The sequence below is a fragment of the Lutra lutra genome, chromosome 13, assembly GCF_902655055.1.
Source record: "Lutra lutra chromosome 13, mLutLut1.2, whole genome shotgun sequence".
Classification (NCBI taxonomy): Eukaryota; Metazoa; Chordata; class Mammalia; order Carnivora; family Mustelidae; genus Lutra; species Lutra lutra.
In genome coordinates, this window is record NC_062290.1 from 63,354,619 (window position 1) to 63,426,707 (window position 72,089).

The window sequence follows — 72,089 nt, forward strand, 5'->3', positions numbered from 1 at the left end:
ATTTTAGAGATGAAGAATCTAATAAGAGAATCTGATGAGAGGACACCTCACTTGTCTGAGGAGACTCATTCATTCATTCATTCATTCATACAATAAATATCTCCTGAGCTCTCATGGAAGACACTGAGACTAGAGCAGTGGAAAAACAGTCTACAGACATCAGGTATCCTAAGACCTGGACTTAACCCTCCACATCTCCTCTGAAAAGACTGGAACTGAGAGCGCAGATTGGGACTGGAACCAGCCAGAAGCTGTCTTTGCCTGCTTGGTCGGCCCATGGCAGGGAGTAGGCGGAGAGCTTGCTGCTGATGGCCTCCAGCAACCAAGAGAGCCCAAGAGAGCAGGCTATGCCATGTTTTTGTTAGTAGCTGCATCCCTAGGTAGGCAGTTCCGTGTATAACCACCCCCCCTTACTCGTCCAGGGAAGAGGATGAAGTGTCTGGAGGAAGGGCCTAGAAATAGAACTTGAAAGAGGGGGAGAAGAAGCCCCAAATCTTTTATCTTCTCACTGACCTTGGGAGGTAGATATTATTTCCATTTTACAGATGAGGACATGGACACTCAGAAAGGTTAACGGACTTGTTCAAATAAGAGTCCTACTCAGGAGGGGAATAGGGGAGGTCTCAGATCCCAGCTCCGACACCCCCACCCTGCTCTCTTACAGCTCTGGACGGAAGTCTTGGCAGGCAGGTCAAGTGCTCACGGAGGAGCAGCGCTAAAGTGATTCGCAAATCGATCCCAGAGGGTGACTCTGATTCCTGCCACCAAGGTTTATTTAATTCCAAGCTCAAATCACACAGAAAATAAAATTTTCCCCTTAAAAGGTTCTGTGGAAAAATGTTCTCTGTTCTATGTAACAGCCTCCTCGGCTGTGTTTGTGTCTGAAAAGAGGACTAGTCTGACAGGAAGAATTACAAATCTGGAGCTCATTTTGGTGTCCCAGAGGGAAGGTGGGTGGAGCGTCTCACAATAAATTAGGAATTCAGAATGAAAACGTAGCCGAGTTTATTTGGGTTTCTAGTGACACCTCAGAATTATTGTGCAGGCGTGTCAGAGGCAAGTCAAAGTATTGACTGCTCCCCCTCCGCCAAAGGAGGAGTGCTGCGAGCTAAGAAGAGGAGTCCTAGTCCTTTGGGGGTGAGGATGGGGTCCTTCCCTTTCCCACCTGGATTAGGAAGAGGTCAGAAGGAAGGAGTGTGATTTGGAGCCCCGTTCTGGGTCTGCTCTTTGTTCCGAAGAAGAGAGGCTATTTGGGGGGCGTGTCGGAGCTCAGGATCTGAATGAAGTCTGAAACCAGGATTTCAGGACTTTCAGGGCCTGGAATTCGGTTGGGATTAGACACTAACAGCGGGAGGAAACAGAAGACTGAGTCGTATAGGGAAGGCACTGAGGAAAGATTTTGGGGGCATGTTGAAAGTTGAGGCGTGGATCTGAGAAGTGGAAGTTGAAGGCTGCGTGACGATACCTCGGATCTGAGTGAACGTGTTGGGGATTGGTGGTGCAGGGTTGTGAATGGGGTTCGGGTGGGATTGGGGTCAGTACTAGATCTTACGATCTTCGAGAAGGCTACAAGAAAAGAGCCTAGAGCGGCCACAGCCTTTTTCCGAAAGCGACTCACACCCAGACACACCCCTCGCATAACCCTAGACCTCCGGGGCCCGAGGATAGGCCATGCCAGGGCGCGCTACACCCTGCCTCTACTCCGCCTCCTCCTAGCGGGGAGCGGCTCTGGCTAGGGCAGGGGTCTGGCAGCACTGCCCCCGGGGGAGTCTGGGGGCGTGGCCAGAGGCCGGGCGCCCGCGGCTGTGGATTGGCTGTCCAGGGGGCCTGTAGGCGGGGCTCCGGGCTGGGTCCCGCTCGGCCGCTCGCAGACGGCCGGGAGGCGGGGCCGGCGGGAGCCCGGCAGCCAATGGACGCTCAGCCCCCGAGCAGTTACAAAGGGCCGGAGCGAGGCCGCGGCGGCGGCGGGAGGTGGGGCGAGGCAAGGCTTGCTGAGGCGAGGCGGCGGCCGGGCCGGACCGGGCCACAGGCGGTGGTGGCGGGACCATGGAGGCGGCGGCCGCTGCTCCGCGTCCCCGGCTGCTCCTCCTCGTGTTGGCGGCGGCGGCGGCGACGCTGGTTCCGGGGACGACGGGTGAGCGGCAACGCGGCGGGGCTGGCGGGCGGCTGCGGGGCGCGCGGGCCGGGCCCGGCCTCTGGCTCGCTCCCTCTCTTTCTCAAACATGGCGCGGGGCCGGGGGCGCAGGTGGCGGCGCCCGCCCGGGGCCGGGCTGGCCTGGCCTGGCGGCCGCCACGCAAACTGCGGGCAGGGAGCGCGGGCGGGGCGGGGCGGGGGCGTGTGTCTGAGCGCTGGTGGATGTGCCCGGCAGCCGGTGGCGGCCCCTGCTCCCGGCTCCCCTGGGGGAGGTGGCGTCGGGTAGAGCGGTCCGAGGACTGGGCTGCCTTCTGGGGAACGAGGGGGCGCGGACCGAGGGCCAGAGGGTGTGCGGCTGGCCGGGCTTGGCGGAGCCGGGGCGCTGTGTGGCGTTGTCTGGGCACCCCCCACCCGCGAGCGGGAGGGTGCCCGGGGCTCCCGGAGCCTGGGGCGGGGTTGGGGTCGACCGAGCCTTCCCGGGTGGGGTAGGAACTCTGAGCCTGCCGGGCGGTGGGAGGGGGCGACGTGTGATGGAGACTCCCGGGTCACAGGGCCGGCCTGGCTGAGGTCGCCGGCCCGACCCGGCTGAGAGGGGCTGCTTCTCCAGCCTGGGGTGGCTTTGGAAGTGGAGTCGCGAAGCTTTGTGTGAGGAGGAGGAGGCACGAAGATGTGCGGAATGTTTCTTCTTTCGTGCGTCTGGAAGTGTTGAAGTGAATCCAGTAACCAGAAGGCTACAGATTGTTTTCGTAGTAGAAACTTGAACGTTTGCTCACTCTGCGGGGTTTGGAATGTTTGAATGGAAATGACTCTGTGAATTGATCAAATGCTTTTATTTCCTCGAAGGAATATCGCTAGTGTTCCTTTTCTTGAGTGACAGTGGTTTGAATCAGTAGTCTCTGTGTAGTGGGCTTTCAAGGGAGAATGTTTGCTCCGTTTTCCAAAATACTAAATCAGGATGGGGTACGTGGTCATAACCAATCTCCCTGGAAAGAACAGTGAAAAACTTTGTTAACATCCAGATTAAAATACTAGAAACTGAAATATAGATCCTTAGTGTTAGAAACTAAATTACAGTGAAAGTACATTTCTGTCTCTAAAACTGAATACCAAATGTTTTAAAAAACAAAAGCTCAAGAATGAGAGTGCCGGTAGCTGTCTGTTAAGAGCTTACTATGATGTAGACGCGTGAAGTACACCAGAGTACATTATCTAACGCTTATGATAAAACCCTCAGGGTTAGTGGCATTTGGCCCATTTATAGATGAGAAAACTGAATTTGGAACAGGTTAAATACTCAATTGCTAGGGACTGGAGTTAGGATTTGCACCCAGAGTTCAGTGTTTCAAAAACCTATGTGCTTTTATTAAAAAAAAAAAACAAAAAACCCCCCCAAAACTGTGTGTGTGTGTATACACGCACACACATGACTGGCACAATCCATATTTCTATTCAGTCCACTAATGAATAATTGGTCTTTATTATCCAATTTTTAATTTTACCCTTACAATATGTAAATCAGGTTGGCTTCCTTCTGACTCCTAGCACATTCCTGGAGTCTCTTCATATTGGGCCTACGTTAGAGGAAACTGGATATTTGACACTGGTCTAAGGAGTGGGGGCAAGGTAAATATGTGGACAGGTGGGAGAATCAGTAGTTACCTATTGGCATTAAGTTCACTCTTTTCCACTTAGCCTGGCACACTAAGCGTTCATGTATTCAAGTAACAGTTTTAGGCTTAATTGATATAAGGAACATTGCTCAGTCTATGTTTGGGAGAAGCTTATAGACTACCTGGCATGTATACGATACAAAGCTGGTTCAGGTGAGTAATAATTCTTAAGCCTAGACTACCTCGACTGGTCTGCCCACGCTTGTTGGTTGTGTTGATGTTGATCTTTCATACATTCTGAAGAAGTTCAAATGCACTTTTAAATTTATAATTTGGCTTCCTTTTTAAGACCTTGCAGTTGTTCCTTATTGTCTGGCTGTCAGTTTTGTATTTCTCTGCCTAGCTTCTCCTCTTTCTAACATTGATTTCTGTAGGGAAATTAGTTCCCTGTCCCTAGGACACAGATGAGTACTGTACTATGTCTACATATATATTCCTTGTGAGATATATGTGTATATATATATACACACATGTATATCCCTTGTGAGAATCTGGTTTCCTTTCTGCCATCATGTGAGTTTTTTCTTTGAAAACATGCCTAGAACCCAACTCTTCTTTTTATCAGTGCCTCTTGAATGTCTCTTCCTTTCTTTGTATGCAGCCATCAGGTTAGTCCTGCCTGTTACTCTTAAATTTAGTTGTTTTCCACTTTCTCTCATGTAGGCTTTTCTATAGGCTACTGCCAAGCTAATCTTCCTCAGGCATCCTCACAAAGGGTTTACAAGATTTTCCATTTGTATTCAGCACTTAGAGAAGCACTTGTGGCTTATGATTAAGCCATCTCTGAGTATTCAACCAAAGATCTCACTTCTTGCTACTACTCTAAGCCCTCAGTTCCAACCATTTCTGTTTTTCCACTGACTCCTGAATTTTTTTTTTTCTTTTTCCCTTTTAACTACATACTTAATTTTGTCCCTTTTGGGAGTATGAGGAGAGAAGTTCTCAGTTCTGGCTTCATGTACTGGTTTAGTTCCTGAATTCTTTATTTCCCCGAACTGTAGAGCACTTAGGGTTACAGTTTGGTTGTTTATTTCTACCGTCTTGTGCTGTTATTTATCTATACTTGTGAATGTGTTATAGGTCCCCAGAGGGCAAAGGTATGTCTTTTCTTTCCTTTATGCTCTCAGATCCTAACACTGTGTTTTATATTCTGTTCCATTTACATGCTTGTTGATTAAATGAATTTCATTTGACTGAACATTCTTTGGTATTTATACTGTTTTACATGAGTACAGTTTATGCAATATTAATTGACCATTCTGTGTATATAATAATAGGAAAGTTGTGTAATGTGACAAAAGAGCAGTTGGTTATTAGATTTGATTATTAGACCCAACTTCACCTCCAGTTATGCAGAAAATCTAAATGGTACCCACATTTTCTAATTCGTGAGCTCTTGAAGACCAAATGAGAGTTGTTTTGGAGTTTGAGATTGCTATTTTGTATTGACAGTAATAGGTAGGACTGATGTTCAGGCAGCAATTGCCACTGGGTCACATGTGTTTTGATTGATCAGACATCCTTTCTGATTGGTTGGTACCATTTTGGAACCAGTTGTTAAATATTTTTAATATCACCCCTACAGAAAGGCATCAACAGTCAAAGAGAGAAATGATTAATGTAGGCTGATGTGATTGGGGGAGGCTTTCTGGACACTTCAGGACTTAAACTGACTTTGAAGGGTAGCTAGAATTCAAGTGGGCAGAGAGGGAGATTTGATGAGTGGTAAGCTATCCTGAGGCCTACTCCAGGGCAGAACCAAAAGTTTTATTGACTGGCTGGCAAGTTCCTCTTTAGAGTTGAGTTCCTTATTCTATACTGTAGGGTTTGGATGTATTAACCACTATTTCTTTCCCCCAGTTCTGAAAACTCTGTAATCTGTGACTGGAAACAAAATAAAAAGGTAATCTAAGTGGGATGAATAAGGGAAAATAATACTATGGGCCGCCCACCAGGGGTAGGCATTCAATTGGTGAAGATTCTAAGTCACTTCAGTTTATAAGGGAAGAAAATAACATAAGAGGTTAGGTGAATTTCTCAGGGTCAGGCAGAACTAAGACAAGAATTTAGATTATCTCATTCCAAATCTGTGCTCTTTAAGGTATGAAGGACTTGGAGGGGGGAGGGCAGGGTTAATGGAGTGACTTACCTAAGTGAAGTTATCTTGAATTTCACAGAACTTATGAAAAGTGACTTCTGATGGACTGTGGGCAGGGAGGGGTGGTGGTGGTGGTGATGGTGGTGGTGGTTAAAAAGTCCTCAAGAGGAGGTCAATATCTTTTTTATATTGATGATAAAAAGACCTGGTGTAGAGCTTATTGACTGAGAAGAGTAGGCTTCAGTAGTTTAAAAGATGGTGAAACTGGGGTTTAATTAAAATGGATGTAATTGAAAGGCCTTGCAGTTACAAGGTCTAGGTTTAGAATTTTAGATGATCTCCTCTGTTTTTGAAATTAAATAGGAAACTGACATAAACAAAGTAATGGAGAGGGAGATAAATCTGTTCCTCTGGGAAGGGCTGCTTATGTGTAGACCTTTGCTGAAAGGTTCTTTTAGGCCTGTTGAAACAGTTTATCTGAACTCTGCACCATTCAGGTAGTATCTTTGTAGTGTATCAGATATGTTCATTTCTAATGACGTGGGTTTTGAAAATGCCATTATTTTATGGATGGCTCTTTTGATGTGAGAACATGTTTCTTCAAACCACAGAGCCCTCTGCACATGTCAACAAACTGCCTGCCTTTTGCTGTTCTTTCTTGGTTGTGGCTTACATAATGCGAGTTCTCTGAACAGATGGACTGTGGTTTATTATCATGTGATTGGGTCACATCTTTGCTTCCTGCTTCTGGAATTGAGCAGATACTGGCATGTTTCTCAGTGATTTTCTTGCTTTGTCTCATAGAACTGGCTTGGGAAAACTTTCTTAAAAATTATGGTTTATCTTGACTGAGCCTAGCTCCAATAGTTAGTGTAATTAATGCCTTTCTTAATTGAGTTTTCACAATATCAAATCCAAACATTATTCATAAACATTAAGTTTGTTGCTACTTTGAAATAGATCCAGTTTTAGCTGTACAGTTTTGGCCCAGATAATGCAGATAGGTTTCTTATGGTTACCTTTTTTGATATGGACTTATGATTGGTTGATTTGTAGGGCTTTTGCCTTAAGACAATCACTTTCTCAAACATTATGAAGAGTAAGAATAGAGTAAGTCTGGATTCAGTTTGTATGGGTCCAATTTTATAGATCAGATCTGGCCTTTTGTAAAACTGCTCTCTTGTTTTGGCATTCCAAGAGAATACACATTATAAAGAATGATTCCTAACTTAAAAAAAAATATGACTCGCAGGGGATACAGGTTGCTTTGACATTTCTTTTGAAGATTCAGTGGTCCATGTACCGTTTTATCAGTCTGAAAAGAACATATAAGAATGTGCTAGGGGAGCTTGGGTGGCTCAGTGGGTTAAACCTCGACTTTTGTTTTGGGCTCACTCAGGTCATGATGTCCTGGTTGTGAGATGGAGCAGGAGCACCTTGTAGGGCTCCATGCTCAGTGCAGGGTCTGCTTGGGATTCTCTCTCCCTCCCCCTCTGCACTCGCCTTTGCTTCATGCTCTCTCTTCCTCTCAAATAAATAAATAAAATCTTAAAAAAAAATGTGGCAGGATTCTATCTGCCTATGTCATTTAATTCTCATAGCCAACCCTGGGTGATAATTGTATAATAGCACAAAATCTTCTTACTTATGTACCAGGTAATTTCCAAGAGAATTTTTATTTTTCATTTATTTATTTATTTATTTGTTTATTTTGTTTATTTATTTGACACAGAGAGAGCGAGAGAGATCACAAGAAGGCAGAGAAGCAGGCAGAGGGGGAGGAGGAAGCAGGCGCCCTGCTGAGCAGAGAGCCGGACACAGGGCTTGATCCCAGGACCCTGAGACCATGACCTGAGCCAAAGGCAGAGGCTTAACCCACTGAGCCACCCAGGCACCCCTTCCAAAAGGATTTTTAAAAGATGTATTTATTTTAGAGAGAGAGAGAGAGAGCGTGCATGTGAGAGAGCACAGGCAGGAGGGGGGGAGAGAGAGAATCCTAAGCAGACTCCTCACTCAGTGTGGAGCCCATCATGGGGCTCCATCTCATGACCTGGGTGGAGATCACAACCTGAACCAAAACCCAGGGTCAGTTCTCAGCTGACTGCATCACCCAGATGACAGATGCTGGCGAGGATGCGGAGAAAGGAGAACCCTCCTACACTTTTGGTGGGAATGCAAGCTGGTGCAACCACTCTGGAAAACAGCATGGAGGTTCCTCAAAATGTTGAAAATAGAACTACCCTATGACCCAGCAATTGCACTGCTGGGTATTTACCCTAAAGATACAAACGTAGTGATCCAAAGGGGCACGTGCACCCGAATGTTTATAGCAGCAATGTCTGCAATAGCCAAACTATGGAAAGAACCTAGATGTCCGTCAACAGATGAATGGATAAAGAAGATGTGGTATATACACAATGGAATACTATGCAGCCATCAAAAGAAATGAAATCTTGCCATTTACGACGACGTGGATGGAACTAGAGGGTATCATGCTTAGCGAAATAAGTCAATCGGAGAAAGACAACTATCATATGATCTCCCTGATATGAGGGATAGGAGATGCAACATGGGGGTTAAGGGGGTAGGAGAAGAGTAAATGAAACAAGATGGAATTGGGAGGGAGACAAATCTCACAAAACAAACTGAGGGTTGATGGGGGGAGGGGGGTTGAGAGGGGGGTGGGATTATGGACCCTGGGGAGGGTATGTGCTATAGTGAGTGCTGTGAAGTGTGTAAACCTGGTGATTCACAGACCTGTACCCCTGGGGATAAAAATATATTATATGTTTATAAAAAATAAAATTAATAAAAAAAAAATTTTCCAGATGCCCCATTCCAAAAGATTTTTTTTAACATCTGTTTGTTACTAAGTCCAGGTGACCAGTGCTCAAGAGGTAACTGTAGGTTTGATGACATTGGTTCCAACCAAAGATTCTTTTCAGCTCTCTTAGATGTTATCCAAAGATATTAATATTCTTTCATCTTTTAATCATAAATATATGTATTTTTAAAAAGACACTGCATCAGATATAATAGAGGTCTGTAGACTAACAATAGTCTAACCACTGAAGTTCAGATGATTGTGCATGACCATTAACTCCATCTGCTTGGGTAGCCAGAATGAACAGGATTTTTGCTCAGATTGGAACTTAGTTTGCATCTATGAAAGTTTGTCAAAATAAGAGCTTCTGTGTTTCCATTTTGCAGACCAGGAAACTGAGGTCATGATGTTAATAAATGGTGGGACCTGCGCTTGAGCATTTCAGACGGTGTACTCTTACCTGTATATCGTGTTGCTTCCATAGACAGTAAAGTCTTTGTTTTGGCACTTCATCAGGAAGATTTCCTCTTTTTTTTTTTTAACCATGGGCCTTTGCTTCAGCTTGTCTTGACTATAGTTTGCCTCTCCACAACTCCAAGTTACTCAGAGGCTTGTAGTCTTTGAATTATAGTTTTAGGTAATTTGAATCTCTCTGATGAGTCTAATGATAGTTGATCACTCATTAGTTGTATTGATTTATGTATTTTCATAGCAAACTCTTTGCTTTTCAGAGTAACATGAGCACAGACCTGAAAGTATCTGAAAATCTGAATTGAGAAAAGAAAGCTGTCACTGTCCACCATGAACACTTTGGCTTGTTCTACCCCCCCAATGCTTTTTTTTAATATGATAAAACCATTTTTTAATCATTCTGTCTTTTTCAGCAGTTTATCAGAACTATTAAGTTTGTTTTTTTTTTTTTTTTTAAAGCAGATTTTATTTATTTACCTGAGAGAGAGCAAGCGAGATAGTGCACAAGTGGCAGGGACGGGCAGAGGGATCGAGAGAGAGAGACAAGCAGACTCCCCACTGAGCAGGGAGCCCCATGCTGGATCTCCATCCCAGGACCTCAGGATCGTGACCAGAGCTGAAGGCAGATACTAAACCAACTGAACCACCCAGGCGCACCCTGCTAATAAAAGTGTTTTTAGGGGCATCTGGGTGGCTCAGTTGATTAAGCATCTGCCTTCAGCTCAGGTTATGACCCTGGAGTCCCAGATAGAGTCCGATATTGGATTCCCTGCTTGGTGGAGAACCTGCTTCTCGTGGCACATGCTCTCTCTCTCCCTCTCTCTTTCTCGAATAAGTAAATAAATAAAATCTTTGAAAAAACGTGTTTTTAAGTTGGCAAAGAGCTTCAGCTTTGTAGAAGAAATAGCTCATTCAATCTTAACGAATATTTAGTAGAGGCCAACACAATGGGAAATAGAGAAAGAGGCGAACTTGCTTTCAAGAAATAAGATGTTTGGGAAATATGATAATTACAGATTCAATAATAGCAACCACAGGCACTGCTTTATAGAAATGGTAGGAATTGATCTCCTGCCTTGTGGGATGGGTAGAGTTTAGAGTGGATGAGGCATTGGGAATGGAGTAGAAGGGTGGTTCTATGACATTTCAAAGAAATCATAGGAGCTGGTAGTGGGGCCTTTGTTTATATGGCTGTCACTTTGCCTCCATGCTCTTCCCTATGTATCTGCACAGCCTCCTCCCTCAACCTCTTGCACATCTTTGCTCAAATGTTAACCTTTTTCTCAATGAGGCTTACCCTGACCACCCTTTAAAAAATTGCTATTATCCTATTCTGCCCCCTTTTTTTTTTGTAACATTTACTACCTCCTGAAATCCTTTATTTACTTACCCATAGTTACTTATTTACTATGTCTGTTATCTCCTTCTTCCTACTAGAATATAAGCTCTGTGATAATGGATATTTTTGTCTTGTTCACCAGTGTAAAGGACACAGACAGTATGTGGTGTGTTATAGGCTCTCCGTAAGTATTTGTTAAATGGCAGTAGATCTTAGTTGTAGAAAGCTGAAGTACGAAAATTAAGGACTACATGAAATCAAAAAAAGAATGACCAGGATTTTTACACCCGCATAATGCCTAACTATGCCTAGTAATGCCTAGTAATGAAATAGCTGAAAGAAAGATTGAGGGGAAATGAAATCTGATTTGAACATGTTGAGTTTGAGGTAAAGGTAGCATCATCAAGTGGAGTAGGCAGCAAGATGTAAGACTAGAACATGGCTGGTAATGGGAGGGAATCTTAGGCAAAGAAGCAATTACCAACATTTGCCTTCGACCTCATTCTCTCTCTTGCTGTCTTTCAATTCTGGTGCCCTAAAAAGCCACCTTAAGTGAAGTATTTATTTTGACCCTGAACTCCTAGCTTAGATCTGGAACCTTGCTCTGTTCACTGAGATACTCTTCTCTCCTGGATTGCAGATCTGTGCTTTGTTCCCTTTACCCCCTTCCAATGCCAAAGAAGTATGTACTCAGAATTATTTGTGATCTTTTGATTGTACTGACATTAGCCTTCATGCTCTCTTTGACATCTTGGGAATCTGCTCTGGTTCCTGGATGAGGTAGAAAAGAGGCCAACATACAGGCTCTCAACCTCCCTAGCATTCATAGCTTTGAAATGAGCGTTATTTTGTAACTTTCTTATGTGGGAAAAATTTATTCACTGATCAGCTTGTGTACTCTGGCTGTTTTCCAGAAAAGGATTTTAGGAAGCTTGAAATAAAAACATATGCAGTAAGACCAGAACTAATGATCAGAAAGATAAGAGCCAATAAGTAAAAGGGGAAAAGAAAGAACAATTATCCATAACTTTAAGCTGAGGAAAGCTTTTGTAGTTGAACACAATAGTTAGCTCTGTGTTTTCTAGCAGTGAGAGCAATAAGGGAACCTGATAATTTGCATTTTGTTGCCTATTATTGAGCATTTATGGGAGGCTGCCACTTTCCTTAATAAAGAGGAACCCCAGACACAAAGATGCAACTCAGGGAGAATCTCTAAGTGATAAGGGGTTGCTGGACCTCAGCCCTGATTCTCTTTCTCAGAGAATCTCTTCAACATGTAGTGAGGAGCATGCTACCATTTTTCTTCTTCATACTAAGTCTGTGATCCAAGTATGGACACACTAGTTTTACCCTAATGCCAGTGGAACAGCTGAGGTAAGATTGTAGCGTTTAAATCAAGCTTTGCTAAAAGCTGGAGGTTAATGAATAGAGAAAGCAACATGAAACTGTTCAGGCTGGTTTACAAAGACATTTTCCTCATGTCCTTATCTTTTGGCCTGTCTCCATCATCTGAGTGCTGCCACCAGAAGTGAATAGAGCTAGGCATTTATCTTTCTTCAAACAGGGCCAAAACAGCAAGGTGCAGAGAGTGTCTTTGCTTGGGTTTCCTTTTTGAAGAGCTGCCTCCTTTCTGGGTGATGGATGTTGGGAACGATGACTTCCTTTTGGAGAGACCACACTCACTCGGAGAGTGTGGCCCTACACATGTAGGTTGCATAGTAACCCCAATATCCATGTCAGAGATACCCACGGATGTTACCATGAAGGCTATTTGATTGGAGACATGCCGAGTTCAATGGGAAAAATAAGTTTCTTCCTATTCTTGAACATCATCTATTATAGAAGTCTTTGTATAGGGGCATGGGAAATTAAGTGAAAAGTTTGGGTTTATCACTCTCCATGACTTGCGTAGATTCAGTTTCCTTCCTTATCCTGCAGTTCCAGGGTTTTGTTCTCATCAACAGGGCTGAGCCTCCTTATTTTTGTTCATTTGCTTTAGGATAACCATTCCATCCAGATTTCCTAGGTGTGAACCTCACTGATTACATAATAGTGCGTATTTATAGTTCTAGGACACCTTGTGCGGGCATCCTGTTACATTTCTACAATATAAGATCTTTAAATATGCATCGAAATACAAATAGCTTTCATGGAAAAAAGCAAAAACAAATGGCTTTTTCTTTTAGAAGTGAGAACTGATAAATATATTTGACAGTAATGAACATGGAGATAGTTAAGCCTGAAGAGGAATGTAGAGAGAGAAAGTCACTAACTATGGCTTTTCGTTTGTACAAACACGACAATATATGTATGGTCTTTGTTGGTTTTTTTCCTTGATGTATTCATTCCCAAATCAAACCATAATGTGCTCTAATTGAGTCTCTTTGTTTAGCACATGGCTGTTGATTTGAGTACTTTCTGCAATTGAAAAACTGACATTTTAATTTTGTTATTCAGTGTGCAACAGATTTAAATAAAAACACCAAGATTGTGTATTGTAGATTTTCTTCAACAATAATTATATGTAATTATTTTACCAAAATAAACAAGTTAAAGTAGTTTTAGCTGTTTTATCTCATTTCACATTTGGAAAAAAATTACAAACCAGGGACTAGAGGTTGCTTGTTTTTCTCAGTGAGCATAGATAATTTCTGTTTGCTGGTTCCAACTAGTTCACCAAAGCAGTACAAAACTGATGCTAGTAAAAAGTACTGAAAATGTGAAGGGGAAGTACAACTGGAAATAGGTCAGACTGGCTACGTGCTACTAAAAACAGTTGGTAGTTTTCATGTGGTATCTCAAAAACTTTAAAGGACCTGTGAAGAGTAAATGAAATTATAGCATACTTCCTGCTACATAGAAAACAAAGTAAATGGCAGTTATTAAGGAAACTATTTTTCATAGAAACAGAATTTTTAGGCTAGAAAGGATCATAACTAAGGGGATCATGATTACATTTTGTCTCACTTTATTTTACAGATTAGGAAACTGTGGCTCAGAAGGTATGTGGTATTTCAGGATAATCAGGGTAATTTCAGGATAATAATTAAGCTAATGACTAAACAGGAATCCAGCATCTTCCTCACTCAGAACCTCACTTAGCATCCCTTTTCATCATGACCCAAGTCTCCATTACGGAGAATGATTTTTTTAATTACCTAAATTTGTGGAAGATCTTTTCAAATGCTATCAAATCAGACCCTCAACAGATGGATACATAGATGGATAAATAATGATGAAATCAATATAACAAGATAGTAACAACTACAGAATTTAGGTTGTGAGTATATAGGTGTTTGCAGTTGTCAGTTTTTCTGAATATTTGAAAATCTTCATAATAAAAAGTTGCTGGAGCATAATTTAAATAAATCTGTAGTATCTCCTCATCATCCCAGATGTGTTTCTGTCATTGATCTTTCTAAATATAGACAAACCAGCAGTACTTGCTTTAGCCAAAGGAAATAAAACAATCAGGATCCAGTGCCTCTGGGATACACATTCTAGGCCCTTTCTTTGACATTCTTCAAGGATTGATTGAGAACCACAGATCTGTCATGATGTTTTCTTTTCCTTTTCTTTCTTTTCTCTCTCCTGTTTTGTTTTGTTTTTTTTAATTACAAAGGGTAGTTGTGCATTGCAAATTTGAAATTCCCTAATCACCAACAAACAAGCCAATTAACGTAGTCATCACTGTAGATCACTTTCCTATGAAAAAATGCTCTAATTTTTTTTTTCTATTGTTTTGCTTTCACCATTCCCATGGTAAATTTTAACTTTTGTTCTCTTCCTTATTTATAATGCATTTATAAGCTTGGGTCTCTCTCCCTTCATGTAGTCTTTTTTCCAAGATCACAGTCGTTTCTTCCACTTTATTCTTTAAAAACCCAAAAATAAAAAACATGGCCACGTATTCTTTTAGCTAGGGACTTTCCACCATTTCCCATCCTTTAAGTTTTGTTAGATCTAGCCTTCCCTTGCCTTATGATGGGAAAAGGAGAAGGAGGGAGGAGTTTCAATAAATATGAATTTAGGAGTCAGGCAGAAACTGTGGGGGATGGTCTTCAGGGAGCAACAGACTCAGAATTAGCTGGGCATTGCAAACAGATGGTATATCCTAAGGAAATAGCTGTTCTAAGCAATTGGGTGCTTGCATCTAATTTAGCTTAGAGATCCTGGAACTGGAGAGAAAATCTCATGGAGCAAATGGATACAATCACCTGTGAAACATTCTAAACCATACTAGGGCCTAGTAATTACTGACTTCTGTATAGATGTCATCAATTCTATACATATGCTACATAATTCTGTACAGCATAATTCGATGTTGTTATCTTCAGTTCTCCAAAGGCTAATAACATCAAGCCCTGGCAGACCCTTATCTTTTAATAACCAACCCCCTAATAGAGGTCTTCTTCAGTAACCAAAATGCTAGGTAGCATCAATGCTAACAGCAATTTGAAACCTATATTAACAGTGCTAAGCCCCTGGATATTTGTTTCGTGTTGTCTGAAAACTTTCCTTGGTTGGTTCTTCTGAAAGGAGCTCAGACAGCACTAGATGCTCACATCTTCATGCCCCCAAAGAAGTCATGGATTTAATGGTGAGAAATATTATAAAATACTATAGAAACACGAGTATTGTAAAAGTATAAAAGTCCCACCATTTTAGCTGGCCTTTTTGTCCTTGCTTGGTTTAATTTAGCCATATTCCTCTAGGAGACTGCAACCAGAATTGAACAGCTTGCTTTGATATTTTGTTTGACAAGGAAGATGAAAATTTCAGACTAGGGAAGTCAAGAAATTAAAACTTGAGTAACTGTATGTGTGGTTCATCAAGTTCCTGAAATTTCCATCAGTGTCTCTACCATCCCTCTTTTAGCTAAATTCAGTGAGTTTTTGTTCTGAAAATGTATGGGAATGACATAAAGCTAAATACTAAGAGACTCAAGTATAGAAAGTGTGATTCCTTCTGTGGAGCAGGAAATAGGAAGGGCTGGGTGTTGGGGGGGCTGAAACCTTTTGTTGTGTGGGTAACAGTCTTGTAGAACTATTTGACACCTTAAACTCTATACATACATAACTTTAACAAAAATAAAACCCAAGTTAAAAAATTAAGTGGTAAATGGATGACAGTTATAAGTCTTTGAATGCTTAATAAAAATGAAGAGTTGAATTTCTCTGTTGAAAAGTCAGATTCTCAGGTTGGATTAATAATGTACACAGAGGGCTTCAAACTTAGCTATTTTTTTTTTCAAAAGACACCTAAAGTGACATGAAAATGTTGAAAATAGTAGAATAGAAAAAAGCAAATCTGACCCCAAAAGATTAAATACAGTAGGATTAATACATGACAAAATTCAAGCAATAAAAGCATTAAAGGGAAGAAAGAGGTGTATTTTATATTAATGAAGTACTGTCTCTCAAGACATGTCATGAATCTTTATGCAACTAATAATGTCAAAATATATAAGGCTAGAACTGTTAAAAATACAATAAGAAATTGATAAATTCACTATAGATGAAGAAAAGAATATTTGAATAACTGTAGTAAAGATATAATACATCCCAGTTTTTTGATCGTGAACAGTATTCTTTTAAAATACCTCTTGAGTTTTTCCAGAAATTGATGATAAGAAGGTCTACAAAGAATACCCAAAGTAGAAATTCATAACAACTAAAAGAAAAAGTTAAAATAAATAATACATTCACTTATTAAAATATACAGATCACTTTGCAGAATACTGATACCTTATAGTATTGAATCGTCCAGTGAGGAGACTGGCATGTTCCTCCATTTACAAATAAATGAATTTTATTTTATATCCTTCATAATTTATGTCAAATAAGTAATGCTTTGAAGCATTCCCTTTAGAGGTCAGGTCTTATGTATTGTTAGATTTATTCCTAGATATTTGATTTTGGATGCTTTTGTAAATGATATATTTTTGAATTTTTGTTTTCCTTTTTTTCCTAAGATTTTTGTTTATTTATTTGTCAGAGAGAGAGAGAGCGAGAGAGAGCAAGCATAAGCAGGGGATAGTGGCAGGCAGAGGGAGGAGCAGGCTCCCTGCTTCTCATGTGGAGCCCCATGTGGGATTTGATCCCAGGACACTGGGGTCACAGCCTGAGCTGAAGGCAGGTGCTTAACTGATTGAGCCACTGAGGCATCCCAAATTTTTGTTTTCTATTTATTGCTTGTTTAAGAAAAGCACTTCGTTTAAGAAATTGGCTTTCTTTATGTGGTGACTTTTGTGTTTTATCATGAATAGGTGCTGAATTTTGTTAATTTTTTTTTTTTTTTTTAGTTTTGTTTATGTCATGATTATATGATCCATTTACATTTTTCTAAACTACTTAACTCTCTTATTCCCAAATCTATATACAAATCTTTGTACAGCATGTTCCTGGGAACACTTTGCTTTCTTCTTTAGCCTTCTGTAAGGCTCAGGGGAGGCACCATCTTTGAGACAAGTCTCCCTTCTCTCTGCTCTCTCAGCCCATTGTGTGCACTACCCTCCATCTGTAGCATGTCGGCTCTTCTTCACCTTACGTTGTGAGCTCCTCAAGAGCAGGAATCTCATGGTAGGTATCTCTCTTCTCCTAAAGGTCTTTTTTTTTGTTCCTACACAGGTTGCATACACTGTTCTTTCCTGGTAAAAGACGTTTAGGCCTTACTCTGTGCTTCTAAAATAGTGAACTGCATAGTGCCACCAGCTCTTTCTTCAGCTGTGGCTCTAGGAGGCCTTTTGCTATTTGCAGGCCCAGGTGTGACTCTTGACTCTGCTCTTCCTTTAATTCAAAGGCAGCTGGTGGGTGGTTACCACTTCCTTCTCTTACCACAGTTCTGTTTCAACTTCATTTTAACCCAGAATGATTTGCCACTTTGATTTAGGTTCATCATTGTACCTCAGTACCTATACAACCAAGTTACATCACCTATAGCCACTCTTGCTCTCCAGAGGAAGGCTTGAGTCCTTCAACTTGTCCTACTTGGGGGAAATCACCATAGATTTTTCTAACAATCCTTTTTTTCCTGTGCCTTTAGAATATATCTAGATTATGTAGATGTAACTATTTGGGCACTTCTGTTTCCTCATCTGTAAAACAGGAGGTTAAGATCAGGTAATTATCAGGTTCCTCTTAGCATGAACATTTTATGAGGTTTTTTTTTTCCCCCCAAGAGTTCACCCCCACGATGAAGCCCAACAGGGAGCTTGAACTCACCACCCCAAGATCAAGACCTGGGCTGAGAGCAAGAGTCAGACACTTAACCGACTCAACCACCCAGGTGCCCCTAGTTATGATTAGTTAGGGATATGTGCACACTGGCTGTGTTCCAACACTTTTTAGTTCGGGTTGGAACTGAAAATAAACTTTCTTGTAGGTACATCTCATGCTACTACAGTGAAGTTCTTGGATCTAACCCTGTTCAGACAATCGTATTGCTGGAAAAGCTCTGTGGGTATCTGTGAGTGCAGAGATACACAGATAGCTGCTGGGACTGTTCACTGCTTTATGTGCGCACTGTTTACATTAGATATTGTGTGTCAATGTTGTTTCCTACAGCTGTGTAAAGATTTTCTCTGATTTTCTGTCCAGCATATATAACAGGAACTGGCACGTGGTAGGTACTATTAAATGCCTGTTGGATGAGTGCATAAATGAATTGTCGAGCATTTTATCTGCCAGGTACTCTGCTAAGTATTCTTATATCTATATATATTAACTCAGTCCTCATCTTCTGAAATTGCTGTTGTTACAAATTTAGAAAACAGGCTTAAAAAAAGTTAAGCAGTTTCCCCAAGATTACTTAGAGGCTGTCTGGCAGAAATAGGATTTGAACTTAAGTCTTTTTGTCTCTGAATTCCATTATGTAAACTACCATACTTTTGTAATACCCACTAGTCAACATAAAATATAATGAGAAACTATAAAAGTGTGTTTCTATTGGGAAAAGTAAGATATTCAATTATTCTTTTAGCGCTAATCATCAGAAATAAAAGTTTCTCCATTTCTTTTTAGGGGCTAGGGTAAGGCACAGTGCATACATCTGTTATGTGTACCAACATACCCCCCCAACTTGTTGACGTGGGAAAAAAAAAGATGACCACTCAATAGTGATGAAATTGTAATCCCATTATATATAGTTTTAGTAGTATGACCATTTTCTTGTCCTTAGAAATGCTTCTAAAATATCAGCTTTAATGTCTATATAGTATCCCATTTATGATTGTATCGTAATTTATTTTGTCACTACCATATTGTCATTCATATAGGTTGTTTTCAACCATAAAATACTGTAACAACCATCTGTGTGCTTATGTCTTTGCTCTTATCTCCTGTTATTCCTTTAGACTAAATTCTAAGAAGTAGAATTCCTGGATTAAAAAGAACTAGGCTTTACAGTCTCTTACTTGGCAAATTGTTTTCCAGAAAGAACTTTAAAGTTTTGAAATCAGCATGAAGTATCTATGCTCCATAGAGTAAATATCCTGAGTTGGAGTTTTGAAGATAGTATAGGGGAAAGGGATGGGAGCGTGGAAAGGCATTTTTAATTTTTTTTTTAACTTTGAATAGATCTAATGCACTCACATTTTTTCTAAATTCAAAAGGTACAAAAGAGTGTGTAGTGAAAAGTCTCCTCCCACCCCTATCTTCTGGGTATCCAATTCCCTTCCTTGGAAGCCAGTGTTTTTCTTTTTTTCCAGAGAAATACTTTGTAATATCTGTGTGTGTGCATTCTCCCTCCTTCCTTTGCTTTTTAGCACAGATATTACTGTATCAAATACACAGTTCTGCACTATGCAGATTTTTACTTAGTACATCTTAGGGGTCAGTCTACATTAATACATTATTACATATATAATACATACATACATATATAACACATACATAATACATTAATACATAGAAAACGTTTTTTTGATATTACAGTCTTCATTTTGTAGTGGGACCATTATGTTATTTTACCGGTTCTATTGATATGTGCATAGGCAAGATTAGAAACAATCTAGTATAAACTCTTAGGAAATTAATAACCATGTACATAAGGCATATTAACACATGTAAAGTATATCTATAAGCTACATTCCTTCTGGGTCACAGGTTATGTTCATTTGTCATTTTGAAAGTGTCAGGTTGCCTTCCATTTATATGGAGGAATAGGTTATTCTGGATAATGGGATATTTTATATCACATGGGCACGAGGGAGGTACCTAAGTGGGAGTTTTGGATAGTTGAAAGAGCATTGAGAGACGGGAAAAGGACTTCAAAAATGAAGGTAGTAAAGGATAAAAGAGAAAATTTGCTTGCCATTTTATTGAGGACCTTGGTGGTAGCGACCACCCACATACTAAAGAGACACTCCTGGAATGTTTATTCAAGAAATATACTGGATCCCTTCCTGTAATGCAGGGTCTAGTAATGCAGAGATGCATAAAGTACTCATAAAATACTAACCCAGGCCCTGACCCAAAGAAGTTCACAGTTTAATGACAAGACGAACAAACAATATAAAATGAGATGTGCTGCCATAATCGCTGTACCTTGAAGATGTGAACTTAAGTTCAGTTGGTCAAAAAATGAAAACATGAATGTTTAATTTTTGATATAACTTGTAAAATAATATAATCTTACTTTTAAAGAAATGTAGATGTGACTTTGGGTGGCTCAGTCAGTTAAGTGTTGGACTTTTGCTCTCAGTTCAGGTGTTGATGCAGGGTCCTGAGTTCAAGCCCCACATTGGACTCCATGCTGGGCCTCACACTGGACCTGGAGTCTACTTAAAAAAAAAAAAAAAAATTGTAACATTTTAGATTAACCTTTTACTTAATGCAGGAGATCCCTACTTCACAAATTCTGAATACTGGTTATTAAGCCTCTACTTAAGTATCTCTAATGACAGAGAAGTCATTATCTTCTGTGAGGCAATCAGTTCATTATAGGGAGGAGCTGTAGTTTGGAAATGATTTTTATGAAACAAAATTTACCACATCCTGACCTCATGATTTGATTTATTATTGGAGTAAGGTAAATTGACACTACATCTATAAAATGAGGTGGTTGTCTCCACAGATCCAAAGTTTCAGATCGAACTTTGTTGAATTTATTCTTTGATTTTCTGACTCATATTTACATGGCAGATTGATGTTCAAGTAACATTTACTGATTACTTATTATTTGGACATTTGTGGAATTTTGTGTCCAATTCTCCCTCTGTCTCCCCCATCACCATGGCTACAGTTAATAGTAAATGCTGTTGACTCTTTTCAAATCTGTTGTTAAATAGATTCCCCAAATCTGCTAAGCAAATTTTTATTCTGTACTTGTGCAGTTTATTTTATTTTGAGACTAAATGAAAGCCTTTATAGTAATTGCCCCTATTAAATCTCATCTTGCCATTTAGGCAACCTGTTCTTAGTGTGGGTTTCTCTGATATCAGTTAACGTAATATCAGCTAATTCCATGGAGCTCAGGAGATTAGCAAATGGAGGTATTGTGGAGAAGCAAGTGATTGAGAATTTAAGTGGGTCCCTAGTCTTGCAAGTTGGAGTTGTATGTGAATCAAAAATGATGTTTCTTAAGTGCTTGGACTTTCTGGAGAAATGTCTGGATAAATCATATTTTTTGTTTTGAAGCCCTAAATTTGGGACTGCAGTGTTATCTGAACTAGACTAGAGAATTCACTTTCATTTTGTATGGTACTTGGTATTTTGACAAGCTGACTTTGACATTACTGCTGCTAGGTAATCTAAAAGGGTGGAGTTGAGAAGAACCACTGAGTGCTTTGAAGACCAAACTCAGTTGATGGTCAGGGTTTTAGCCTTGTTCACAGAGATTTGCAGTATATTTAAAAGAGGAAGAGCGCATATATATGCTTTCCCCAGAGCTGGAACAGGGAGAGGAAGAGGACAAATCCCTCAAGAGAGGGCATGGCTTTGGGAGTAGTGGGGAGGGGAAGGCAGAAGAACTGGAGTAGAGACATAGACTAGCCTGTAATGGGGTAGACATTAGTACCTGAAAGGATTTGTTACAACTTCTGACTTTGCTTTTTCTTTCATCTTTGCTAGCAGCGGTGTGAGCTTCTATGTTTCTTTTTTTTCTCAGTGTTCCAAGATTCATTTTTTTAATGTACCACACCCAGTGCTCCATGCAATAAGTGCCCTCCTTAATACCCACCACGAGGTTCACCATCCTCCCATGCCCTCCCTTCTAAAACCCTGTTTGTTTCTCACAGTCCACAGTCTCTCATGTTTCATCTCCCCCACTGATTTACTCCACTTCACTTTTACTTTCCTTCTCCTAATGTCCTCCATGTTATTCCTTATGCTCCACAAGTAAGTGAAACCATATAATTGACTTTCTCTGTTTGACTTATTTCATTCAGCGTAATCTCCTCCAGTCCTGTCTATGTTGATACAAAAGTTGGGTATTCATCCTTTCTGATGGTTGTGTAATATTCCATGGTATATATGGACCATATCTTCTTTATCCGTTCGTCTATTGAAGGGCATCTTGGCTCTTTCCACAGTTGATGACTGTGGCCATTGCTGCTATGAACATTGGGTTACAGATGGCCCTTTTCACTGCATCTGTATCTTGGGTACCCAGTAGTGTAATTGCAAGGTCATAGGGTAGCTCTATTTTTAATTTTTTGAGGAATCTCCACACTGTTTTCCAGAGTGGCTGCACCAACTTGCATTCCCACCAACAGTGTAAGAGGGTTCCCCTTTCTCCACATCCTTTCCAACTCTTGTTGTTTACTGTCCTGTTAATTTTGGCCATTCTAACTGGTGTAGGGTGGTATCTCAATGTGGTTTTGATTTGGATTTCCCTGATGGCTAATGATGATGAACAGTTTTTCGTGTGTCTGACCAGATGGGATTTATCCCTGGGATGCAGGGGTGGTTCAGCATTCACAAATCAATCAATGCGATAGAACAAATCAGTAAGAGAAGAGAGAAGAAACACATGGTCCTCTCAATTGATGCAGAAAAAGCATTTGACAAAATACAACATCCATTCCTAATTAAAACTCTTCAAAGTATCGGGATAGAGGGAACATTCCTCAACTTCGTAAAATCTATCTATGAAAAACCAGCAGCGAATATCATTCTCAATGGGGAAAAGCTGACAGCCTTCCCATTGAGATCAGGAACACGACGAGGATGCCCACTCTCACCACTGTTGTTCAACATAGTACTAGAAGTCCTAGCAACAGCAATCAGACAACAAAAAGAAATAAAAGGTATTCAAATTGGCAAAGAAGAAGTCAAACTCTCTTTCTTTGCAGATGACATGATACTTTATGTGGAAAACCCAAAAGACTCCACCCCCAAACTACTAGAACTCATACAGCAATTCATTAATGTGGCAGGATACAAAATCTCACAGAAATCAGTTGCTTTCTTATACACTAACAATGAAAATATAGAAAAGGAAATTAGAGAATTGATTCCATTTACTATAGCACCATGAACCATAAGATACCTTGGAATAAACCTAACCAAAGAGGTAAAGGATCTGTACTCGAGGAAATTGAAGAAGACACAAAAAGATGGAAAAGCATTCCATGCTCATGGATCGGAAGAATAAACATTGTAAAAATGTCTATACTGCCCAGAGCAATCTATACCTTCAGTGCCATCCCAATCAAAATTCCCCCAGCATTTTTCAAAGTGCTGGAACAAACAATCCTAAAATTTGTATGGAACCAGAAAAGACCCCGAATTGCAAGGAAATGTTGAAAAAGAAAAAGCTGGGGGCATCACGTTGTCTGATTTCAAGCTATATTACAGAGCCGTGATCACTAAGACAGCATGTTACTGGCACAAAAACAGCACATAGATTAATGGAACAGAATAGAGAACCCAGCTGTGGATCCTCAACTCTATGGTCAAATAATCTTTGATAAAGCAGGAAAAAAATATCCAGTGGAAGAAAGACAATCTCTTCAATAAATGGGAAAACTGGACAGCTATGTATAGAAGAATGAAAATTGACCATTCGAATATGGTGTGTACACCATACACAAAGAAACTCGAAATGGATGAAAGACCTCAATGTGAGGCAGGAATCTGTCAAACTCCTAGAGGAGAACATAGGCAATAACTTCTTCGACATTGGCCACAGCAACTTCTTTTAAGACATGTGTCCAAAGGGAAAGGAAACAAAAGCAAAAATGAACTTTTGGGACTTCATCAAGATAAAAAGCTTCTGCACAGCAAAGGAAACAGTCAACAAAACAAAGAGGGAACCCACAGAATGGGAGAAGATATTCGCAAATGACACCACAGACAAAGGGCTGATATCCAAGATCTGTAAAGAACTCCTCAAACTCAACACCCAAAAAAACAGATAATCATGTCAAAAAATGAGCTTGTTTTTAACAGTAGCTAAGTAGACTGAATAAAAGGCATTGTGCATATCCTTCACCTGCCTGTTGGTGCATATTTGTAATATTTGGAAATACTCTCACTATATAGTAAAGTATAATTGTGCTGTAATGGGAAAGGAAAGGAAAAGAAGGGTCATGACCAGCAAAATCAGAATTCAGTCTCTGGTGAGAGAAATCTTCATCCCTCTGTACCTTTTTAACTGCTGAGCTGTCTCAGCAAGAAAGGGGTCTTTTTATCACATATACCACTATTAGAAGAATAATGTTGTATTTGGTTTTAAATGTTTTGATTTTGCACTAAAAAGCAAGCCAAGCAGAGCATTTCTTGGAAGATATATTATGAGTCTGGAGCACAAGTATAAGGTCAAGAAGTATAGAGACGTAGATCTGAGATATCCCAAAGGACTATTGACTAAGTTAGGGAAGTGTGATGTCATGTAAACTAATAAAGATGTGTCAGTGTCTAAAATTCTAAGGAATTTTAGAAAAGAACATTGTGAATTCACGAGTGAATTTCTCCAGATGTTTTGGTCAAGTTCTTGATAGAGGGAAAGAAGGATTGAAAAAGGAAAGAGTATTGAAGTATATACATCAAAAGGGGGATAAGCTTTATAGACACTATCACTCTTGGCCTGGAAGACAAGGTTTCTGATACTAGTTTTTATTTAATCAGCGAAGGTCATAGATATTTGTTCTGTATACTCTTCACAGGCTGTCTACTTTCCCATTTGTCTAGCCAGATACATAAGCTGTGAATCAACCCTTGGTGGCCGTAGCATTTGGTAAAAGTATAGTGTTTTGATGTGTGACCTCCAGACACTGAAATGAGGCAATGATGGAAATTTCCTTTATAGTTGGGATGAAGAGCCAGAATCTCAACTTGAGATTTATCACCATCACTGAAGATGATAACCTCAAGGATTCTGCCATCTCTCATTACTGTTGCCACTTTCTTTGATGACATCTAGATGTTCAGTTTCTGACAGTCTTTCACATCACACCAACATCTTCAAATTTTAAAATTCTTTGATTTATTCTGCAATCTTTGGAAATTTCTATTGCTAGTAATTTTATTTCCTGGCACAGGATTGACAATTTTCTGTGAATACAACAGCTATGTGCTGAACCATAATGAAATCTTTATGAAGACTTTAATGGGGATTAAGGTTAAGTTAAATTTTAGTTTCAGGAGAGCTACCAATGCAGATGAGTAAGATAGTGATTAAATGAATAATCCCTTCCATACATGGCCAAGTTTGCACATGCAGAAATCGCAACAACCGTAATCATGTCTTAACTTTTCTGTCTAGAAACTGGAGTTTTCTTTTTACCTTGATTGTATTGCAGATGCAAATTTCAGAAGTTTAAGTGTGGGCAAATGTGCATTTTAGAATGGAGGAAGCATTGGCCGCTGGTAGATATTAGGGCACGGAAGCAAAAGGTGACCAAGGTAGGAGAAATGTCCTCAACAGGGAATTTCATTCTTATCTTTGCTGTTGGGCAGAAGAGTTAAACTAGAGGTCCACACAGGAAGCTGTACCGCTGAATCACAGAGAAGTCTTGAAAGTTTTGAGTTATTTAACATAAGAATACCAACACAGAAACGTACAGATATCAACACCATCACATTTATGATGTGATGTAGTAGGAATTTACATTGACCTCTAATATGGATGGAGTGTTGTTAAATTATTTTGATACTCTTAAGGTTTGTTTTTTCATTGATAAAATGACAGAACTGAATTAAAATGAGATGATCTTCGAGGTTTCCTAGGACCCTGTTTGTCTAGATTGTAGAGTGGAATTTTACACGTTTCTTTGGGGAAGATGTGTTTTTCTAGTGGCCTACAAATAAATTGTGTTTGGAACAATGCCATTTATTATATTTGATAATTCTATATGGCCACATATGATTTGTATTAATAGTCTCAAAATGTGCTGATGTATAGTATCTCATTTGATGATTTCATTGAGATGATGAAATCGGTCAGGAATGTATTATGTTCGTTTTGTTGATAAAATGAAACCATTATGAGTAGTATCTTGAATAGTTATTTAAATTTGATAGTCTCATTAACACATTATAGCCACCAAGCATGAAATCCTACCACTGAGAAAAGAAAACCCTGTCAGGACTGCTTTCTCACCTTCAACTATTGATCAGTTTTACATATTCTCCAAGTTCTGATTTGGATGTCCTGGGCAGCTTTTCTTGCCTTCCCTTCTACGTTGGCAGAGTTAAAGTACTTTGATCATTCTCTTCCAGCATCTGGATTTTAATGATCTGTTTAATGCCTTACTTACTCTTCCACCCTGGTGAGCTCCTTCAGTCCAGGTTGTCTTATTTATCCCTCCAACCCACAGCCTGCTCAGCATCTGGCATATGGGTATGCTCAATGAAAAATGGCAGAATTAAATGAAAGTCAAGTTGACGAGGTGAGGCTGATGTTAAGGGATAGGGTGGCATGGGGCGTGAAATTATGGGCTGTGGGGTAGGAAGAAGACATCGTTGTATATCTTTGTTAGATAGATATTTTGCTCTGTAGATGCATTTGAAAATCAACAAAAATAACAACCTAATTAAGAAAGGGAGATAACGAGGGGTCAGATCTATCTATTAATAAAATAAGTTTGAATTTTTTAAAAATGGGAATTAAAGTTCATGAGTTCATGGGAATTTTTAAATTATCTTATTTTTCCCCTAAACTATATTACTACATCTCATACATTTAACAGCAGTCTTGTATTCAGTCTCAACTCTGATTTAAAGTGGTAAAATAGAAGTTTAAAATTCCCTCAAGAGGTAAAACCCTTACCTTGTTAAGCTTTATGTTAAGTAATGTTTCTGTTTGTCCAGTGACCTGTTCTTACTGAAAGACTTGTTAAGAGAAGCCCTTTAGCACCGACTTTCTCAAACTTGCCATAAGTAATGACCTCTTTAAAAGAAAACATATGGAATGTATTTGTCATGTTACTTAAATTATATAGCTATGAAACTAGATATAAAATTTTTATTTTTGGCTCATTTAAAACTATAAACCAAGCCTGCAAATTAAATACAAAGACAACTACACAACTAACAGATTTCAAGTTAATATTGTTATTTAGTGTGACAGGTGATGTTTAGGTTTCACAGTAGAAAAAAAAAGAGCCTTAGGTCTCATTCCATTTTAAATCTGTTTCTGTATTTTAACTTCAGTGATACTAAAAGCTGCAAGTGCCCATTCTAGGTAATGTTGTGCAAGGTGCTATTAATGACTTCAGGCTTTGTTTGTAAGTTCAGGATTGTCAAACCTCATATCTAACCAAAACACTTGCCAGCAAGCAATCCTCAAATACCAATTTTAATGAGATGTCAGCTGTGGTGTTCATTTGAAGATGAGGTTAACGTTATGTCATTACTGAAATCTTTATTAAATGGTTCTCTACACTAGCTCATGCTGGAAGTGGGAATGGAAAAATGTCACTGGATACTTCAACCGCATTTACTTCTAATCAACTTTTGCAATTGTACTACAAAGATAGGATCCATGTAATTATGGTAGCATATATATGGTATTAGCTTTGAATATACCATGCCTGTCTTATCATATGCTGTGATGATTCTAGATTCCTTTATTTTTCACTGTGGGTTACAGTTACTATGAGAGCTTTGCTTATACAGAGTGCCATTAGGACATTTGACGTGAAGAAGAATTTAACAGAACTGAAGAAGCATCAGTGAAAGTCTTCTGACAGTACTTGTTTAGATTGTGGTTACTTAGCATTTTAATCATTCATTTTAGATTATCTTATTTATTTAGATTATCTTTTAAATGAAAACATTAGCAAAATTTTGTACACAATTCTTAGACTCCCCTTCTCCCAACATACTTGTGACCTCCTGTTTGGGATACACTTGTTTTAGCATACATTTTTGTGATTACCAAGTTCAGGATTCAGTGGTGGAAAAATAAATTTTGAAAAACTTGGCCCTTCTTAGTGTAATGAGAGACACTTTAACAGCAAACTATAAATAGATTGATTTGTTCTATATACAGAGAGCACTATGGGAACATATTGTAAGGACCTGCCACTTACGTTAAGAGTAGGGGAGAGTTTAGAGCCTATCATGAAAAAGATCTTGTTTGAACTAGGCATAGAGATAGTATGTGTAAAGACCATGGCCCTGAAAGACATGATTGTTATAATGGTAAGAAGCATGAGGCCCTAGATTGCATTTGTAATGTGAGTGGTAAGTTGGACCCCAAAAGTAAAAGTCTTAATTGTTAGACCAGGTGTTTAGGTCTCATTTCATATATGCTAAGGGAGAAGATGAAGATCTTAGAACTGAGAGGATATTCATGACGGTATTTATATATATATAGCAATTACCACATTGTATGATGTATTATTAATCACTTATATATTAATAATTAATATATCATAATAATACTATTAATTACGTATTAATAATTAATTATGTATTAATTAAGTAATGTATCAATTAACAAGGCCTCCTTCTGTAGGCCTTGGAGCTCTTCAAGGGCTGTGACCATGAATTATACCAATCTTTGTACACTAAGCTTTTGGCACAGTAACTGATAAGAGTAATGATTAGAAAATATTGGTTGACTAACCACAAGTAAAGGGGATTCAGGAGAGAATGATGATAATCTCCTATGGTGGTGGTTTTAATCTTTTGTGGGTGATAGACCTCTTTGTCATTCTCTTGAAAGCTATGAACCTTCAAAATGCAAATACATACAACATTTGACAGTTTCATGGCATTCATGTATCCCTGAAACCAGTCCATGGGTTTCTGATTCAGAATTCCTCTTTAGGGAATTGAACCTATAATAATCAGCCCTAAACCTCACCATGAATAACCACCATCTCTTTTAATAATCTTTATATGTTAATATGATTTCACTTGTGGAATTTAAGAAACAAAACAGATGAACATACGGGAAGGGAAGGAAAAATAAAACAAGATGAAAACAGAGGGAGGCAAACCATAAAAGACTCTTAACTCTAGGAAAAAAACAGGGTTGCTGGAGGGGAGTGATTGGCATGAAGGAGGACTCTTGATGTAATGAGCACTGGATGTTATATGCAACTGATGAATCACTAAATCACCTCTGAAGCTACCAATTTACTGTATGTTAACTAAATAGAATTCAAATAACAAAATTGAAAAAAATTAAATAATTTGTAAATGTTAAACTATGATTGTGTCTTTTTTAAATACTCATTTTGAGTTCTTACTGTGTTTGGGAGGAGTTAATTCAAACAGTTGAACGTCTAAGAGAAAGAACAAATTTTTTTTTTTTAATAATGATTAAGGTAAAACTTTGCTGGTCTGTAAAGGTAATAAACAAGTATATTAATTAATCCAGCAACCAAGAATCGCTTCCTCAAGGGATCCTGACATTCCTGAATTTGGGTTTAGCAAGTGAGGTAAGGTCCCCAAGACCACCCTCAGGCTGAGTGATTTGCCAGAAGGACTCATGGGACTCAGAAAAGCTGTACTCCTGGTTATGGTTTATTACAGTGGGAAAGATACATATTAAATTATCAAAAGGAAAAGGCAAATCCCAGGAGAAACCAGATGCCGGCTTCCAAGTGTCCTCAGCCTGTGCAGTAGCACAGGTGCATGCCATAGCTCAGCAACAGTGTGACCGCACATGCACGGTGTTGCCAGCCTGGGAAGCTCAGCAGAGCCTTCGTGCCCAGTGGTTTTATTGGAGCTCAGTCACACAGGCTTGTGACTCCATTCTTATCATGGAGAGTATTTCAAGGGCTCAGAGCTCATTTCTTAGGGACTGGCCAAGGGCCAGGCCTGAAAACAGGTCTTTCTTGGGAATGTGCAGGATTTGAGCAACTCAACCCTGCTGAGTTAACCCTTCCTGCACAGCAAGTTAGCTGTGCAGAGAGTTAGCTTTCTTCTGGCCTGCCTGCCGAGCTGTTCTTTTTCTAAATACACAGTCTTTGTGGACCTACTTGGTCTCATCATAAGTAGCCATTCTGTATACTACATTACCTGAACTGTAACTTTTTCCTCTCCAAAAAGTAATTGTCAAGTTTCTTTGGACTTAAGGACATACCTGTGTTTTGCAGTTTCATGAGATTGTAAGTACCCATTCTATCATTGATTTAACAAAAAAATATTTTTGAATGCTGGTTTTTACCAGGCCTCATGTTAAATATCGATTTACAGAAATGATTACTATGGATCTTGCAGTTTCATAGTGGAGAGAAAAAACTAGCAATTCTGGTAAGCAGTGTGTGCTTTGGACAGTATTTTACCTCATTGGAGAACATGGTGGAGAGGGTGTCCGTGTGTCTGTGTATATTGGAAGGTGTTGGTAATTAGGGGAAGACTTCCCGAAAGGAGTCACCTCTTGAGCCACGAAGATCAAAAGATACAAGTGGTCATGGAGCATTGTGTTTCTCCAGTGTATGGGTGGGTGTGTGATTGGAGCATTTATGTATTACTGGTGCAGTCTTCTTGGCTTACTGAGCAAGTACACTAATCCTAGCTAGAAGATGTAGGTGCTTCCTAGCGTTTGCACAAGAGGAAAGAGTGTCTGGCTTAGTACAAATCTATTTCCATTTTATTCCATTGCCATCAATCCACCCAAATGACATTTCTAACCTACCGTCAGTAGGTAGAAGTACTTTCACACATTGCTTCCCAGTGGGGGGAGTATGTGAATACATAGCTTTCAACTGATAAGTAAGTATGACCATTAAAAATTTAAATGTACTGTGTTTCAAATAGGAGGGCAAATGCTTGCCTTAACTTAATGAAATTACTTGTAAGAATTTGTACTTGGAAGCAAAAAGGTTTTAGAAAAAAAACCTGGGTCCAGATTTTACCATCTTTGGCTCATACATATGTGTGGTTTTCACAGAATTTGGAACTTCTGAGAGTAATAAGAGTTTTGTTTTTTGAACAGTGCAGAGAAATTGTATGATTATAATAGGATCGGGAATGTATTATTTTAGGGAATATGGGATAATTTCAAATTGTTAACCTGGAGAATTTTTTCTAAGAGAATCTTATTCTCTTTTTCCAGCATTACAGTGTTTTTGCCACCTTTGTACAAAAGACAATTTTACTTGTGTGACAGATGGGCTCTGCTTTGTCTCTGTCACAGAGACCACCGACAAAGTTATACACAATAGCATGTGTATAGCTGAAATTGACCTAATTCCTCGAGACAGACCATTTGTATGTGCACCGTCTTCAAAAACTAGGTCTGTTACTACAACCTATTGCTGCAACCAGGACCATTGCAATAAAATAGAACTCCCAACTGTTGGTAAGTTGTTGTATAAGATTTTTTTTTCCTTAACACTGCAAGAAAAGCTGATTCCGACTATGGTTTTAGAACTGGAAGGGATCTTAGAATCCAGTTCAGAGGCAAGAAGGAACTTGTCAGTGGTTGTAGAGTTACAGGAGTAGCCAAGATCCCGACTTGTGGGTGTTGTGTTGTTTGACAACCTGGTTCCAGTAATAGACTTTCTCTGAGGTCACTTAGGCCTAAAAGGCTAGCCTCTTAAACGTGAAATTCCGACAAAGCTGCCATAGCAGTATGTCCTCAGGCAGTCCCTTCTTTATCCTTAGAGTGGGTTTCTTTTCCTTGTATAATCATCCAGCCTTTTAAAGTAATTGATAATGGGCAGCACTAAACAGCCCAGATGCCTTCATTTTGTAATTTTAACCTTGCTTTATGATCTTTGTGTATAAATCATATGATTTCTAAGTTTTTTGTCCTTCACTGTAGTTTACATTTTACAGTGTCCAAGCAGAGCCAGGAATTTGAAGGCTTTATACACTCTTAGGATTAGTTTAATTTTCAGGTTCTGGTTTAAGATCTTAGTCTGAGCCTATCCTTCCTCAAATCCCAAATTTCTACTGTCATAATCAGAGGAATATAAAAATGCAGGAAACTTGTATTCATGCTAGCCAAATTGATGGAAGAATACTACCCTCATTCCTATGCTTGTGAGAAACTTCTTTAATTTATACTGCAGATAACTTCAGACTAGTGAAGATTGACTACCCATATGAAAAGAAGTAAGTGAAAGGACCTCTTACAAATCCCACCAAACCTTAAACTCTGAGGGGTTTGAGGTGAGGAGGTTATAGGAGCAAAGGCTCCATTCTCCTTTAGGAAGAATCACCTGGCTTCATTGCTCTGGGAGACAGACCACAGTGCTCACTCTCCACTCAGCTGGTCCAGGCATCATGCTGACTGAAGTAGGAAGCACTGCTGTGGCCCAGCAGAAAAGGGCCAGTTCCACATGTTACAGGGGGAGGCAGTCCTGCACTTCATTCAAGGGCTAACAGAGAGTAAAACCAGATATTCAGCATTACAGGGAAGCTTCCCCATGGCAAGTTTCTATCGGACTATAATTTTTCTGAGTTCTGTTCAGGGTATCTGCAATTCTAATATGAAAAAGAAAATTGTAATTCCAGAATTTCCCATTTCTGTTGTTTGGGCTCAAAATATCTAAAGGAGGGCTCATAAAGCCTGTGAAGAACTAACTTCATTTCTAATGCTAAACATACATAAATCCCTCATTCCCAGGTCTCTGTTAAGCAAACAGCAAAAAAATTACCAAATAAAAAGTTTCAGTGGTTCAAAAGAAGTGAACTGAACTGGGTAGATGTCATGATAGGGAAGAACTTTCAGATAGTCCAAAGTTCGTTTTCGGTTAAAGATCACTTTTTTAGATGAAAAGCTCAATTGATTATTTTAAAAAATGTAATACTGAAAGTGAGTAGCAGACTGGAGACTAATATTTTATAGCCTAGTGTGAGAAAAGCTCAAGGCAAGACAAGCTTGAGAAATTGTGTTACAATTCAGGGAGAAAAGATAGTGAACAAATTAAGATAGAGGATAAATCTAGGTGACCCAATATACTTACTGCAAAAATTCCAGAAAATGACATAGAAGCAGACAGAAAAGAATGTGCTAGCAAAATTAATGAAATTAATGAAAAAAAAATACTTAACCAAATACATATAATAAAAAAATGTCAATTTTAAGAACAAAGAAAAATATTGTTTATGCATTCAGCATAAGGTAACACAGCTTATCTCTTAGAGACAGAAAAAGTTCAGATTTTCTTCTTTTTTTAAATACCGAAAGGCAGTGAAACATCATATATATTAATTGTTAACCAGAATTCTTTAGATCAGCCAAGATTTTCCATATATAAAAGCAATAGTCATCTTTAGAGAATTAAGTATTCAGTGTATAAGGACCCTTCATCTTAAAAGAAATCACTAGAATTAGGATTGGATCATAAGAAATCAAATAAACATCCCAAGAATGGGAAAGTTACTTCCTTAGTTCAAGGCTGAAGAGCAGAGGAAGAGTAAGTGGATGTTGACTGAGCTGGTGATCAAGAAGGGGGGTGGCCAATGGGTGAAGACTGGATGATTTCACTTGTTCTGGATCTGAGCCCTGTGAGCTTCTGGAATGGATCTCTGACTAAAGGGAGTAGTGGCCAAGTATAGGAAATACGGAGGATTAAGAAATTGCGGTTGCCACCTTCAATGTTTTTGCTATTGTTGATATTTATTTCATTTGAGGCCCTTTTTCAGGAAAGCCCTCATCTGGCCTTGGTCCCGTTGAACTGGCAGCTGTCATTGCTGGACCAGTCTGCTTCGTCTGCATCTCACTCATGTTGATGGTTTATATCTGCCATAACCGTACTGTGATTCACCATCGAGTGCCAAATGAAGAGGATCCTTCCTTAGATCGCCCTTTTATTTCGGAGGGCACTACATTAAAAGATTTAATTTATGATATGACGACATCAGGTTCTGGATCAGGTAAGGGAATTATTTTTCCTTTTTCCTAAGGAATCTTCTAAAAGTTAGCTGTATTATTTATTTTATTAGTTGGTTAAGCCAATTTGGCTTAGTGTGTTTAAAACTTAGTGTGAATACTAAGTTCAACCTTAAGCCCAATAGAAGTCTGACTATGACTATTTTAGCATAGAAAATTAGAATGTACTTTTTACTGTTGAAATAAGTAAGTCAGCTTCCTGTTTGTATAAATTGCAAAGCTTTCTCACCTTATGACTCCATGAGATAGAAAGAATAAGGATAATTATTTTCTTATGGATGAGGCTGAAGTTGACAAATACTCAAATGATCTCCAGCTACCCATTCTATTCAGGATTGTTTAGCAGCTTTATTTTTATACTTGAAAGCAAGCAAGACAGAAAATGTGTTTGGAATTGTGAAGGTTATTTGCTTTTTTAACATATGAAATTGCTGTCTTTAGCTCAGACCTAATTTTTTATTAAACTAATGATTTTCTCACTTTAAAAAGCGTCTAACCGGGCGCCTGGGTGGCTCAGTGGGTTAAGCCCCTGCCTTCGGCTCAGGTCATGATCTCGGGGTCCGGGGATCGAGTCCCGCATCGGGCTCTCTGCTCAGCAGGGAGCCTGCTTCCCTTCCTCTCTCTCTCTGCCTGCCTCTCTGCCTACTTGTGATCTCTCTCTCTGTCAAATAAATAAATAAATAAAAATCTTTAAAAAAAAAAACCTTTTAAAAAAAAAAAGCGTCTAACCACCTTGTTATCCCATATAGTTTTATGGATCCATGGCCTCTGTGATGTTTGCTTTTCTCAGTTCCATTTGCTGATTCTTGTGGTTTCAGAAATAGACTGGCTAATTGCCAGAATCATCCCTTGAAGTAGATTTTGGTACAGTGGTACTTCATGTTTAAACTGAAAGGGATTTATTTTTTTCACTTGCATGTGCTTTGAAAGGATGCTAGGAGAGGCAGACCCCTGTCCTTCACAATATTGTAATTTGACACTGGGCTAGGAATCAAGAGATCTAGATTCCAGTGCAAGTTTGTCTTTGGTTGGCTCTGATCTTGGTTAAACTGTGTTTCTACTTTTGGGCTTCTGTTTCCTCATCACAAATATGGAACAGATACTGAGATATACTGTCTTGAAAAATATAAATCAACTTCAAAGAAAGCCCTGGTTCATGGATAAAATAAAGATTTGAAAATATGTATATTTGAAAATATACATAATGAAAATCTCACTAGGGGCACCTGGGTGGCTCAGTGGGTTAAAGCCTCTGCCTTCGGCTCAGGTCATGATGCCGAGGGTCCTGGGATCGAGCCCCGCATCGGGCTCTCTGCTCAACGGGGAGCCTGCTTCCCCCTCTCTCTCTGCCTGACTCTCTGCCTACTTGTGATCTCTGACTGTCAAATAAATAAAAAAAGAAAGAAAATCTCACTAATTTTATAATTATATAATTTTATAATTAAGTGACTAAATGAACATTAAAGCAGAAGTTGTGACTGGGGGGAGAATATGAGTAAAGCATGAAATCACATACAGTACTACAAAAGTTCATGCAATGACAAATGTCTGTTTATTTTAAGGAAATGAATATATATTGATTTATATGCATATCTTTTGAGTCATAAAAGTATGAAGAAACTGACTTCTTGGTCTAAAGTCGTCTGTTGGCCATGTATGTTCAGTAAGTGACTTCTGTCCATGACACTGGACATACACAGGCTTGCCACTGGAACCTAGGTCCCTCAAGACAGCCTTTAAGGATCCCTGAGACCATACTGAGCAGGGAGGCAGCAAGAATTTGGATTGAGATGAAACAGCCTTGGCACTGAAGATCTGACAGTCTTTGGGCCAGAGTGGTAGAGGAGAGGAGAGAGCTTGTTTTAGGGTTTCCCTGGAGTTTCCAGTTGATTCTGAGTTAATGTAAAGCATTACCAAAGGAGATTTGGCTCATTCTAGAAGTCATCCTAGATCAAAAAACTATGATAAACAAAGACCAAAGTCCCAGAAAATCAGGGTGTCTAAAGCTCATTTGGAATTAATCCCTCGTGGCCAGACTTACACCCAGAGAAATCACAGGTGCTCATGCCACTTGGCACGGTAGTGCTGTATCAGGCCTCCGGGGGAATCAGCCTACCTAAAGGATTAGAAGAAATTGCTTTCTGGCTGATTTCTGAATAAGAATACATTTATTTACTTTTCAGGATGCAGACATGAAGTCAAGAATGAAATCACTCTTCTTCCATTTTACCTGTATTTTTAGATGCATCAGGAACCACAGCTCTGTTGTCTGAGAGTTTCTTTCTTTCCTTTTATGCTTTACTCTGCAAAAACTTGTCTACATTGTTTGCTAGCTCTGTGGCTTCGGGCAGTTAGCTGATGTCTCATGCCCAAGTTATTTTATCTTTAAAATGAAAGTAATGAACCCTGCCCTGTACACGTCATTGGATTGTTGTGAGGTTCAAATGAGACAAGATGTTTTGATAAATTGTAGTTCTGTCCAAATGACAGGTGTTACACTTAATGAAAAGATACTTGGAAGAAAAATCTGACATATGGTATTAATTTGCTGCATTGTACCAAAAAAACTTAGTTGAAGGCCTCCTTTCCCCGTCATAGTTCATTATGTGCTGAATGGCCTCCAGATTTATTGAGACTGAAGCTATCTTGTGTTGAGTGATAGCAGAAAATGCCACCTGTTTCCCTTCTATTCATTATAAAGCCTTAACGCTGTCTCATGCATGGGACTCATGACTGTGAATCAGTACAATGGCTTTATGTATACCTTCTTTAGTTCTTTTGCTCATTGGGAAAAGGTAAAACTAAACATTTCATGTTATATTCATATGTTTATTATTCAGTACCGTGACTTTAGTGGAGGAAAGGTCTATCTCTATTTCTCAAAGACTGTATCTTTAACTTGGGAACTGTGGGCAGCTCTACGTCTGAAGCTAACCTAATCCCTGTTGTGTAAATTTGAATCACAGGTTGTATGTGCTGTTAAAGTGTGTGTGTACATGTGCCAGTTTCTGAAAGAGAGTGAGTCTCTTAGGACCACTGCTCATTATGCTTGTTTATGCCTGTGGTCTCTCACAACAGTGCATGCAGGTTGTTTGGGTCTAACCTCTGCTGTTCACTGCATGCAAAGCTGCACAGACCCTTGTTTCCCTATGGAAGTTTTTCTCTCAAGCAGTTGTAAGGATAGAGAAGAGGAAAGCAGAGAACATAGAGATTTGAATTAGGCCTATTTATTTTTCTCTTTAGAAGAAAATTACTACTTTTTAAAAATGCTCATGTATTCATGTCAGTTATGGTAACTAAATATAGATAATATGATGAATCTCGATTTGGCTTTGAATTTTAGTTTGGTATCTAGAATCCAGTGATAATGGGGAGACAAAAACTTTTGTTGTCCTGGTAGCCTTTCTTGGCCATATCATTTACATGGGACATGAATGTGTTAGATATTTTCAGACTTCCCATGTGTAATTCCCCTTTCTTCTGTACTCCTTGCCTTTCTAACTTCCAGAGTAGCCTCCTGAAATTAACTCTTGAGTATACTTTAAATCTTTAAGTATATGATATGACCCCGTTCAAAGGCTATAAGAAAATTTTATAGATTAGTATCTATACTAAACCACATAATTAAGAATCTTCATAATATAAAAGAGCTCCTTAATTTAAATAAGGATTTTTCACAGATCTATTTTTAGCTAGCAGCCTCCTTATAAACATAAAAACAATTATTTATAATCAGACTGCTAACTGCTTTGCCAGAGGTGGGGAGGATAGAGAGCAAGGAGAGGAAAAGGACCCATTTGAGAAACTTAGAGATGAAAAGAGAAAAAACTTCTGATCTCTTTAAAGACTTAACATTTCAATTAAGAAATATTTCACATCAGGAAACCAAAGATGGCACATAATTTCATGTACTACCATTGGGCTAATTTGGTCTAGCAAGGAACTCTGAATATAGATTATAAATTACACAAATTTATGTGTATAGATTGTCTGAAAGAAATAGTAGAATTTGTAGAACATGGTTTATACTGGTATTTTTATTGTCAGGGTCAGTATAATATAACACTTAACTTAGTCTATGAGGGGATATGATATTGAGTGAATTGGAATAGTCCCACATATAGTGATACTTAAATGTTGTAGGTAGTGAAAAATCCTTTTCTGTAAACAAGTAAGTGTGGCAATATTTTAAAAATACATATTTTAGAATAGGACACGTCCGGATGGTGAAATAATGCCAGCGTCCCATCACCACGTTCAGTTACTTGGCATCATTCTTTAAGATACTAATGTTGCCTATGCAGCCAATTCCTAGCACATAAATTACTTGTCTTGAAATGGTTTGTGTGGTAATTTTTACTGATTTTTTAAAATCAGTATGGATTGTACATACTGATTTTATGTTTGTGTTCACATACTTTTCTCCTCCCATCAATAAAACCGTTAACCAGATTCATCCTTCTAAAATAAGATTTTTAAATTGCTTCTCCTCATTCATGAACCCTTTTCAGAAATTTTTAGTAGTTCCTATTTTATCCATAGCTCTCATTGGTCATTTTTTTTTTTAAAGATTTTATTTATTTCACGGAGAGAGAGAGTGTGCACACAAGCAGGGAAGCAGCAGGCAGAGGGAGAGGGGAAGCAGGCTCCCTTCTGAACAGAGAACCCAATGTGGGGCTCGATCCCAGGATTCTGGAATCATGACCTGAGCCAAAGGCAGATGCTTAACCACTGATCCACCCAGGCGCCCCTCTCAGTGGTCATCTTGAGCTCAGCATTCCGTACCCTTCATACTCTGACAGCTTTCCTCTCTTCCACTGCTTTCCCATACACATCACCTTCTGTTTAACTGAGCTGGTTCCATAAACATCCATTCATTTCACCCATTCATTTCCCTCTTCTACCTTTGCTTTAATATTCCTTCTACCTGAAAACCTTCTCTCCTCTTCTCCAGGGGTCCTATCCCTTCTGTAAAGGACAGTCAAATTCAACTTACTTTATAAAGCCTACCTGGACTCTCTAGGCAGATTCTAGATTCTTCTATTATATTTATTATCTTATTTTCATTTTATTATGAATTACTATTTTTTGCAAATGTAGTTTGTCACTCCTCAGTGAGATTGTAAGTTCCTTAAAGATAGAGCTTTTAGAGTTATTCTGTCACTCCTTAATGCCTATTTTCATTTTCAGGTTTACCATTGCTTGTTCAGAGAACAATTGCAAGAACTATTGTGTTACAAGAAAGTATTGGCAAAGGTCGATTTGGAGAAGTTTGGCGGGGAAAGTGGAGAGGAGAAGAAGTTGCTGTTAAAATATTCTCCTCTAGAGAAGAGCGCTCATGGTTCCGTGAGGCAGAGATTTATCAGACCGTAATGTTACGTCATGAAAACATCCTGGGATTTATAGCAGCAGACAATAAAGGTCAGTAACATCTGCTTCTCCTTTGAGTATAATGAAATCTGCTTGAGCCTTTCTACAAATACAGCTACTAAACACTGTCAGATTTGATGAGAAATAAATGTTTGTCATACAGATTAAACCCATTAAGTCAAATAGAATATATGAGAAACCTTTACAAACAGGAACTTCTTAAAGATTTTCTTGACTCATGACATGCTTCTAAATCTCCAATTGTTCTATAAGATAAAAGAGCCATTGTTAAATTTAAAAGTGATGTGCTTTTGTTATTTTGGTTTTAGGCAGTTAGTTATTTGAGTATAGTCATAGCATAGAAAAGATAGAGTTTTATAAACTCTGGGTGCTCAAAATTTTGAGGTAAGTTAGAGCCCAGAGATCTGTTTCCTTTACATTTCTTCATGACCATTAGGGCATTCTAATAGATACTAATGACCTTATCTATTAAAAATAACTTCTCAGTGTATTCTGTGTTTTAAGTTGGCAGGGGCTAAGTAGTCTTTTAAATAAACTTTTAAATCAATTCCATTAAGTAGAGAAATAGTTTCTCCAGGGCCACCGTGCCCATAGGTAACCAACTGTCTAGCCGCTTTCTTGCCTGTGGTACAGGTGCCTGGGGCCCTGGATCAGTTCCATGCTGCAAGAAGCCCGGAAGCTATGTCAGTGGAGAGTCAGAATGAGTGCTGACGGGGACCAGTGGTTTCACCCTGTACTTCATCTACTGTCTTGGCTCCGGCTTCTACTGTTGTGCCCATAGTTCCTGCTTTTGTAGCTTCATCAGAGACTCGTGTTAGCACTCTCATCATCCCTGCCTGCAATCAGATGCGTGCTACCACTTTTCTCTTTGAGATTGGCCAGAACTATGGTCCTCTTTTTCCTCCTCTCCCTTACCATTTTCTTCAAGTATTTATTTCTTCAGAATACTGTTTAATGATTTTCCCTTTTGCTTTCCTATATTTTTGAATTTATTAACAGTAAGCAGTTATTACTTGTTTCTTTTTTAGAGTTTATTTCTAGAAAATTTCCAATACATAGAAAAGTGGAGCGAATAGAGCCTGTCACCCAGCTTCAAAAGTGATTAGCTCATTGCCAATCGTATTTGATCTGATTCCACCTACTCTGCCTCTGAATTATTTGAAGCCAAAGATATGATAATACATCTTTTTATCCATAAACACGTTTCATTTGTATCTTTAGATTAAGGAATCTTAATGCAACGTGACCACACTACTGTTAATTTTTAAAATGTCATCAGTATACAGTCAGTTTCACATTTCTGCAGTTGTGTATTCTTTTTTTAAAAAAATTGGTTATTCACTTTTAGGATGCAAAATCCACAGATGGCATTTGGTTGATATTTAATTTAAATCCCTTAAAATTGCTTTGTTCCTCTTCATTTTTTTTTTCCTTGTAGTTTCTTGAAGAACTGGATTGTTTGTCCTGTAGGGTTTATCATATTCTGGATTGTGTTGATTGAATTTCCATAGTATCTCTGAACTTGCTCCTTGTATTTAAAAACTGGTAGTTAGGATTAGAGACAATCTGAGTAATTTTATTGATTTCCTGAAAATATTGTATACCTGCCTATATATTATGCACTTTATATGATATACGTGTATAAAATGTATTGTATATTGTATATTATATATCGATATATGTATCACATTAGGAGCCATACAAATTTGATTCTCTCTCTCTTTTTAAAAAAAATATTTTATTTATTTATTTTAGAGAGAGAGAGAGAGAGAGAGAGAGCATGAGCAGGGTGGAAGAGCAGATGGGGAGGGCAGGGAGGGAGAAAAGGGAAGGAATCTTAAGCAGACTCCCCGCTGAACGCTGAGCGCCACCTGGGGCTTGATCTCACAATCCTGAGATCCTGAGCTGAGCAGAAAAGAAGGGGTTGGATGCTTAACTGACTGAGCCTTCCAGGGGCCTCTTGATTATCTCTTTTTTGTGACTTGGGGCAGTGATGAATGTGATGGATGTAGGCAGTGATGTATCAGTGGCTACTCCCAATTCAGTATTACTTAATGTAAAAAAAAAAGCAGTGGTCATAGTTCGATTAAGTCCTTTGTTTTCATTTTCTTCTGCCTTTGGCACCATTTAGTTTCCCTTCTCACTCTTAAAACAACCTTACAGACAATGTTCTGTGACTGTAGATTTTCTGTGTTCATTTCTTACTTCTTAATAGTTATGTTTGTTTTCTAAAAACTCTTTTTATTGATTTGTGTGAAGGCTCTAGGTCTGCAAACAGTAATTGCTCCCTTTAAGGACTTAGCCACATGCATAGTTTCAAACTCGACTGTGGTGGTTGCTTTTAAATCTGCCTTTTGGGGCTCAAACCTCACCCAAGCCCAACATGTTTTAGACATGTTCCAAGTTGCAAACAGCCTGGCAGAAAATGCCCTTGCTGCTGTGCCCTGAAATTTTTTTTCCCCATTTGCTCAGGCAGCAGCCAAGCTGGTGCTGTCATCTGGTGGTCACCATGGGAACTGGCTCACCCTCTTGCGTCTTCACTACCCTCTTCTTTCTTCTCTGTCAGGGGTTAATGGACTTTGTCCGTCCTACAAACATCATAGGATGGGCTACATCCACCCCAGTTCCCTTCTCCTTTATCTTTATCCTCCTGATTTAGTTAATTCCCCCTCAGGCAACTCTTTATATTACACAGCCTCTTACATGTCCTTCTTCTGCCTCTCTTGTTAATTACCTCAGAAAATCTCTCTTTCTTCCATCTGCCTGTGTTCCTCTTTGTCATCCTTTCAGAATTCAGTCATGATTAATAAGCATGCAGATACAAATGGTGATGCATTTGTATCAGGGAAAAGAAGAGCTATACATTTGAGTAGAATCAGTTTATAAAGTTTAGGAAGAATAAACTTTGTTTATATATAAAGTTTGTAAAGAACTAGTGTCCTGAGTATCTAAATTCTTTCGAAAGTACCCAGAAATCCCCTCCCGAATCTTCTGAAAATACCCTTCTTCATCTCATCTAATCAGTTACTTTCCTTGAAGTAACAGCCTTAAAATATAGAATCTATTTTATGTCAGTTGGGGTGGGTTTTTTTTTGTTGTTGTTTTTTGCAACCATTAGGGAAAGGGGACAACCCATTTTAAGTTCTTATGAGCCATGTATTCTACTAAATGCTTAATTAAAGTTGTCCTGTTTTTTAAATCTTCTTAACAGTTTTGCAAAAGTAAGGTGTGTAAAAGAAGGAACAGAGCCTCACTTATCTGAGGTCACATAGTCAATAATAACTAGGCCCTGGATTTCACCCCAGGGCAGGATGACCCCCAAGTGTGTATCTTTTACTGAATTGTGCTGCTTCCTGGTATGTGGTTTTCTTGCTATTCCTATGCTAGATAAGCTTTTGTGGACCAGCCTAACCTAGAAGCCTAGCCAGAATCTTTACCACGATTTCCATGGGAAAACACATTTCAAATCCATGTATTAGCTTACAGACAAATATTTGGAATACATATTCTTGGTTGTTGAGGTTCAAAATCACCTTATGTAAAACTGGATTCAGCCCCAGCTTTTTTTCCTCCTGACCTGTCCCAGCTTTCCCATTTGTCAATGATACCACTATTTTTATATTTTTTCTGAGCTGGAAACCTTGGAATCATAATCCTCTTATCTGACTTCTTTGTGAACTGAATGTACAGTCTGTGATTAAAGCTTGCATTTCTTCATTTAAGCTCACTTTCAGTTTTGTCCTATACTATTCCATTCCTACCTACTGTGGCCACAGTGGGCTCCAGATACTTCTCATCTTCCTCATGCTCCCCTTTCCTTTCCTCCTTCTAGAAAGAACCACTGAGCACCCAACCTGAACCAAACATTTTTCTAGCCACTCAGGAGTCGCAGCTCTGCTATCTTCTGTGTAGATTCAAAATCACCATCTTTGAACTATGATTCCTTATCTCTTAAGTGGGATTAGTTCTCCTTGCCTTATCTCAAGAATAGGGGGCTTACTCAGAGGGTCTAAAAGCTGTGTATGTAATAGTGTGAGACAAAGTGAAAATATGAGGAAATAACATACAGACTTAAGTACGGTCATCATGTTGCAGTCATGGAATTCAGGACTGAGTAAAAGAGTGGTAAATTTTGAATGGATAAATGGATGTTCTGCAACCCATTTGAAACATTGTTATTCTCCTCTACAGACAATGGTACATGGACTCAGCTCTGGTTGGTGTCAGATTATCATGAGCATGGATCTCTTTTTGATTATTTGAACAGATATACAGTTACTGTGGAAGGAATGATAAAACTTGCTTTGTCCACAGCAAGCGGACTTGCCCATCTCCACATGGAGATTGTTGGTACCCAAGGTAACTCAAAGTACTTATGTTATTTAAGCTTGAAATTCCCATGAATCTAATGTCCGTTAGAAAATTTTTGTAAGAAGTCAGCCTAAATGAAGATGTTTAAAATGAATTTTAAATTTAAAATGATTTAAAATTTTGATGAAATTATTTTATCTTTCTGTTGAAAATTTCAGGTGAAGTTAGGAATAGGGGAATTTGTTTAGAGAGTCTCTCATTGTAGCAACACTGATACGTGAGTTCTTAAAAGTAGCATCTGGTCTTGTGATTTTTGAGGATCTCGATTTGAGAATTCAAGTCTGACAGAATGTGTGTTTTTATGTGTAGTATCAAATGTAATATGAAACATGCTTTTTAAAAATCAGCATGCCACCACCTAATGTTATCTGGCCATCTAATAATTATATTTGACCCTGAGATAAGGAGACTGCATGAGATCATTTTATAGTTGAAAAATTATATACTAAATTTTAGTTATGAAATTGTTATGGTATGATTTTGGTGCCATGTAGGGTATCAAATGCCAATATATCTCTCTTCTCTAGTGATTATCCCCTTGCCACCTGGTGCTCCCTCACTCCCCACATTACTACACACATGCTGTTTCCCATCTTAGCCTCCCTCATCTTTGTAATCATTACTGTTGATAATAACAGGTCTGTTGCGTTATGATTCACATGTCATATAAGTCACCCATTTTAAGTGTGTAATTCAGTGGCTTTTAGTATATTCACAGAGTTGTGCATCACCACAGTCCATTTTAGAACGTTTCATCTCTTCAAGAAGAAACACTGTGCCCATAGCAGTCACTCCCCATTTCCTCCCAAACTCCTTAATCTTGAGCAACCACTAACCTATTTTCTGCCTCTTTAGATTTGCTTATTCTGAATAGTTCCTATAAATGGGATCATATCATATGTAGTCTTCTGTGACTGGCTTCTTTCTCTTGGCATGTTTTTGGGATTCATCCATGTTATAGCATGTATCAGTAGTTCATTCCTTTTTATGGCTGAGTAGTATTTCATTGTTTGGGTATACCGCATTTGTCCATTGGTTGAAGGACACTTGGGTTGTTTCCACTTTTGGCTTTTGTGAATAATGCTGCTATGAACATTGGTGTATACTTTTTTGGTGGGTGTATGTTTTTAGTTCTCTTATACAGTGGAATTGCTGGATTATACAGTCACTAATGGTTTTGAAGCACTACTAGACTATGACTCTTTTGTCCAAAGTGGCTGCAGCATTTTACATTCCTGCCAGCAGTATAGGAGGACTCCAGGGTTTCCATTGTTAGTATTCAAGATTGTAAATTTTATACTGTGTATATTACAGTTGGTGGGTAAAGGAAGTGGTGTAGAGGCTTGCTCCTTGGACTGAAATACCAGTCTGTGACAAGAGTTCCATAAATAATTCATAAGATATCAACAAACATCTTTAACTCCCAGTCTTTGAGTTGTTAGACTTATGTTTTTTGAGCACCATCTTTTGGAGCATGTTATTTTTTCTCTTTTCTTTGAAGAAATGTAATTTCAGCAACTTTTGGTATAACGATTTACTTGAGGTTGTTTAGTCATGTCAGGCATTGGGGGCAATGTGGGCTGAAATGCTGGAGTAGAGGCTTTGAGCCTAAATGGTAGAACTGTGATTGGTATCACCTTTTAAGCAATCACATTTACTTTTTGTTTCTTTAGGGAAACCAGCCATTGCTCATAGAGATTTGAAATCCAAGAATATCTTGGTAAAGAAGAATGGAACTTGCTGTATTGCAGACTTAGGACTGGCAGTGAGACACGATTCAGCCACAGATACAATAGATATTGCTCCAAATCACAGAGTGGGAACAAAAAGGTATGCTTGTGAAGAGTGTTTAATATCTTCTGAAATCAACTTCTTTTTCATTTCCTTCTCGTTTGTATGTACATATCTTCTGAAACTCAAACCTCTACTTTATTAGATTGCCCACAGGTAGAAGATCTCATGGTCTTGCCTGCTCTGAAGCCAAGGTTACTTGACTTTTAAAGATGCCTGTTGATGAAGGTGGCCCTTCCAGAAAATATTATCATTCATTATATTAGTTATAATAGTAATGGTAGCTGATGTTTATAGGGTTCCCAATATGTGCCAATCATTTTAATATGTCATATATAATTTATATATATAATCTCAGTTAATGATCTCTTCAAATGCTATATGATAGCTAGCCCAACCATTTTCTGATTTTTGGTTCCTGGAGATACACCTTTCTTTCTTCCTTAGAATTTCTGCATGTACTGTATCTTAGAGTAGACTTTGCCCTGCTGTTTCCCTGATTTGACTCACCCTTTCTCAGAGGAAACCCTTTCTAGACTGAGGTGCCCTTACCAAGGACTCTCATAGCAGGCTGAACCTGGACCATTAAGGCACTTAGCGTATTCTAACTCTCCATTTACTGTCTGTGTATTCTGCTGGATTGCAAGCTGCTTGAGAGTAGACTTGTATTACCAGAGTCCATTATAGTGCCTAATACATAGTAGATCCTCGGTAAACATTTGTTGAATCCGTGAGTTTTCTAAGGAACATGACTAAGTAGATGTCATTGCCCTCATTTCACAGATGAGAGAACAGCCCCGTGGAAATTAAGTAATGGGGTCAGCCTCATACAGATGGTAACCTAAGGAGCTGAGATTTGAACCTAGGTTTTTCTGACCCAAAAGGCCTTACTCTGTGTATTGTCACAGCATGTTGCCACAGCGTATCTTCACGTTACTGCCTTACTGCCTTGGCCTTAGGTAGAGCCAAGCTTCATTCTATCTCAGTTGTATTTATGATTTCTGGATTCAACAAGGACTCTCAGAACTCTTTACTTAGGGGTCCAGGACAGTGGTTGCTGCAGGTCTTCAGGAATCCTGATCTGTAACCTTAGTAGCATTTTTAAAACTTCAGAACCCTACAATGTGGCATCAGTAGGAGGACTGGCATTCATTTTTTATCTGTTATTTTGTTCCCTGGATTATGTCCTCATTCTGCCTTCCATCCTGTTTTAGTGAGAAGACTTCTAGATTAAATTATGTGGTCCCTGCATAGTACTTGACAAAGTAGGTGGTGTATGTTAAGACATTGATAATAGTCATGATTGTTACATATGTGTCTTTCTTTTTTTTTGTTTTGTTTTGTTTTGTTGAAGATTTTATTTACTTATTTGACGGAGAAACAGAGACAGCGAGAGAGGGAACACAAGCAGGGGGAGAGAGAGAAGCAGGCTTCCCACTGAGCAGGGAGCCCGATGCGGGGCTCGATCCCAGGACCCTGAGATCATGACCTGAGCCAAAGGCAGACGCTTAACCCACTGAGCGGCCCAGGCGCCCCACATATGTATCTTCCATTGGAAACTAAGATCATAAGATAGCTAGATAGCATCAAATTGCTATTTCAGCTTTTCATGACATTTAGTTTATATCATTAATTTTCAAATCAGTTTGGATATTAAATATTTTTCTTGAGTTTAATATGATCTTGGCTATATAATATTTGTGAATATTGATCGAAGTGTTAACACTGGGTGGTTATAATGGAATGATTTTTCACTTTGTACTTCATGAACTTTGGGAAAATTTCCATAAGAGTTATGAGTCATTTTAAAAAGTAGCAGAACCATGCTGAAAGGGGAGAAAAGTCTTAAAGTTAATACTGATTTTTAAAAAAATTTCTCAGGGGGGGGGGCACCTGGGTGGCTCAGTGGGTTAAGCTGCTGCCTTCGGCTCAGGTCATGATCTCAGGGTCCTGGGATCGAGTCCCACATCGGGCTCTCTGCTCAGCAGGAAGCCTGCTTCCCTCTCTCTCTCTCTCTGCCTGCCTCTCCATCTACTTGTGATCTCTCTCTGTCAAAAAAAAAAAAAAAAAAAAAAAAAAAAAAAAAAATCTTAAAAAAATTTCTCAGGAGAAAAAGAAAATATATGAAACCGTTCAAGAGTAATGTGACCACCATTCCATGGAGTAAATTGCTGACTTCTTTTTTAGGTACATGGCCCCTGAAGTTCTAGATGATTCCATAAATATGAAACACTTTGAATCCTTCAAACGTGCTGACATCTATGCAATGGGCTTAGTATTCTGGGAAATAGCTCGACGATGTTCCATTGGTGGTAAATTTCTCCCCTTCCCCCAACAGTTTGTCATGAACAGAGGCTGTTCCAGGAGAGCCTTTTTTTTTTTCCTTTACTGAATGAAATCATACACATCAACAGTCTAAAATTATTTTCACCAGGTGATCACTGAGAGTGCCAAAGAAAATAAAGGAGATAAACCTGCAGTAAGAGGAAATGCAATGACACACTTCTTGTATATTCTTTTACTCTTTCCATTTGAATCTTGGGAAGCATCAGAAACCAAGCCCTTGTTATCTTGGAATATAGTTATTTAGAATGGAGAGGCCACCCAGGAGGCTGTTTCTAGCATGTACCTGGGTCAAATTCATCCCCTCTACTCTCCCCTCCCCCGCCAAGAATGTGGTTATTTTGTCTAATTTCTTAGCTGAAAGTTACATATACAGAATATAGTTACATTGCCATTTCACTACTTTCTAAACTAGGTTTATTTTAAGTAAATTTTAGATTGAGCACTTTGGATATTTGCTTGAACAATAGTTTCTCCTCCTTGCGGGGTCCAGGCTTGGTTGAGATTAGGGACTCAGGTTTATGTGGCAGTAAGAGGGAGAGTGTGTCTCTGTTTTGTAGCAAAGAGGACAGATCCAAGTAGAGTTAAAGGACTTACACCTCAGATTTGCTTGTAGGATTTACATCTCCATGGTAAAGTGTCTATCCTTATACCAAGGCTGAGCACTCACAGAATAAAAACTCTCATTTCTTGCACATGAGGGTTCTTTGGGAAAAGATAATCAGGTCATTACAGCTCGTGGTTAACCATCATTAAAAGAGTCTTTGCTGATCCCACAGTGATACTTAGTTTCAGGGTATGGACCCAGTACCAACTCAGAGAGATGGGCTGTTGATGGCAGGTGTCAATGAGACAGAGCAAGCTATAAGCCCTGTTCCACTTCACTAATTAATTAATGAAACCCTGAAATAGAACTCTTGGGTGTTCCTAGACAAAGAATAGTCTAGCATTATCTGAGTAAATTTTTCAAAAAAATTTTTTTAACCAATATAGGAATTCATGAAGATTACCAGCTGCCTTATTATGATCTCGTACCTTCTGATCCATCAGTTGAAGAAATGAGAAAAGTTGTTTGTGAACAGAAGTTAAGGCCAAATATTCCAAACAGATGGCAGAGTTGTGAAGTGAGTATTTATTTTGGATACTACACAATTTTCTAAACTGCTTCTGGTTGGTGTGTGGAAATTTGGTACTTTACTTTAAGGAAAATAGACACAAGAATTTTCTTTTCTTTTTTTGTCCCCATGGCAGTTAAACCAGTGGGTGAAAAACAGAATAATTTGGTTTTCAGGTTCAGTCTCAAGGACATCAAAAGGGCTGTGTAGCATTTGTAGTGACCATCAGTGTATCAGAATAGTATTTAAATCTACCAGTGAAACAAAGCACTTGCATTTTCATTTTATCTATCTTTTACATGGAATGTGCAATCCAGTTACATTAAATGCACTTACCAGTATGGATGGATTTAAGTTTGCCTTTTTTTTTTTTTTTTTTAAATAAGTGCACTCTTTAGTTCCCATCACCTATTTAACCCATTCCCCAATGTATCTCCCCTTTGGTTATCATCAGTTTGTTCTCAGTAGTTAAGAGTTTGTTTCTTTGTTTGTGTCTTTCTTTCTCTCTCTCACTTTTTTCTTTGCTCATTTGTTTTGTTTCTTAAATTCCACATGTGAGTGAGATCATATGGTATTTGTCTTTCTCAGACTTACTTCACTTAGCATTTTACCCTCTAGCTTCATGCAGGTTGTTGCCAATGGTAAGGTTTCATTCTTTTTAAATATTCCATTGTATATATACCACATCTTCTTTATCCATTCATCTATCTATGGACACAGCTGCTTCCATAGTTTGGCAATTATAAAATAATGCTGCAACAAACATAGGGTACACGTAACCCTCAGTGTTTTTTGTATTTGGTGGTGGGGGGGTAAATACCCAGTAGTGTGATTCCTGGATCATAGGCTATTTCTCTTCTTAATTTTTTGAGGAGCCTCCATACTGTCTTCCACAATGGCTGCACCAGTTTGCATTCCCACCAACAATACAAGAGGGTTCCTTTTTCTTCACATCCTCGACAACACTTGTTGTTTCTGTGTTTTCGATTTTAGCCATTCTGACAGACGTGAGGTGATACCTCATTGTGGCTTGGATTTGCATTTCCCTGATGATGCATGATGTTGAGCATCTTTTTACGTGTCTGTTGGCCATCTAGATGTTTTCTTTGAAGAAATGTCTGTTTGTGTCTTCTGCCCATTTTTTAATTGGATTTTTTGGTTTTTTGGGTATTGAGTTGTATCAGTTCTTTACATATTTTGGATACTAACCCTCTATCGATATGTCACTTAAAAGTATCATCTCTGAGTGCCTGGATGGTGCAGTTCAGTTAAGCATCCGACTCTTGGTTTTGGCTCAGGTCATGATCTCAGGGTGGTGAGATCGAGCCCCCCATCAAGCTTTACCCTCAGTACGGAGTCTGCCTAAGACGCTCTCTCCTTCTCCCTCTGCCCCTTCCCCCACTCTTTTCTCTCTCTCTAAAATAAATAAATTAATTAAAAAAAATCTTCTCCTATTCAGTAGGTTGCTTTTAGTTTTGTGGATTTTTTTCCTTTGCTGTGCAGAAGCTTGTTATTTTAATGTAGTCCCAGTAGTTTACTTTTGCTTTTATTTTCCTTGCCTCAGGAGACATACCTAGAAAAATATTGCTGCAGCCGATGTTAGAGAAATTACTGCCTGTGTTCTCTTCTGGGATTTTTATGCTTTCAGGTCTCACATTTAGGTCTTTAATCCATTTTGAGTTTATTTTTGTGTGTGGTTTAACAAAGTGGTCCGGTTTTGCTCTCTTCCATGTGACTGACCAGTTTTCTCAACACCGTTTGTTGAAGAGACTTTTTCCCATTGTATATTCATTTTTCCTTTGTTAAAGATACGACCGTATAATCTTGGGTTCATTTCTGGATTTTCTGTTCTATACCATTTATCTCTGTGTCTATTTTTATGCCGGTATCACCTTGTTTTAATTACTATAGCTTTGTAATAGAACAGTCTGGATTTGTGATACCTCCAGTTTTGTTGTTTTGTTTTTCCAAGATTGGTTCTGCTCTTTTTGTATTTCCATACAAATTTTAGGATTGTTTTAGTTCTATGAAAAATTCTGCTAGTGTTTTGGGTAGGGATTGCTTTGTATGTGTAGATTGCTTTGAGCAGTACAGACATTTTTAACAATATTTGTTCTTCTAACCCATGAGCATAGAATGTCTTTGCATTTCTTTGCATCATCTTGAACTTCTTTCAGCAGTGTTTTATAGTATAGGTCTTTTACCTCTGTGGTTAAGTTTATTCCTAGATATTTTGTTGTTTTGGGTACAATTGTGAATTGGGATTGTTTTCCTAATTTCACTCTTACTGTTTCGTTATTAGTGTATAGGAATGCAACAAGATTTCTGTACATTGATTTGTATCTTGTGACTTTACTGAATTTATTTAACAGTTCCAGTAGTTTTTTTGGTGGAGTCTTTAGGGTTTCCTATGTATAGTATCATGTCTTCTGCAAATAGAAGTCACCTGCATTTTAAATGGATACGTCCTTTTATCAGGGCAGCCCAGAACAATAGGATGGATGCTGGATGGAAATTAGGAAAACTGTATTCTAGACTAGCCTGGCCACCGTTTCGGAGTCTGACTTTGGGCAAATCATTTCAGTTTTCCAGACCCTATAGGTGCCTTTTAAAAGGAGGAAGTTGGGTAAGGTGATTGAGAGGATGGTTCCGATGATTTGACATCTTACTCACCTGATTTCCTGTGTGACCATTCACCTGGAATGTGGGGAAAATGCTTTCCAGCAGTGCCTGAGATTCTCAACCCCAGCTCTTAACAAAAATTTTAGGAATGCTTTTGTACTTGTAAATTGAAGGAATTCATTAGACAAATTTTATTTAATCTTTTGCAATTGCTAGCCATCACTATTATAATACTAGCAAGGCAGAGCGTTTTCCTCCAGATATGAAGTTTTATAGCTTAAGAGGAATAAAAAGCTGGTGACTTAAGTAGTTGGTTTTACATCTTAAATTAATGTAGGACTCAATAGTCAAGACATTGAGAGAGTTTCAATGAAATCAAGTATCCAGGCCCAGATAAAAATCCTTCTTAGAGTGGTCAGAGAATTGGCATGTTTAACAAATGAAATTGGGCTAGATTTTGTCTTTTACAAATTTGATCTTGATATTATGGAGTTCAAACCCAAAGTATTCATGCATTCATTAAATAAGTAGAGCACATTATTAAACAGATTTCTTTTTTTTTTTTAAATTCATTTATTTGACAGACAGATCACAAATAGGCAGAGAGGCAGGCAGAGAGAGAGAGGAGGAAGCAGGCTCTCTGCTGAGCAGAGAGCCCAATGTGGGGCTTGATCCCAGGACCCTGGGATCATGACCTGAGCCGAAGGCAGAGGCTTAAACAGATTTCTTTTTAAGCATGAGGAAAAGTTAACAGAAAACATGAAGAGCACAAATGCAATTTGCAGTTACTGTCACAGCGTACTGAATTAATGCTATTGCTGTCATTTTTGTTTTTTCTCTATTTGGTTAGTTTTCTATTTCACTTTACAGTAAGTCAGTCTTTCACTTTTCTGTGGTTTATAAATCACCTCTCAATAGTTGAAATACATTAAGAACATGAAACCGATAGAATAACTGAGGAAGTATCTCCCAGAACCTTTTGATCCTTTCCAGTCAGGAACTATAGCTCCCTAGGCCTGCTGTGCACTTTTCATCTTGGAATATCCCTCACCTTTTGTCCTGGGATTCCCTTTGTTTCTGTTACACTGAATCTTCCTTCCTGGACCCCAGTGACTTCCTGTCTCTTGGTGTATTCAACTTCCCCCATCTTTTAAGTCCCTGCTCAGATGTTACCTTGTTAGTAGACATTATACCCATTTAAAATATCACTTTCTTTCCCTGGCATATTTTATCTCCTTCCCTAAATGATGTTTCTCCTTAACACTTACCACTGACTGTCCGTGTATCTCACTTATTAATGAGATGCTTTGGCTCCCTAGAACGTGAGCTTTACGAGGGTAGGGATATTTTGTCTGTTCTTTTTTGTATCCACAGTACCAAAGATGGTATCTGATAAATGGTAGGCTCCCCATAAATGTATAATTATGTGGAATAAGTATATGTATGTGATGGGCTTTTTGTTGTTTTTATATGGAAACCAATAGGAAGTGTCCCTAGAAGTACAAAGAAGTATTTCTTTGATTTGTTCCTTTCTGTTTTCCTCCATTCTCTTTCTTGCACTCTAGTTTTGAATGTTAGCCCCTTGAAGAGGCCTTCTAATTTTCTTATCTTTTCCCTCTTATCCATAGGTTTTTTCCTAAAATTTCTGAGAGGTTTATCAACTTTTATCTTTTTTTAAAATCAGGTTTATTTTCCAATTCTTCTGTCACATTTGTCCAAAGTCAAACAAGAAGCAAAAAACTGTCAGTGATGACTCTGAGTATTTTCTTTATCTCTTTGAGGATATTAATAATAATTTGTTGATATATTCTTCTCTGTACAACTGTTTTGACCAAGTTACTTTGGTCTCTTTGTATCAGCTTCTGTATTCATACTGCTTTCTCCGATGTCTGATCAAACTCCTGTTCTCCTCATGTGTAAGGACAGGATGCTGGAAGCTGATGGAAACTTTGTGCATGGGAACGGACCTTATGCACTGTGACCTTTAGGGTGACCTAACTGGGTTACTTCTGTCAGTGATTGGGAGTCACTGATGTGTTGGTTTCTTCAGGTCTTTCCTCTTGGGCTCACATTTCCCAAATAAGACTCTTTCAGTCTCTTGCCTGGAGAAGTATCTACAAGTTGCTGCCCGTGTTTTGGGGAGAAAACCTATGGTCTTGTCATTTAGTGAGCTGTCAGTATGGAACTTTGCCCCCACGTTCCCCAAGTCAGAAATCTGTTTTACCTCTCCGATACAACCTCTAATCTTTTGCTGGGGTCGGAGTGGGGCAGTCATCCAACTATGTGAAGCTTGGGGAGGGGCAAGTACCTGGGTTCCAGCTCTTTTAGCTGATTGATCCTCCTGTTTTTAGCTTGAATTTCACATCCGAGGAACTCAATGCAGTTAATTCCTTGATTCTAGGGAAGTTTCTGTGAGTCAGGTTCCTTTTTTGCCTTGACAGTTCTGGGTTAGGATTCAGCTTTTTCATGTCTGCTAAGTAGGTTAGCCCTCATCCATCTGCTTTCCAGCTACTGACACCAGTACCCCTCTGATGGAAATTGGAAGTCATTTCTATTCATTTGCTATTACAAATAATGCGGAAATATAACAAAACAAAAAAATTGAACATATAATACTTGGAAATAAGATGTACAGAGTAAGGATCTTATTCAGATGAATGGAAAGCACTCGTTGGCACTCGTTAATTATTTTTCTTCTATTTTTTTGCAGGCCTTGAGAGTAATGGCTAAAATTATGAGAGAATGTTGGTATGCCAATGGAGCAGCAAGGCTTACGGCTTTGCGTATTAAGAAAACACTGTCACAACTCAGTCAACAGGAAGGCATCAAAATGTAGTTCTGCGGCTTTGCCTGAACTCTACTTTTCCTTCGGATCTGCTCCTGGGTTTTAATTTGGGAGGTCAATTGTTCTACCTCACTGAGAGGGAATAGAAGGATATTGCTTCCTTTTGCAACAGTGTAATAAGGTCAACGGAAACTCCCCAGGATTTCTTTGGACCCAGGGTCCTTTCTGTGCACTATGAACACTTCTTTCCCAGAACAGTTACAAAATGTTGTGTAGTCTACCTTTATTTTTTATTAACACAAAACTTGGGTTTTTGTTTTTTGTTTTTTGTTTTTTTAAAGATGATTGCTGGTCTTAACTTTAGGTTAACTCTGCTGTGCTGAAGATCATCTTTAAGGGTAAAGGAGCTGGATTGTTGAGTTATACGAAACATTTCTTATTTTTAAAGAAAGTGATTTATTCCTGGTTAGTACATTCTCAGAGGATTCTGAACCACTAAAGAGTTTCCTTGATTCAGACTTTGAATGTACTGTTCTATAATTTTCAGGATCTTAAAACTAACACTTATAAAACTCTTATCTTGAGTCTAAAAATGACCTCATATAGTAGTGAGGAACATAATTTATGCAGTTGTATTTTGTATACTATCACTGTTCTTTCACATGTTCAGAACATCACATGCCTTCAAAATGGGATTGTACTATACCAGTAAGTGCCGCTTCTGTGTCTTTCTAATGGAAATGAGTAGAATTGCTTACAGTCTGTGTGTCTTAAAAGCTGTAGTATTTTAATTCAAAAAGTTTATTTATCTGGGTAACCCAGACATTTTCTGTTTTGTTTTTTGGAAGGTTTTTTTTTTAGTGTGTCATTTGGTATTCCATTTTGAAAATGCCTTTCTCCTACCAAAATGTGCTTAAACCACTAAAGAAATGAAGTGGCATTAATTGGTAAATGTTATCATGGTCATTTTTGAATATTCTCACATCAAGTTTTTGCATCTAAATTGCGTTGTCTGTAAGTATACCTTAAAAAAAACAAGTGGCACTGTAGATGCTTATAGTACTCTAATAATTTAAAACTTGTAGCATACAGACTGATTTTTCTAACAGGGAAAATTTGTCTAGCTGCTTGTGAAAAGTTGTGTGGCATTCTGTAAGCCATTTTTTTCCTTTATCTGATCAAAGACAGTGTTATTTTTTTAAGAAATGAGTTACATTTAAAATTAGGGTATGGTTAATGTTAAATAACAGGCCTTTTTTCTAGGAAGGTAAAGGTAGTTAATCATTTGAGTAGATAACAGGTGTGCAAGAGAGTCACATTTGTTATGTAGGAGTCAGTGTTCAGTGGACTTTCTGTCTTTGAAACTAAGGTTAGAGTTAGCGTGGTTCTGAGGTCTCACTACACTTTGAGGAAGGCAGCTTCTAATTCAGTCTTTCCTTCTGTGTGCAGATACTGCAACTGCTTATTTACATGGTTAGGTAATAAGTTTAGTGCACCCTTAACATTTGGGATAGTGGTAGCTAAAGAACATTCTGGGTATAGGTTCTCCATTTAACACATGTTTTCAGTCAAATTCAATGTTTAAAGCCAACTCGTCATGGTCTTCACAGTAAGTTGAAACTAGCTTATAATAACTGGTTTTTACTTCCAGTGCTTAAAGTCTTAGGGCTTTTACAGTTTTCAGAGTTCTCTTTATCACTGTGATCTTATTCTGATGGGAGAAAAACTATCATAGCAATGAGGCAAGACATTGACTTCATAGTGCTACCAATTTCCAAATGAAAGGGTCAGAATTACCTTTATAGTATTTGGTCAGTAAGAGATAGTGGCCATTTACACTGACTGAGCTGCATTCTGATTATGTCTTATCTCTTAAACATAGAATAAATTTGAAAGACTATTTGGTCTTAAAGCCAAAGTAATTTTAGAATGAATGACATATGCATAGGAATTTAGTGTCAGTTTCATGTGTTTAAAAACATCATGGGGAAAATGTGCTTAGAGGTTAATATTTTGACTCCAAATTTGAGTTTTTTTCTGTAGTTACCATGATTTTGTCAAAGCAAATGAATGAGTTTGAGGGGTTTGTTTTATTATTATGTTTTATTTCCTATTTAATCTCTAGCTCTGTGATTAGGTACTTTTTTTTTTTTTCCCCATTTCTAAGCCTGCCAGATCTGCTTTATGAAATCCAGGGGACCAATGCTAAAACTATTTTTATATAATTTTGAGAACATACCAAAAGTTCTTGTCTGATCTAAAATTGAGATACATGATTTCTCACTCTCATATAAGGTAATCAACTTTTACTGAAGATATTCTTTATTAAATCAAAGATTCAGTTGTAATTATACTCTTCTTGCCTACGTGGATAAAATGTACTTTTGGTGAGTCAGGGAATTTTTTTAAAAGTTGGAGTTTAGTTCTAAATTCAGTTTACAAATTACTGCAGCAAATTCCTTTTATGGGTAATGACAGTTTGATAAACCCTGATTAATTATTATTGAAAATGAAAGTCACTTAAAAATGAAATAGATCATGATTACTATGGCTGTAACTGCAGATACGTTTGACTAGAGTATTAATTTTGTCATTTAGATACACAAGCCTTGTTTATACTGCCCATCTTCACATGCTCACCTTTCAAAATTAAACTTGGTTTAAAATATACCTTAAGACCAATTACCTGTCCACATCCATTTCGTCAGTGCCCCTGAGGAACGGGGATGAGGGGGGTAAGACCCCATGGGGCACGGGTATCCCTGGTCCTTCCTTCCTAACTTCAGCTTACATTTCTCTCAACCTGCCTTCCTGCTGGCCCCTGACTCAGAGACAGATTGCCTTGCCACCACCCCAGCCATCTCCCCTCAGCAGCCTTTTGAATAGCTGTGGGACATGCTTCCATTTCCTTGAGTCACTGGATGTTGCTGGGAGGGTTCTCTAAGTTTGGAGATGGGGCGGATGATAACCCTGCTGGCTGCTTTGTGACTTCGGCTATGGCCGAGCAGTGGAAGGCAGCAAGGTAGCAGTTACGGCGGCAGGAGTTCATTGTGCCTGAAGCAGGGGCACAGGGCGCCGTCAGAAGAGAGGAGCCTGTAGTTCTGCTGTAGTGAAAGAGCTCAAGAAGGGCCTCGAGTCCGCGCACAGTGACATGGTTAGTGACGTCAGCAATTGCACACTGTAGTTCTTATTACAAAGTGGCCACTTGGCCATTCTGCAGCTCACACGTGAGCTCCCTTCAGTTCCCCCTCTACATCTGAGAGCTGTCCCGTATAGAATATTTTCTAAAACAAGATGGCATAGTGCCAACTAAAATGCAGAACAAAATCAGTATCCTGTTGGACATGTCCTGTCAACATTTATTTTTATCCTTGCACTGAAAGAGTGATTGTAATTCAGCTGTTTCTTTTTGTTTCTTGACTGTGGCAGTGTTCTGGCTCCAAATGATGGAGATTCCAAATAATGGTTCTGTTACAGCATGGCAGGAAATGCCAGTTCAGATATTTTTGAGATCCTAAAGAATGGGTCTGGACGTGTCATCTGTAGCTCCTTGTGTCTGCTTTGGAATGCTGGACTACCCACAGGCCCTCTCTCTAGGAGTGCTGAAATTCTAAGACCTTCTGAGGATTGTCCGTACTCTTAAACTTGTCGGCACCATTATGCAATCTTATTTGTAACTGTAGACTTTCAAGAATGTGTTTAATAACATTCAGCCTGTTTCTTAAAGCTCAAAGAAAAGAACTTAATTGAATTTGTTTTTATATTTTGACAAGATTTGTGAATTGAATATCATGAACCGTGTTTTGATATCCCTTTTTCACATTGTGCCAATGGAATGGGGTGTTCGGTATTTCTTTATGTGTCAAGGAGATGCTTCAAAGTGTCAATTGCTTTAAACTTAAATTACCTCTCAAGAGACCAAGGTACATTTACCTCATTGTATATATAATGTTTAATATTTGTCAGAGCATTCTCCAGGTTTGCAGTTTTATTTCTATAAAGTATGAGTGTTATGTTGCTAAATTACTCAAATGGTACTGTATTGTTTATATTTGTACCCCAAATAACATCTTCTATAGGTTTTGTTCTCTGTATTTTATTGTATTTGTGCAAAATTCTTTTGGCTTTATCAGTGAGATTTCTGCCCTTTCAGATGTGTACAGAAAATATCCATATAAATTTTCATTTAAATTGAATGATTTTGAGAAACCTGTAAAGAGGAAAGAAAAACAAAAACTGCAGTTCCCCAGAAGTTTTTAAAGTTGTATATTGTATTTGTAGTAATCTTCTGAATGAGTTGTAAATCGGAAGTAGAAGAGCGATGCTTATGTCAATTCCTAACACTACAGTAGAAAAATGGAAGCAGTGCAAATAAATGACTTTTTTTCCCCAAGTACTAGTGGCATAATTTAAAATAAAGTGTGTATATTGGACCGAGCCATGCTGTTATGAAATGTAGTTGCTGCAGATAGACATTAGAACTTTTGGATTATTCCCCAGTACAGGTTACATGGTTGAGAAGTGCCCCAGCCCCAAGGTGCCTCCATGGGCGTGGTAGCTGCTTCCCACATACGCAGGGGTGCTGACCTGTCAGTGTGCAGGATGGGACCTGCCTCCCTGTGAACTACGTTGTCTCTTGCTCAGCAAATTTGCTAAGGTTGTGTTAAAGTGAAAGTATTTTGATTCTCAAAAGTTTTGCAGTAGTTTTCAAAGGAAATTTAGAGGGTTCTCATCTTTTCCTAATTTAAGGATCTGTGAGAATTGGCATAATTTGTAAAAATAGCCTTTCCTTTTTTTTTTTTTTTTAAGATTTTATTTATTTATTTGACAGATGGAGCTCACAAGCAGGCAGAGAGAGAGGAGGAAGCAGGCTCCCTGCTGAGCAGAGAGCCTGATGCGGGGCTCGATCCCAGGACCCTGGGATCATGACCTGAGCTGAAGGCAGAGGCTTTAACCCACTGAGCCACTCGGGCGCTCCCCCACCCCCCTTTTTAAAGTAGATTTAAACAGTATGCGGGGAGTGGGTACTTGGCTCATGAGAAAACGGAGCAGAGAGTGGATGAGGAGATGTGGCCCCCAAACTCTTGACTAACTGCTGGGAGGGGTTTTGCCGACTGGCTTGTTGCTCTTGCATTACAGACTGTCACTTCAGTTCAAAGACTGGATTTAGGGATTTTCTTTTTCCTTCTCCATAGTAAAGAAGACACATCACCAGCATGTAGAGCTTTTGTCGAAACATGGAAAAAAGTGAAATTATTTTTAAAAAACAGATGTAGAGAAACAGCAGAACCAGTTTCATACTGGCTTCTTCTAATTTAGAAAAAATGTTTCTACATATGTGGTCTCACAGACATATCTTGCAACTCTGCACTGTTTGTTCGTTTTACAGTTGAGGATTTACAAAACAATGGGGCTATTCTGAAAGATGAGTAGAAAAAGTTGATGTTACAAAAGCTGACGCTCAGTCATATATGGTTCAGCCATGCATAATTTTTAAGAATTGGGAAAGAAATAATATTAAATCATTATGGAAATGAAGGATTCTTTGTGAGAGCTAAAGAGAAATGGGAAAGGTAAGAAGTTTAAGTTAACTATTTTCTATTAGAAGGAGTAGAATTATAAAGGAGGATTGGCAATTTAAGTATTTCAAAGGGGAAAGAATCCGTTGAGAGGATAAGAAAAATCGGAAGGAAAGGGGAATATTGGCATAGACCACTAAAAGAATGTGCACATACTGTGGTAGGCAGCACTAAAACACTTGGGATCTTAATGTTGTAGTAGATGGTGTAGAGGACGTCTGGTTCTTTGCTTAAAGGGAGGTGTGATTATTTTAAAGATTATTTTAGAGAGTGTGTGTGCAGGTGGGGGGAGGAGCAGAGGGAGAGTATCTTTAAGCAGCCCCCCGGCTGAGCCTGAGTGGTGTTCCTGTCCTGGGGACTTCATCCACTGACCCATGAGATCACTACCTAACAAAACCAAGAGTCGGACGCTCAACCGGCTGAGCCACCTACGTGCCAAAAACTATGTGGGAAAGGTTATGGACATCAACCATAAAATAACATTAGAACTGTTGCTTGGCACCCCTGATACTCAAAAGAGGAGTCAGGTGGTCATTGGATTCATAAGCTGAGATAGATGTGGGCATTCAGTGCGGGGTGGGTTAAATACACTTTTGAGACTTAATTCCAGATACGGAGAGATGATTGCACTTGTCATTACCTGGTGTTTGAGTTTTTCCACGTGTTTTCATATATATGATCTCATCTGATTTTCACAACTAGGAGAGATGGTGGCCAACGAAGTGCCCTAAGGAGGGGACAGAGGACTGAGAAGAGCGTTCAGGGAGTGGGTAAAGGTGAACTGGTGCCAGAGAGAGCAGATAAGAGGCTCAGGAGTCACTGTGTGTCCTTCACTGGGCTTCCCCTTGGTGAGCTTCTTTCACTTCTGGCTTGTTCCCTGAGAGTCTGATGTGGGAGTTCAAAGCCTTGCAGCTTGGGAGGCCCAGTGGTAGCTGGGTAAGGCCCCGAGCCAGCTTTGGTGCTCACCTCAGTCTCAAGGAGAGAGAGTGAGGCCTCAAAAATCTCTCAACACAACAACAGGGGGGCGCCTGGGTGGCTCAGTGGGTTAAAGCCTCTGCCTTCAGCTCAGCTCATGATCTCAGGGTCCTGGGATGGAGCTCCGCATTGGGCTCTCTGCTCAGCGGGGAGCCTGCTTCCTCCCCTCTCTCTGCCTGCCTCTCTGCCTACTTGTGATCTCTTTATGTCAAATAAATAAAATCTTTGAAACAACAACAACAGGAACCACCCCCCCCCAAAACTTAGCCAAACATTCTAGATGTTCTCAATATGTAGCAGACCTACCTAGATCTGAACAGGCTACAACAGTTACAAACAGTGCAGGCAGAATATGCCATGGGCACATTTGTCTCTGGTTCCTGAGTAGGGGAGGCTCAGGGAGGGCACTGGGTACAAGAATTTTATACACCAAGCCCAGACCTTTCCTTCCTTTTCCAACTCTTGGATACACAGGAGTGTAGGGAAGGTGACTCCTGCTGCCCTGAGGCCCCTCCAGCAGCTCAGAAGGGCTCAACATCCACCCTGTGGGTGTGACTCAGATTTAGGGCCTGCAGATTCCGATTAAGTTACCACTCTCCAGTAGGCCCCAGAGTGTCCGGTATTTCTACATCTAATCTTAAGCCTGCTTAGGATAACAGTCCCCTTGGGAATCTCTGACTCAAGGCCAGCGGAGGGATGTTGGGCTCATGGTGATGCTTGCACTTTCAGGAAGCTCCAGAGATTTTTGGTTGGGAGGATTTGGATACAACTGGCTTTCAAAAATTAAGGCAAAAAAAAAAAAAAAAAAAAAAAAGGTGGCAAAGTAAAGAGATAAAAAGACTCCGTTTGTTGCCTGTGGATCTGCTTTTAAAGAAACCCTTCAGAATGAAAATAAATAACACCAGATGGTCACTTGAACCCACAGGATGCAAAGAGGACTACTGGAAATGGTAAATACATGAATAAATAGAACCGTGTACATGCATTACCGACGTAACAAATTACCACCAATGTCTTGTCTTAGAACAATACCCGCTTATGATCACATGCTTCTGTAGTTCAGAAGTCCAAGTATAATATGGCTGAGTTGGTTCTCTGCTCCATGTTTTAGAAGGTCAAAATCAAGGTATTGGCTGTACTGCATTCCTTCTTTTGAGGCTTAGGATAAATTCACTTCCAAGCTCAGGTTGTTGGTAAAATCTGCTCCATGCAGTTGCAGGACTGAGGTCCCCATTTCCTTGCTGACTGTCCCAGAAGTTATTCTCAGCCTCTGGAAGCCACTTGCAATTCTTGGCTATTGGTTCCTTTCCTCCATCTTCAACAGTAATAAAGCCGACAACAGTAATATGGGTCCTTTTCATACTTCATCTCCCTGTTCTCTCCTGCCTCATCTCCTTTCTCTCTCCCATTGCATTTCTCTCTGATGGACTCTTGTACCTCCCTCTTCTATTGTTTATAGATTATGTGTGATTACAGTGTGATTACAATGGGCCCATCTGGATAATCTAGGATCATTTCCCCATTTAGTAACCTTAATTTCATTTGCAAAGTCCTTTCGTGGCAGTACCTTGATTGAATAACCAGAGATGAGAATCTTGGGGAGACATTTGCCTACACAATAAATGTATCTTTTCTTTTTTAAATGGCATGTTACTGTATAGAGCAATAATCGCAACACTCTAGCATAGATGCAATATGTATTATAATAACAGCACAAAGGAGGGAGTAGGAAATGGAGCTATATTGAAACAAACATTTATGTTTTATTGGAATTATGTTAGTGTTAAAATGAAGAAGACTGTGACAAATTGAAATGCATATTGTCATGGTCCCTAGAGCAAGCACTAACACAATACTTCAAAAAACAGTGTTAAAAAATCAACAGAAATTAAAATGGCACACAAAAGAAGGTAGCAAGAGAGGGACAGAGAAGCAAAAAGATACAGACATTTGGAAAACAAATAGCAAAATGTTAGCCATAACTCTAAGCATACCAATAATTTCATTAAATGTGATTGGACTAAATACTCAAAAGGTAGAAATTGTCAGAATGGATTAAAAAAAATAAGACTCAACTATATGGTGTTTACAAGAGACACACTTAAGATTCAAAGACAAATAGTTTGAAAGTAAAAGTATGGAAAAACATATACTGTGCAAATGGTAACCATAAGAAAGCAGGAATAGCTATATTAGTATCCGGCAAAATGGGCTTTGAAACAAGAAATGTTACCAGAAATAGAGGACATTTCGAATGATTTTTAAAAGGGTCGATATATCAGGGAGATATAACAACCATTAGTGTATATGCACCTACCAACAGAACCCCAAATACATGAAGAAAAAGGGACAGATGTGGAAGAAATAATTAATTCAACAATAATATGTGGAGATTTCAATATCCTACTCTCAATAACTGATAGAACAATCTATCAACAATTGATAGAACAAACAAAAAAGCAAATAAAAGAACACTGTTAGTCAACTTGTCCTACATTTGTAGAACATCAGCCACCAGCAGCATAAGATACACTCTTCTCAAGTCCACATGGAACATTCTCCAGAGAAGACCATATACTGTGCCATAAAACAGGTCTCAACAACAACAACAGCAACAAATTGAAATCATAGGTAGTATCTTCTCCAACCATGTTGAAATTAAATTAGAAGTCGCCACAGAAAGAAATCCCCAAATATACTGGAAATTAACACATTTTCTAAATAACTCATTGAGGAAACCACAAGGGAAATTAGAAAATAATTTTAACTAAATGAAAACAAAAACATCCAAATTCATGGCATGCAGCTAAAACAGTGCTGACAGGGAAACTTATGCTTTTAAATACCTATATTTAAAAAGTTATTTAAATCCCACAAAGATAGATTACAAATCCTTAACACAATATTAGCAAACTGAATCCAGCAAAAAATAAAAAGGTTTATACATCAGGACTAAATGAGATTTATCCAAGTGCTGCAAGCTTGATTTGCCATCCCCAAATCAATCCTTTACACCATATTGATAAAAGGATAAAACCCATATGATCAATTAAATAGACAACAGGAAAAGCATCGGATAGAATTCAACACCCATTCATGATAAACACTCAACAAAGTAGGAATAGAAGGCAACTTCTTCAACTTAACGAAGGACTCTTCAACCTATGAAAAACCATGTCTAACATACTTAATGGAGGGAGAGTGCATTTCTCCTGAAATCAGGAACAAGTGAAGAATGTCTACTCTCATTTACCTTGCAGTAAAGCTTCTATCTAGCTCCCCCACTTGGTCTCTCTAAAAAGAAGGAGTCATTTAAAGTGGGGGAGGGGAGACAGTCTTTATTCACAAGTGACATGATCCTATAAGATCTTAAGGAATCCACAAAAAAACTGCTAGAACTAGTAAATTAATCAAGGTTATAGAATACAAGTATAATACATACACAAAAGATCTATTGAATTCTCTATATTAACAAAGAACAATCCCCCAAATTAAAAAACAACAACAACAACAAACAACCACTCACAATAGCACAAAGAGAACACAGAAATAGACTGATTTCATTGAAATTTATGTAATTCCTGAGAATTTAGGGATCTAAATAAAGGGAGAAACATTCCATGTTTGTGGATTAGAGGACTCGGTACTATTACAATGGCAGTCCTCCCCAAATTATTCCATAGGTTCAACTCAATCCCCAGCCTCCCTTCCTTCGTCCTTCCTCGTGGCTCCACTAATCCCTGGCTTCACTCTTGCTATTCTGTTCATTTCTTCCATCAGCCCCACCCATGTCCTTTTCTTTGAATTTTTCTTGCACTTGATTTAATTTTTTCTAAGACAGTGGGCTGTCCTTAGAACCCAGCACCTTAGTAAGATGAAGTTTGGGGATTTTTTATTTAAATTATTTAAAGTGAAAGAATACTTTTTATACTTAAATACTTACTGAGCATTGACAATATAGCAATTTCTATACAAATCATTCACATCTTTCTATTATTCTTGTACTGTCCTTCCAGACTGACAAACACTCAGAATACTTACTTACAGCATTCCAGAACTCAGCCCAGCATATAAACATTGTGAACTGGATGATTTTGGAAGTCTTTCCAGTTCTAGTATTTTGTGATCCTAATAGTTTTTTCCTTATGTTTCTTTTTTAAACTCATCAGAGAATGAAGTCTGCTTTGCTGTTACTGGGATGCTGATACTTTCAACAGATGAATGGATAAAGAAGATGTGGCCCATATATACAACGGAATATGACTCAGCCATCAGAAAGGATGAATACCCACCATTTGCATTGACATGGATGGGACTGGAGGAGATGATCCTAAGGGAAGTAAGTCAAGCAGAGAAAGACAATAATCATATGGTTTCACTTATTTGTGGAACAGAAGGAAAAGCATGGAGGACATTAGAAGGAAGAGAAAAATAAAGGAGGGGAATCAGAGGCAGAGAAGAACCATGACAGACCATGGACTGCAGGAAACAAACAGGGTTTTAAAGCGGGGTGGCGGGGGGGGGGGGAGGATGGAGTATCTGGGTGATGATTATTAAAGAGGGTATGTGTTGTAATGAGCACTGAGTGTTTTACGCAAGCAATGAATCATGGAACACTATATCAAAAACTAATGAGGACTGTATGGTGGCTAACAGGACTTAAAAAAATTAAAATATAAAGGAATAAGAGTTTGGTTTGTTAGATGGGGTTTTTTTTAAGGTTTTTTTTTAAGATTTTATTTATTTATTTGAGAGAAAGAGAGCACCCAAGTGAGAGAGCACAAGCAAGGGGAGAAAGGCAGAGGGAGAAGGAGAAGTAGACTCCCCACTGATAAGGCAACCTGAGGTGGGGCCTCAGTTCCAGGACCCTGGGATCATGACTTGAGCGAAAGGCAGACGCTTAACCAACTGAGTCACCCAGATGCCCCAGGGCCTATGTTTTTAAGGAATGTGTCCTAAGCGTGGATGAGTATGATATGGAAATCCGAGGCTCGATAAACCCAAGCTGGGCTTGGCAGAGGCTCACCAGATCTAGTTTGACTCCTGGGCTCTTTGGTACCTTGGCTCTGTGGGAGTTGTTCCAAAAGCCAGTCTGTGGATCGGTGTCCCTGGCTGTAAGGGGACTTGCCCAGTACTCCACACAGTAGGCACTCAAGAGGGACTTGTTGAATGCCTGCTTGCCAGGGCCACGTAATCTGACTTCTCAGAAATGCAGACATTCTTGCTGTGACCTCAGGATGGAGGGTTATCCTGCCTCTCTACCCATTTTTAGTGACCAGGGATGTATTCACTGTTTCACAGTATATTTCTGGAGAGAAATACTTATGAAAAGAAAAAGTCCTTTCTGGTATTCTATTCCCCCTGGTCATTGGTCCCACACACCAAGGCTTTGCCCTAATTTCTGACGATCTCAGAAACTGGAGATCGTCTTGTCCCTTGGGCCAGCTCTTTGCCATTTCTGAAACCCTTGCCCAAGCCCTCCTGAGCATCTCGCTGTACGATCCCGATTTCCTACCCATACTGCTCGGAGTCCATGCTCCCAGGAGAATATAAACCAGATTTCAGGTCTGTGCCGGTCTCAGAAGGTACTGTGAACTTAAAAAACAAAACAGATTATGCTGAGTGAAATAAGTCAAGCAGAGCGAGTCAATTATCATATGGTTTCACTTATTTGTGGAGCATAACAAATAACATGGAGGACAAGGGGAGGTGGAGAGGAGAAGGGAGTTGAGGGAAATTGGAAGGGGAGGTGAACCATGAGAGACTATGGACTCTGAAAAACAACCTGAGGGTTTTGAAGGGGCGGGGGGTGGGAGGTTGGGGGAACCAGGTGGTGGGTATTAGAGAGGGCACGGATTGCATGGAGCACTGGGTGTGGTGCAAAAACAATGAATACTGTTACGCTGAAAAGAAATAAAAAATAAAAAATAAAAATTAAAAAAAAAAAAAAACCCAAAAAGAACAAAACAGAAAGCCATCCCAACTCAGCCTATTCTCCAAGAAGTCCTCAGCAGATGGCAGTGTTGATCTTTCATTGGTTTTCCGTCCGCAGAGAATTTTTTTTGTTTTGTTTTATTTTGACAAATTTAGACCAGCCAACATTTCTGCCTTGCTTTAGATGCAGGTTCCACAACACATAGTTCTTTTTACTCAGGGTTTTTCGTTTGGGCCTCACCAAAAACCTTAAGTCCCTCAGGCAGGCTAATAATTAAGCAAATCTTCAAACCAATATTTCTATTTAAAATGTTTTAATTACAAAAGCTAAGCTTGCTTGTAAAAATTCAAAAAGATACAGAAGTGTAGAAAGTGAAAGTGAATGAAGGTTTTCCAGGTGTTTTACTGGGCATGTAATTTACATCTATAACAATATGTATATATATACCAGTGGGGTCCATACTATTGCTATTACTCTGCAACTTACATTTACTTTCTCCTGGACTGTGCACTCTTCCACAGCAACACATAACACCATCATTTTCCCCATGTTCATGGTTTATAACATTTACATTCTGTTCCAGAAACCATAGTCAAGTCTTCCAGGCTTGAACTTCTGCATACTTAAACCCAATAAAAATAGCATTCACTGTACTGTGGTTATGTAAATATTAATCACGGCAGAACAAAATGAAATCAGATCTACAGTGAAATAAAGAAAATCCCGCGTACTTAACGATGACCACGAAATTGTCCAGGTTCAAAGCTGTCTTTTTTTCTAATGGAATTTCCACTTTATTTTTAAAGTTAATTAAATTGAATTATAATTGACATACAATATCCTGTGAGTTGCAGGGTGTACAGCATAGTGATTTGATATCCTTACACATGAAGTGATCACCGTGGTAGGTCTAGTTACCAACAGTCACTATACAGAGTTGTTACTGGATTACTGATTATAGTCCCTGTGTCAAAGCTGCCTTCTAATTTCATTTTTACTTTCCTCACTTTTACTCAGCTATCATTCTTCTTTAGTAGTTTGTTTTAATCTCACGTTCCTTGAAATCTCATTCCTGCATTCCTTTGGCTTTCCTGCAGTAACCCCTTGAGTGATTTGTGAATTTAAGAGCCGCCATCATAAGATTTCCCAGCACAGCTGACTGCTGGCTTGGTCAACACTGTAATTTAGGCTCAAGTCCATAGTTCATTGGAATTTTAAAGGCATGGTTTAAAAGTGTTTGTGATGTGAAATCTGATGTTAGTCAGATTTGCACTCCTTGGTAAGCTGACCTTTTTTTTTTTTTCTTTCTGGAGGACTTTGAGATTTTATCGTTGTTCTGAAATTTTGTTAAGTATCTAAGTCTGAATCTCGCTTTTATTTATCCTGCTTGATACATGGTGGGCTCTTTCGATTTGAAGATTTGTGTTTTCCCCTAGCTAAGAAAAATTTTCTGTTATGTCTTTGATCCCCACCCCCCGCCTTTTTCTTTTTTCTTTTTCTTCTCTTTTCTTTATCTTTTTTTATTGGGGGGGGGGTAGTTCTTTCTTCCTCAAACTCCTACTGAATGAATGGATGTGATCTTCCTGAATCTTTATCTGTCTATGGACTTTTCTTTCATTTTTCACTGCTTTGTGTTTTTTTCTTGTGTTGTAGATTTCATTGACTTCCAGATAACTGGTCTGGTTTCCAGTCTTGGCTATATTATTCCTTCTGTTTGCTGGATTTTTAAACTTTGACAACCCTTTTGTATATACAGAAATGATTTCCTGTTCTCCTCATGGCTCCCTTTTTAATGGCAGCCTGATCTTGTTTTAGAGATTTAACATTCTCTCAAATCTGTCCAAAGATACTTAGAGTTTTCTTCTTGAACATTCCCTACTGTGTCTTATATTTTCCAAGGTGGCTTGTTTTATTTTTCTTTGTTTAGCTTTCCTGCTATTGGTTTCCCTCAAACATTTTTAAAAATTATTTTTATTAACATATAATGTATTATTATCCCCAGGGGTACAGGTCTGTGAATCATCAGGCTTACACATTTCACAGCACTCACCATACCACATACCCTCCCCAATGTCCATAACCCAACCACCCTCCCTACCTCCCTCCCCCCAGCAGCCCTCAGTTTGTTTTGTGAGATTAAGAGTCTCTTATGGTTTGTCTCCGTCCGGATCCCATCTTGTTTCACTTTTTTCCTTCCCTATCCCCCAAAACCCCCACCCTGCCTCTCAAATTCCTCATCTCAGAGAGATCATATGATAATTGTCTTTCACTGATTGAGTTATCTCACTAAGCATAATGGCCTCTAGTTCCATCTATGTTGTTGCAAATGGCAAGATTTCATTTCTTTTGATGGCTGCATAATATTCCAGTGTGTGTGTGTGTGTGTGTGTGTGTGTGTGTGTGTGTACCACATCTTTATCCATTCATCTGTTGATGGACATCTAGGTTCTTTCCATAGTTTGGCTGTTGTGGACATTGCTGCTATAAATATTTGGGTGCATGTGCCCCTTCGGATCACTACATTTGAATCTTTAGGGTAAATACCCAGTAGTGTGATTGCTGGATCATAGGTTAGCTATATTTTCAACTTTTTGAGGAACCTCCATACTGTTTTCCAGAGTGGCTACACCAACTTGCATTCCTACCAACAGTGTAGGAGGGTATCCCTTTCTCTGCATCCCTGCCAACACCTGTCGTTTCCTGACTTGTTAATTTTAGCCATTCTGACTGGTATGAGGTGGTATCTCACTGTGGTTTTGATTTGTATTTCCCTGATCCTGAGTGATGTTGAGCACTTTTTCATGTGTCTGTTGGCCATCTGGATGTCTCCGTTGCAGAAATGTCTGTTCATGTCTTCTTCCCATTTCTTGATTGGATTATTTGTTCTTTGGATGTTGAGTTTGATAAGTTCTTTATAGATTTTGGATACTAGCCCTTTATCTGATATGTCTTTTGTGAATATCTTCTCCCATTCTGTCAGTTGTCTTTTGGTTTTGTTGACTATTTCCTTTGCTCTGCAAAAGCTTTTGATCTTGATGAAGTTCCAATAGTTCATTTTTGCCCTTGCTTCCCTTGTCTTTGGTGATGTTTGTAGGAAGAAGTTGTTGCGGCTGAGGTTGAAGAGGTTGCTGCCTGTGTTCTCCTCAAGGATTTTGATGGATTCTTGTCTCATATGGGGGTCTTTCACCCATTTTGAGTCTATTTTTGTATGTGGTATAAGGAAATGGCCCAGTTTCATTATTCTGCATGTGGCTGTCCAATTTTCCCAACACCATTTGTTGAAGAGAATGTCTTTTTTCCATTGGACATTCTTTCCTGCTTTGTCAAAGATTAGTTGACCATAGAGTTGAAGGTCCGTTTCTTGGCTCTCTCTTCTGTTCCATTGATCTATGTGTCTGTTTTTGTGCCAGTACCATGCTGTCTTGATAATGACAGCTTTGTAATAGAGCTTGAAGTCTGGAATTGTGATGCCACCTACTTTGGCTTTCTTTTTCAACATTCCTCTGGCTATTCGGGGTCTTTTCTGGCTCCATATAAATATTAGGATTATTTGTTCCATTTCTTTGAAAAAAATTGATGGTATTTTGATAGGGATTGTATTAAATGTGTAGATTGCTTTAGGTAGCATAGACATTGTCACAATATTTGTTCTTCCAATCCATGAGCATAGAATGTTTTTCCATTTCTTTATGTATTCCTCAATTTCTTTCATGAGTACTTTGTAGTTTTCTGAGTAGAGATTCTTTGACTCTTTGGTTAGGTTTATTTCTAGGTATCTTATGGCTTTGGGAGCAATTTTAAATGGGATTGACTCTTTAATTTCTCTTTCATCTGTCTTGCTGTTGGTGTATAAAAATGCAACAGATTTCTATGTATTTTTTTTAAAGATTTTATTTATTTATTTATTTGACAGACAGAGATCACAGGTAGGCAGAGAGGCAGGCAGAGAGAGGAAGGGAAGCAGGCTCCCTGCTGAGCAGAGAGCCTGATGCGGGGCTCGATCCCAGGACCCCGGGATCATGACCTGAGCCAAAGGCAGAGGCTTTAACCCACTGAGCCACCCAGGCGCCCCTGATTTCTATGTATTAATTTTATATCCTAACACTTTACTGAATTCCTGTATGAGTTCTAGCAGTTTGGGGGTGGAATCTTTTGGGTTTTCACATAACGTATCATATCATCTGCAAAGAGTGAGAGTTTGACTTCTTTGCTGATTCAGATGCCTTTTATTTCTTTTTGTTGTCTGATTGCTGAGGCTAGGACTTCTAGTACTATGTTGAATAGCAGGGGTGATAATGGACATCCCTGCCATGTTCCGGACCTTAGTGGAAAAGCTCTCAGTTTTTCCCCATTGAGAATGATATTCGTGGTGGGTTTTTCATTGATGATATTGAGGTATGTACCCTCTATCCCTACACTGTGAAGAGTTTTGATCAAGAAAAGATGCTGTACTATGCTTTTCCAGCATCTACTGAGAGTATCATATAGTTCTTGTTCTTTCTTTTACTGATGTATTGTATCACATTGACTGATTTATGGATGTTTGGAGCCGACCTCGCAGCCCAGGAATAAATCCCACTTGGTCGCGGTGAATAATCTTGTAATGTACTGTCGGATCCTATTGGCTAATATTTTGGTGAGAATTTTTGCATCCATGTTCATCAAGTAAATTGGTCTGTAATTCTTTTTGGTGGAATCTTTGTCTGGTTTTGGGATTGAGGTAATGCTGGCCTCATAAAATTAGTTTGGAAGTTTTCCTTCCATTTCTAGTTTCTTGAACAGTTTCAGGAGAATAGGTATTAATTCTTCTTTAAATGTTTGGTAGAATTCCCCTGGGAAGCCATCTGGCCCTGGGCTCTTGTTTGTTGGAAGATTTTTGATGAGGTTTTCCTCAAACATTTGGTGACCTGTGGCTGTCCATTCCCTTTAATAAATGAAAGACTAGATTAATCTATGTAGCTGGCAAGGCACATTTCCCAGGTGGTCTCTTTTTTGAAGGGGCAGGCTGGCTACAGGTCAGTGGGCTTACCTCTGGATTGCAAGCTGGGGATCCCCATACTTGCCACTGTAAGAAGAATTTTCAGTAATGGACTGGAGCACTTCACTATGTTCTCCTTTTGGACTGAGAAATACCCTCTTCCCCTGACACTTGTGAATGTCTAGAGAGACTTTAAGCTCTATCCTACTTCTCTGGTGAGTTTTGACACCCATATTGGGATCCCTTCTTGTATAGATCACCCATAGTTTTGGAAACCATAGTTCCTCCTTATGGGTTGGGGGTCGGGGCAAGGGAGAAAGGTGGGGACCCCTACTGAGTACAGGCCCTTGCTCAGTTATTCTGAGGATGCCCTGTATTTCTGTTTTGGAGTTTTTGGGTCTGAGTTGGGAGTTTCTCTGGGACT

General features: G+C 39.0%; 1 protein-coding gene across 2 annotated transcripts; it reads left to right on the forward strand.

Annotated features, from left to right (window-relative positions):
• The first annotated feature begins 1,948 nt into the window (after positions 1-1,948).
• Positions 1,949-58,635, forward strand: TGFBR1 (transforming growth factor beta receptor 1). Of its 2 annotated transcripts, none has more exons than XM_047700172.1 (9): positions 1,949-2,134; positions 30,994-31,239; positions 33,522-33,764; positions 38,971-39,201; positions 43,363-43,530; positions 45,216-45,372; positions 47,521-47,645; positions 48,670-48,800; positions 54,124-58,635. In XM_047700172.1, exons 1-9 carry the CDS (start codon positions 2,047-2,049, stop codon positions 54,247-54,249), a joined length of 1,515 nt encoding a protein of 504 aa, XP_047556128.1. In that variant the 5' UTR covers positions 1,949-2,046; the 3' UTR covers positions 54,250-58,635. The 2 variants fall into 2 exon arrangements, with proteins under 2 accessions (XP_047556128.1, XP_047556129.1); XM_047700173.1 differs by having other exon boundaries at positions 33,534-33,764.
• The last annotated feature ends 13,454 nt before the right edge of the window (positions 58,636-72,089 follow it).

Bases quoted from the DNA above. Each gene is read 5' to 3' on its own strand.
- TGFBR1 (XM_047700172.1), top strand. From the start codon at position 2,047: ATGGAGGCGGCGGCCGCTGCTCCGCGTCCCCGGCTGCTCCTCCTCGTG. The intron at 2,135-30,993 runs GTGAGCGGCAAC...CTCTTTTTCCAG, and splicing joins GCTGGTTCCGGGGACGACGG to CATTACAGTGTTTTTGCCAC. The intron at 47,646-48,669 runs GTAAATTTCTCC...TAACCAATATAG, and splicing joins TCGACGATGTTCCATTGGTG to GAATTCATGAAGATTACCAG.